Source organism: Tamandua tetradactyla, chromosome 18, assembly GCF_023851605.1.
Source record: "Tamandua tetradactyla isolate mTamTet1 chromosome 18, mTamTet1.pri, whole genome shotgun sequence".
In the NCBI taxonomy this organism is placed as follows: Eukaryota; Metazoa; Chordata; class Mammalia; order Pilosa; family Myrmecophagidae; genus Tamandua; species Tamandua tetradactyla.
This window is the reverse complement of record NC_135344.1, coordinates 1014032-1080163: the sequence shown is the minus strand read 5'-3', so window position 1 is coordinate 1080163 and position 66132 is coordinate 1014032. Positions and strand designations below refer to the sequence as shown.

General features: G+C 50.6%; 1 protein-coding gene across 1 annotated transcript; it reads right to left on the bottom strand.

Annotated features, from left to right (window-relative positions):
• Positions 1 to 29291: 29291 nt before the first annotated feature.
• On the bottom strand, positions 29292 to 52484 carry LOC143662788 (protein FAM135B-like). The gene is given in 18 exon segments (XM_077136149.1): positions 29292 to 29387; positions 29390 to 29499; positions 34248 to 34358; positions 35428 to 35538; positions 37374 to 37525; positions 38542 to 38639; positions 41024 to 41115; positions 43708 to 43813; positions 43816 to 43856; positions 43859 to 43890; positions 45694 to 46147; positions 46150 to 46412; positions 46414 to 47482; positions 47485 to 47604; positions 50739 to 50831; positions 50834 to 50892; positions 51636 to 51736; positions 52389 to 52484. Coding segments are annotated over 18 exon segments (3204 nt in total).
• Between the last annotated feature and the right edge of the window lie 13648 nt (positions 52485 to 66132).

The window sequence follows — 66132 nt, the reverse complement described above, 5'->3', positions numbered from 1 at the left end:
GGTGCTGTGAATGGCTGTTCATCAGGTGTGGTGACCAGTGGATCCACCAGGTGCCAGGCACTGCAGATAAGCTGCCCCCAGGCACTGCAGTCAGCTTCCTGCCCTGCAGTGGAACAAACCATCTTGTCACTGTAGCTTTCAGTATTCACCTTCCCATGTACCTTCACTGTCTGGTAGGGGCAGGCCTAAGGAGGTGCCTCAGGATTGCCACTTGCTGGGAAGAAGCAGAAAGTGAAGTCTGGCAAAATCCCTAATCCATCTAGGTTTTTTATCTTTTAATATATTTTTCTCTATATTATTGTATTATCATTATTTATTATTTTTATATTTTTCATTTTTATTTATAGATATTGTATATTAATAATTTTAATTGGTTTTTATTTTTTATTATTTATTGTTACTTAATTTTAAAAATTTTCTCTCCCTTCTGTGGGCACCAGTTTGAGTTCATTCCCAATATATCTTAGGGTGTTTCCTTCTGACTACAGGGCCTACTACTGTTGAGGTACATTTTATTCATATTTTTAAAATATAATTTTATTACTGTTTTGGGGGGCTGCATGGGTTGGGGATCAAGCTTGGGTCTTCCATGTGGTGAAAGTGCTCTGCCATTGAACTACCCTGTGCACACCTGCCTAGATTTTTGAAGACCCTTAAGTAGAATTGTAACCCATACATGAGATCTAGGTCTTATATTGACAGGGCATTACTAACAAATCAAGTTTGAAAGGGAACCTTCAGTGTAAAGCCAGGTAAATAAAAAACTTTAGACAAGTGAAAGAAACCAACCTGCAAAATAACCTTAAGATTATCACTTGCCCCAACACAATAGAAAATCACAAAGCAAAGAAAACTCCAAGCAGAAATGACTCAGCCAAATGACCAGAACAAAACCCCAGGGGGTACATAGAATGTGGAACAACTGCTCAATGATATTTATAAAGAAATAAAGGATATCAGGAAGATACTATAAGAACATAAAGAAGAATTCAAAAGATTAAATAGAAAAATAACAGATCTCACAGGGATGAAAGATACAATAGACCAAATTAGAAGATACATAATAGCAGATTTGAAGAAGCAGAAGGAAGAATAAGGCAGCTAGAAAACAGAACAATTGAACTAGGGCACACAAAAGAAAAAAGTGGCAAGAAAGATGGAAAAAATGAAACTGGATATTAGGGAAATGATGGACAATAAGAGGAGCACAAATATAAGTATCATTGTTTTCCCAGAAGTAGAAGAGAAGAGTAAAAGACTGGGAAGTTTAGCTAAAGATATAATCAGGGGAAACATCACAACCCTTATGAAAGACAGAAATTTACAAATCAAAGAGCTCCAACGAACTCCAAATTGAATGCATCCAAATAGATCTATTCCAAGACATATACTCATCAAACAACCAAATGTTGAAGAGAAGCAGAAGTCCTCAAAGCAGAAAGAGAAAATTGAACTAATACACAAAAAGGAAAGCACACAGAGTACTCAACAGGAAAGCAAGAAGGCAGTGGCATGAAATATTTAAGATCCAGAATGAGAAAGATATGTAGCCAAAAATTCTTCAGCCAAGTTGTCCTTCAAATTTGAGGCAGAGATTAAATCTTCAAGGATAAGCAAAGTCTGAGAGAACTAGTCAACAAGAGGCCTGCCCTACAAGAAATACTAGAAAGAGAACTGTGAGCTGAAAAGAAAGACAGAAGAGGGAGCTCTGGGGGACAGCACAGAACTGAAAAGAAGCTATAACAGTAGTTTAAAGGATAAAAGCAGTGAGGAAAAAGAATATATAGATCTGACAAATAAAAGCTAAAGGATAAGATGATAGATTAAAGAACTGTTTTTACTGTCATAACTTTAAAATTATTATTTAGTTAACAAGCTAAATGAACAAATTAAATGATAAAGATTGATATATTGGATAAAAACTATATGCTCTATATGCTCTTTACAATAGACACATCTTAGATCAAAGGACACAAACAAATTGAAAGTGAAAGTAAGGAAAAAGATATCCCATGCAAGCTGTGACTAAAAGAAAGCAATAATTATAGTAATATCTGACAAAATAGACTTTAAATGTAGACATTGGAAGAGACAAAGGACACTGCATATTAATAAAAGGGAAAATTCACCAAGAAGAAATAACAATCATAAATATTTATGTTCCTAATCAAAGAGCTCCAAAGTACATGAGACAAACATTGAGAAAACTGAAGGGAGTGATAGACATTTCAGCAATAATACAGGAGACTTCAAAACACTACTGTCTTTTATAGACAGAACAACCAGACAGAGGATCAACAAGGAAATAGAGAACTTTAACAATTTGAAAAATGAATTAGACCTAAAAAACATATATAGGTTGTTAAATGTCAAAACACCAGAATATGTTCTTCTCTGGTGTGCATAGATTGTTCTCCAGGATAGATCATATGCTGGGACACAAATAAAGACCTCATGAATTTAATAAGATGGAAATTGTCCAAAGTACTTTTTTCTGATCACAAAGGAATGAAGTTGGAAATTAGTAATCACCAAAGAACCAGAGCTTTCACAAATAAATGGAGCTAAAACAGCACACTCTTAAGTAATCAGTGGGACAAGGAAGAAACACCTGGAGAAACTGATAATGATCTGGAGATGAATGGTAATGAGAATACAACATATCAGAACTTATGGGATGCTGTAAAGGCAGTGCTGGCTGGGAAATTTATTGACATAAATGCCTATATTTAAAGCAGGAATGAGCAAGAATTAAGGATTTAACTGGTCACCTGGTGAAATTATTGAAAGTGCGGCAAACTAACCCTAAAGCAAAGGAAAGATGAGAAATAACAAGGTAGAAATAAATGAACTGGAGAACAACAAAAAAATAGATTTAAAAATCCACAAAAACCAAAATTAGTTATTTGAGAAAATCAACAAAATTAAGGGACCCCAAGCTAAACTGATTAAGAGAAAAAGAGAAAGGGTGCAAATAAACAAAATCAGAAATGGGAGGGAGTCATAACCATGGCTCCTGAAAATATTTTAAAAACATGAGAGTACTATAAACAAACTAGATAACTTAGATGAAATGGACAAATTCCTAGAAACAAATGATCTACCTATTCTGACTCAAGGAGAAATAGATTTCAACAAACTAATTACAAGTAAATAAATTGAAACAAGAATCTTCCCAAAAAGAAAAGGCCAGGACCAGACAGCTTCACTGGGGAATTATATCAAACATTCCCCAAATAACTAACACCAATCCTATGAAAAATCTTTCAAAAAAATTAAGGAAAATGGAAGCCTATCTAACTCATTTTATTTCACTATCATCACACTAATACAAAAACTGTATAAAGATGCTGCAAGAAATGGAAACTACTCCTTAGTGAACATAGATGTAAAAGTTCTGAACAAAATACAGCCACATCAAATCTAATTATACATCCTGAATTATACATCAGGACCAAGTGGGATTTATACCAGAAATGAATTGTGGTTCAATAAAAAAATAAATCAAACGATCTTATCAAGTGATGCTGAAAAAGCATTCAACAAAATTTAGTATCTGTTCCTTATAAAAACACTTGAAAATGTAGGTATTGAAGGAAATTTCCTCAGTATGATAAATGGCATCTATGTAAAACCCATAGCCAGAATCACACTTAATGAGGATTTGAAAACATTCCCCCCATGATTAGAAATGAGACAAATAGGAAAGGAAGAAGTGAAAAATAGGAAATAGGAAATATTTCCAAATATTGGAAAGGAAGAAGTAAAACTTTCATTATTTGGAGGTGACATAGTTATATACTTAGAAAACTCTGAGAAATCTATAACAAAGTGACTTGAGCTAATCCACAAATTCAGTGAAGTGGCAAGATACAAGAATCGTGTATAAAAATCAGTAATGTTTCTATACACAAGTAACAGCCTATCTGAGAAGAAAATTAAAGGACACATTGCATTCAAAATAGTGACCAGAATCATTTATCTAGGAATGAGCTTAATCAGGGATGTCAAGGACTTATACACAGAAAACTACAAAAATTGCTAAGTGAAATAAAATAAGACCTAAATAGATAGAAAGATATTCCATGCTCATGGATAGGAAGGCTTAATCTTGTTACAATGTTAATTATACCCAAAATGATCTACAGATTTTATTCACTATCAATCAAAATTCAACCAAACTACTTGAAGCTTGGAAAAGTTAGTTATCAAATTTATTTGGGAGGGAAAGTGATCCTGAATAGCTAAAGATATCCTAAAAATAAAAGCAATGAGGGAGAACTAACACTTACTGATTTTAAAGCTTACTGTATAACCACAGTTGTCAAAACAGTATGGTGCTAGAACAAAGATAGGAGTATCAAAACCATGGAATAAAACTGAGAGTGCAGAGATAGCCTATCAAATATGTATATAATTTCTTTTCATTAAAGCCCCCAGATCCACTGAAATGGGACAGAATAGTTTTTTCAACAAATGGGAATTGCAGAATTTGATATTCATAAACAAAATAATGAAAGTGGATCCCTACCTTACACAATACACAAAAATTAATTCAAAATGGATTAAAAGGAGGGCCATAGTGGCACAGCAGGCAGAGCTCTCACTTGCCATGTCAGAGACCAGGATTCAATTCCATTGCAAAAAAGAGAAAATGGATTAAAGACAAAAATGTAAGAGTCAATAATGTAAAATTTCTAGAAGAAAATGCAGAAAAACATCTACAAGATCTTGTCATAGGAGGTAACTTTTTAAATTTTACACCTAAAGCACAAGCAGCAAAAGAAAAAATAGATCAATAAAAACTCCTTAAGATCAAGAGCTTTTGCATCTCAAAGGACTCCATCATAAAGGTGAAGAGGCATCCACATCAATGGGAGAAAATATTTGAAATCCACATATCAGATAAAGGCTTGCTTATCTGGTGTACATAAAGAAATCAAACAGCTCAACATCAAAAACCAAATGACCCAATTATAATATGGGCAGAATACGTGAACAGGCACATTCTGAAGAACAAACACAAAGGCCAAAAAGCACATGAAGAGATGTTTGTTTTCATTGATGTTCAGGGAAATGTAACTCAAGACAACAATGAGGTGTCACCTCACACTCAGGAGAATGGCTGCTATTAAACAAACAGAAACTACAAATGCTGGAAAGAATGTAGAGTAATTGGAACACTTATTCACTATTGATGGGAGTGTGTAATGGTGTAGCCACTGTGGAAACAGTTGAATGATTCCTCAGAAAATTAAATATTGAATTGTCCTATGACCCAGCAATAGCAATACTTGATATATACCCAGAATAGCTGAAAGCAATAACACAAACAGACACACACACCAATGTTCATAGTAGCACTTTTGACAATTGTCAGACATGTAAACCATCCAAGTGCCTATCAAAGGAGGAAAGGATAAACAAAATGTGGTATAGACATGCAATGGAATATTTTGTAGGTTAAGATGGAATGGGGTCCCGAGACATATAACAATGTGGATGAAGCTTTTTTTTATTATGATCATTCCATTCTACATATGCAATCAGTAATTCATAATATCATCACATAGTTGCATATTTATCATCATGATCATTTCTTAGAACATTTGCATCAGTTCAGAAAAAGAAATAAAAAGACAACAGAAAAAAATTCATATATACCATTCCCCTTACCCTGCCCTTTCATTGATCACTAACATTTCAATCTAATTTTTTTAACATTTGTTCCCCCTATTGTTTATTTTTATTCCATATGTTATACTCATCTGTTGATAAAGTAGATAGAAGGAGCATTAGACACAAGGTTTGCACAATCACATAGTCACATTGTGAAAGCTATATCATTATACATTCATCTTTAAGAAACATAGCTACTGGAACACAGCTCTACATTTTCAAACAGTTCCCTCCAGCCTCTCTATTACATCTTGACTAACAAGGTGATATCTATTTAATGCATAAGAATAACCTCCAGGATAACCTCTCCACTCTGGAATCTCTCAGCCATTGACATTTTATTTTGTCTCATTTCACTCTTCCCCCTTTTGATCAAGAAGATTTTCTCAATCCCTTGATGTGGAGTCTCAGCTCATTCTAGGATTTCTGTCCCAAATTGCCAGGAAGTTCCACACCTCTGGGAGTCATGTCACATGTAGACAGGGGGAGGGCACTGAGTTTGCTTGTTGTGTTGGCTGGAGAGAGAGGAATGCAGATGAATCTTGAGGACATAATGCTGAATGAAATAAGTCAGACACAAAAGGACAGATACTGTATGATTTCACCATTATGACTCCAGTAAAGATAATCTCCGAGGTTACACTATAGAATATAGCAGACATAGAAGTACACAAAAGCTAGAGATGGGGGAAATGATAACCATAGAGGTTCAACTTAAATGCAAGGGAATGGATAGAAGTGATGGTAACTAACTAGCAGAGCAATAAGCAATATTGCCATAGTGAAGGTGAATATAATTGAAAGGGGATATATATATAATGTTATGTATCCCACTGAATAAATCTACAATCATAAATAAGTTCTTGGATGAACTATTTCAAAGATTTGACATTGGACAAAGGGCCAATAATAGAGGGGTATAGGGAAAACTAAAAATGCATGCTATGAAAAATAATTAACAGGAAGACATCTACAGTATCACTGCACTATCAGAGGCAACTAATTGGCAGGGAGGTACAAATAATAGGAGGTAGTTTTGACTTGATATTTGGTTAGGCTGTGTTTGTCTGACCCTTGGTACTGTGGATCAGTGAAAATTGTCTAAAATTGAGAAGGCTTGCTGCTGATTGTGCTAGAAAGTGAGAATACTGTAAGTCATGGTTTATTTATTTTGGATATTATCCAAGGGGCCTAATAGATAGAGGGAGCCAAAGGGTATAATGACTGAGAAGCAGAATGCAAACTCTGATATATTTATGGGATGAAATACAAGAAGGAAGGAAGTCAAGAGGCATGCAAAGAACCAAATAAATTTGGGAACAAGGTATTGTGCAAACTAAGCCAGAAATAGAAGAACAAATATGCTAAGGTTTCTTTCAGAAACTACTTATTAGAAAATTGGAGCCTCGAATATAATCTCATAAAGCAAACACATCTAGTCTGAATTTGTATATGTATTTCTAGATTCTGAGAAATTGAACTCTGTGTTTATCAGGTGGCATTTTCCTGTTAATTTGAGTAACTCTGTGACACCTAAGACCCAGAAATGGAGTGTTGCAACCCTGAAAGTTAGCATAACTACATAAAATGACTGTACAAGAAGCTGAAAAGGTGGCCAGGTTTGAAAGTCAATCTGGCTGGGACTAAGGTATATCAGAATACAGGGTAAAAGATGATAGTGTATGTACTCTAAACCTTCACCTATTAGATGAGACTGAAGGCAGAGAGTTCTGTTATGTCTAGAAGCTAAATATTCTGTAACACACAATCTAAATCAACCTGCTCAGAGAGCTCCAGAATGGTAATGAAGACTTGTAATTTTTTACAGCTTAATGTAATACCAGGATGCATTTTGGTATGGTGGGCTTAAAATTAAAAAATATTTTTAGAGTCCAAGGGTAAAAAAATGGAACTGCTATGCTTTCCCATTTGGGAGACCCTGTCAACTACTGGGGACTCCCAAGAAAATAGACCAAGTTCTTGATTTTGAGGCTTGCACATATGAAACTTATTTCTGCAGTAGAAGCTAAGACTCCCTGTAACAAGGCCTCAGGGATGCTTCCAGGAAACCTCTTTTGTTGCTTAAATGTGGCCTCTCACTCTAAGCCCCACACTGCAAGAAAAATCATTCCCCTCTGTTTCTAGTTTGCTAGTTGCCAGAATGCAATGTACCAGAAATGGAATGGCTTTTAAAAAGGGAATTTATCAAGTTGCTAGTTTATAGTTCTAAAGCTGCTAAAATGTCCAAATTAAAGCAAAGCTATAGAACTATCAAAATTAAGGTGCCAACAAGAGGTTACCTTCATTCAAGAAAGGCTGATGAAGTTGAGGGTTTCTCTCTCAACTGGAAAGGCATGTGGTGAACATGGCAATGTCTGCTAGGTTTCTCTCTAGGCTTCTTGTTTCATGAAGCTCCCCCAGGGGCATTTTCCTTCATCTCCAAAGATCTCTGGCAGTGTGGGCTCTCATTATTCCTCATGGCTCTCTCCTGGCTCACATCATTCTCTACAATATGCTTCCACTTTAAAAGGATTTCAGTAAGTAAATCATGACCCACTTGGAATGGGTGGAGTCAAATCTCCCTCTAATCCAAGGTTAACATAAAAAATTTGGTGAGTCACATCTCTGTGGAGATAATCTAATCAAGTTCCCAGCATACAGTGCTGAATAGGGACTAAAAGAAAAGTTGCACCTACAAGATTGAATCAGGATTAAAACATGACTTTTCTAGGGTACATAATACTTTCAAATCAGCACACCCTCCTTCCAAGGTGGGTCCTGACATTCAGGGGTAAAATCTCCCTCAGAACATGGGGTGTGACTCAAGGGTCTGGTTCTGACACTATTTGATAAACAAAACCTTCCTGTCCAAAAGGGGAAAAGTGTAATGAAATATGGCATCAGTGGCTAAGAGAGATCAAATACATTCAAGAGGCTATTCTGGAAGATACTCTAATGCAAATGTCAGTTAGTACTAATTGCTATGGTTTGTTAACCCCCAATAAAAGTTATTACTGCTACCTCTTGAGGACACATGGGGCTTGAACTGAGACTCGATACATTTTCATATACTATATTTGCTTTCTGGAAGCTATAATTTCTAGAAGGTTCATAGGCCAGCCAGATAAATTCTGAAATGCAGAGAAACAAACCTCTACAAAACTATCAATTTATTGCATTTTCCTGTTAAGTATTGACACTCCTTCTCAATTTGAAAAAGTCAGAATGAGCATTAACTAACGATCACTTGATTGGGAGAAGGATCAAAGGAGAAGGATGAGTTATAAAAGAGAAAATGAGATTTTAAAAATGTGCATGAATGGTAAATCACTATATTTGTATTCCTTCTAGCTTCCAGTGTTTCAGACTAGCTAAAAGGAAAAATCTGAAATAGTGCAATGGTAACCCATAACAAACTCTGAAATCTGTTCTGTAACTATTTGAAGTGTATTTTGAAAGTCATTGCTTTTTTTTTCTTTTCCTTGTTTGTATGTTATATATTACAATAAAATGTTTTAAAAAGTTACTATGTTGTTAAGAAATATGTTTGTTTTTCTTGTTTTCATTTTTTTACCTTAATTATTTCTCAAGTTCTTATTTTTTACTTTTATTAATATGTATACATCTCAAAATTTCCTATTATCCATTCTGGGCATACAATTTAGTGATATCAATTACATTCAATATGTTGTGCTTCTGTCACTATCATCTATTACTTAAACTTTTCCATGATCCCAACAGTAACTCTGTTCCCATTATGCAGTACTTCCCCAATCCTTACAATTCCTGGCTCCTGGTAGCATGTGATCTACTTTCCATCTCTATGAATGTTCTTATTGTAAATATTTCATATAACTAAAATCATACAATATTTTTTCTTTTGTCTGTCTTATTTTATTCAACATGATGTCTTTGAGTTTCATAAGTATTAGAGCATGTATTAGAATTTCATTCCTATTTAAGAATGAATAATATTCATATATATATCAAATTTTGTTTATCTATTCATCTGCTGGTGGATACTTGAGTTTCTTAAACTTGTTGACTGCTATGAATAATGCTGCTATGAACACTAATATGCAAAGTTCTGTTCAAACTCCTGTTTTTATGTCTTTTGTATATAGTTTTAATTTCCTAGGTGATAAAACAGATAACATACAATGGGTTGGATTAAACATTGAGAATTTATTGGCTAATGGATTTGAGGCTAGAAGTCCAAAGTCTGAAGCATCAGCAGGACAAGGCTTTCTCTCTGAGTAATGTATATTCCTGGAACTAGCTTCCAGTGATACTTGGTTGTTGGTTTTCTGTTATATGGAAATGAACATAATGCACACTCCCAGCTTCTCCATCCATCTTACTTTCACTCTACATATGAAGGACTCCAGTAATCTGGATTAAAGCCTAACTTTGTATGATGAGGCCACACATTATCTGAAGTAACATCTTGAGGAGATCTTATTTACAATGCATCTACCCACACCAGAAAGCAAACCAAAGCCAAAAACATGTCCAAACTTGATTACAAAATTCAAACTTGGGTACAAACACAGATAAGCACCTAGAAGTGGGAATGCTGAGTCATATGGTTATTTATATGTTAAACGTCAAGAGAAACTGCCAAACTATTCTCCATAGTGCCTGCATGATTTACATCCCCACAACAGTGAGAATGATTTATATATTTCTCTGCAGCCTTTCCAAACATTTTTTAAAATTATTCATCCTAATAGGTGTGAAGCAGCACCTCACTGTGGTTTTGATCTCATTTCTCTCTGAGAACCAATGACATTAAATATCTTTTTATGTTCTTGTTAACCACTTCTTTATCTTCTTTGGAGAAATTTGAGCCCCTTTCCAATATTTAAATTGGATTATTTTTCTTTTGCTCATTTGTAGTTATTATTTATGTAATCTGGATTTAAACCCTTTTCAGACATATGATTGACAATTATTTTCTTCTGGGGTGTAAGTAATATTTCCACTTTCTAGATAATATCTTTTACTGTACAAAAGTTTTAAATTTTGATGAAAACTATTTAATTTATTTTTTCTTTTGTTTTTTGTGCTTTGATTGTCATAGAAAAAAATCCTGCCAAATCCAAGGTCAGGAATATTTTCCCCTTTGTTATCTCAAATATTCTTCAAGATCTGCCATATGCAGCGTCTCTGTGAGCTTATGACATATGCCAAGGGCAAGGGAGTTGACAGCATCAGGACTCTAAGATTCTCACATTTCTTTTTGAGCTATGAGAGTTCAGAAATTGTGTATTCAAGAGACAAGTTATACAGTGAACTTTAGCACAGAACTTTCTATGAAAAGATATTATGGATTGACTATAATTAGCTTATCTTAAAACCAAACAAAAATGGAAAACTTAAATTCTGTGTAGAGTTTGCCCAAAAGTAGAAGTTGAATTCCTCAATGGATCTACCCCATTGGGTTAAGTTAAACCTCAGCTGTTCAGACCTAATTAGAGGAACATAAACCCAAAGATCCAGTTTTCTTGAATCCTCAAAAAAATGTTTCCATGAAAAATAAACATGGAAATATACAAAGAAGAATGAAATGATAACTATGACTTAACCAGATAATAGCAAAGACAGAAAGTTAATTCTGAACGGTAAAATCAGTTTTACCATATTATCAAAGTCCTAAAAATATTAGCCATCCACTTGGTATATCCATTGAATGATATCATCTATCACTGTTTAAATTCCCTCTCTAGAAGTCAGAGTTGATAGAAAATTATAGCATATGCCAGCAAACTAATTGAGAGATTAATAAATTGAAAAATTACAACATATGAACTTGTTCATGAAAAACAACAAAGTATAATATTGTACATATAGACTTGCAGCTAGCTCTGAAGCTCAAGGGGAGGGAGTGGTAGATGAAACTCATAAAATACAATTGTAAGGAGAGTGCAATCTGATAAGGGTTTCCAACCTACATGGATCTGGCAATGATGGAGTCTGAAAAACAAGTCCTGCAGCCTCACTTTTCTTCCTTTCTCTGATTTTCTGTCACTGCCTCACCTTGTCTCCATCCAACTGAATATCAGAAGGCAGGAAATTTTTTAAGTTAATGTGTAGAAATTAGCTTCTCTGGATACAGAGAAGAATGAGGGAAGGTAGAGAGGGCAAAACGTGAACTAGCCAACCTCTAGGGAAAAGCTCAATTGAAGCTGACAGTTCCAGACTGCAGACTAGAAAAAAGTCAGGCCAGAACAAAAAAACATTAAAAGCTGAAGGTTGAATAAAATACATGAAAACCAAAATCTAAATCACATAAAGCATACAGATGACATCCTTGAAAAATACTTCCAGATATAGAGATTCTAAGAATGACATTACAGGTGAATTCACACAGAAATAAGGAGATTTGAAGTGGGGAATCCCTCCAAGATCTATTCCTAGATGGACCAAGGTACTCAACTATTTTTGACCCGCAACTGAAATATAGTGGGCATGTCTGGATGTTTAAAAATGGATTTTCCTTACCTGTGTGGGGACAGTGCAATGAATTCAGTCATATACAACTGTGAAGATTATTAGTATGCCCTGGAAAACAATTTGTAGCCAAAGCATTAAAATGCCCATACTCTTTGAGTGAAAATGACATTGAAATTTTCATATCAACTTTCTTCATAAATATGTGTTTATTTATGAGTGAACACTACTGAAACCATCTAGATTTTGACATTTAAAGGAGATTATATTATTTACTATACTTCTTTTACCCCTTTTGGTTAGGATGGCATTGTTGATCCCATGGTGTCAGAGCCAGACTCATCCATGGGGTACATATCCTATATTGCCAGGGACACTTTCATCCCTGGATGTCATGACCAAAATGGGGGGGGGGGGGCAAAGATTTCACTTGCAGAGTAGGCTTGAGAGGCCACATCTGAGCAACAAAAGATGTCCTCTGGAGGTGACTCTTTTTTTTTTTTTCTTTTTTTTTATTAATTAAAAAAAGAATTAACAAAACAATTAGAAATCATTCCAATCTACATGTACAATCAGTAATTCTTAATAACATCACATAGTTGCATATTCATCATTTCTTAGTACATTTGCATCGATTTAGAAAAAGAAATAAAAAGACAACAGAATAAGAATTAAAACAATAATAGAAAGAAAAGAAAAAACAAAAAAACAAAAAAACAAAAAAAACAAAAACAAAAAACCTATACCTCACATGCAGCTTCATTGAGTGTTTTAACATAATTGCATTACAATTGGGTAGTATTGTGCTGTCCATTTCTGAGTTTTTATATCCAGTCCCGTTGTACAGTCTGTATCCCTTCAGCTCCAATTATCCCTTCTCTCTTTTTTTTTTTTTTAATTGACGGAAAAAAAGAAATTAACCCAACATTTAGAAATCATACCATTCTACATATGCAATCATTAATTCTTAACATCATCACATAGATGCATGATCATCATTTCTTAGTACATTTGCATTGGTTTAGAAGAACTAGCATCATAACCGAAAAAGATATAGAATGTTAATATAGAGAAAAAAATAAAAGTAATAATAGTAAAATCAAAACAAAACAAAACAAAAACCTATAGCTCAGATGCAGCTTCATTCAGTGTTTTAACATGATTACTTTACAATTAGGTATTATTGTGCTGTCCATTTTTGAGTTTTTGTATCTAGTCCTGTTACACCGTCTGTATCCCTTCAACTCCAATTGGCCATTATCTTACCCTGTTTCTACCTCCTGCTGGACTCTGTTATCAAGGACATATTCCAAATTTATTCTCGAATGCCTGTTCACATCAGTGGGACCATACAGTATTTGTCCTTTAGTTTTTGGCTAGACTCACTCAGCATAATGTTCTCTAGGTCCATCCATGTTATTACATGCTTCATAAGTTTATCCTGTCTTAAAGCTGCATAATATTCCATCGTATGTATATACCACAGTTTGTTTAGCCACTCTTCTATTGATGATGAATAAGATAGATACAAGTAGACACTTGTGGATAGACAGTTCATACAGATCAATACCTCATTGACAGATGTACAGATGGATATTGTATGTGTAGATATCCATATACATATATGGAAATATGGATGTTATATATGTTTATTTGTACATCATCTGAGTTTACTCTTCCAAGTGGGAATTATAGTCACTATTGTACATATTAGAGATTCAACAAGATGACAGAGATGTAGCCATTCAGTGTGGAAGTGAGGTTCAGAGGCTGCCCCAGGGATATTACTATCCTTCCAATGCAATTGCTGCATTTGCTTCTATCAATTAAACATTATTATTCATGCATCAGTTTTATTTTGACACATGAATGTCATCATTAAGCAATTACTGGAAATCTATGACATAAGAGGCATTTAAATCATGATTATCAAACCCTTCAATTCAACTCAATGTGATATCTATTGAGCATCTAATTTGAAATAAATAAAATCCTAGGAAGATGTACAAACAAAATGGAAACAGACTGACTATTCAGGAAAGCCAATAATATTGAGGAAAGTTTCAAAGAGGCAATATTTAAGATCATCCTTGAAGATTTCTCAGACTATGAGAATTTGTGAGTTTATAGAATAATTCCACCCTATTGTAACACCTGGCATTGGTGTGGTATATTTGTTACAAATAATGAAAGTATACTTTTACAAATGTACTATTAACCTTAGTCCATGGTTTACCTCAGTGTTCATGTTTGCATTTATTCGAATTTTGACATGCGAAGTTGGAACAAAATGGCAGTAAATGCAGAAGGATCATCCTGAACAAAGCTCTATAGTCTGAAAAGGCAAGTTTGGTTATAGATTCAATGGAAGGAGTCCCTTGAGGCACAGACTTGGAAATTGTAACTGTACACCTGGAAATGCTACCCAGATGGGGTTGGAAAGAGCTCCTTGGTTTGGAGTTTATCCTGAAGACGGTAGGTTAAGAGTCCAGAATCCAGCATTGTATTTGCACTTTAGGAAACCCTGTATGGTGGTCCTGTGGAGGACACATGCAAGGGAAGAGGGTGTGGGCAGAGGCTCTCCTGGGGATTGCACTGTGACCAGCAGCCAGAGAAGACACAAAGAAGGCCTGGGTTAGGGCAGGGGTGCTGGGACCTGAGAGAGGAGAACCAATCGTGACATGTTTCAGGTACAAAAGACTGACATGTTGTGGAGGGAAAAAGAGCAGAAGTCTAGGATGACTTCCAGGTTTCTGTCTTGACAGACAGATGGTCCCTACTGGTGCTTTACAGAATCAATTTAATAAGAGATGAAGATTTAGAGGGATGTAATGAATGCTTGAAGAACTATCAGATTGAAATATCTTGTTCTGCAGGAAAATGTGTGTGTGTGTGTGTGTGTGTGTACAGAGGAGGGCAACTCACTCTAGAGCAGTGATTGAAAACCAGAAGCAATCTCATCCTTCAGGTGACATTTGACAATGTCTGGAGACATTTCTATTTGGGATGCCACTGGCACCCAGTGGACACCCAGCATCTCCTAATGCACAGCAAGGAACTCTCGAGCCCCAAATGCAAAAAGTTCAAGGCTGAGAGCCTGCTCTGCAATTTAAATGGAGCAGCGGAAAGAATGCTGGCCCCAGGGGAGGCATACCTGGATTCAGATCTACCACATGCAGGCTGTGTGGCTTGGGATGAGGTTCCTCTACCTGGGGTCTCAATTTCTGCACTTGGAAAAATAGAGTGAGTGCTAGCTTTACAAATGTTGCATGGGATTACATACGCTAGGTGGTTGGATGCATAATAAATGTGTAGCTAAAGCCACTTTCCCTGCCCTTCCTTGAATATATTATCTTCTCTCCTGGTGTCCCCTGTCGATGCATTCAGCACCTTGTTCATAGGGATCATGTGTTTGTTTCTCAAAGTCGAGATGGTGGGTCAGGAATATGGTCCTACTCAGCTCACATTTCCATGACCTGGTATGAGGTCTGGTATGTAGCAGGCATTTAGCAAACATGTATTTAATGAATTATTAGATATGGATGGATAAAACAGTATTCTCTGTAAATGATTGTCAAAGGCCTTCCCAAACCTTCACTGCTCTTGTCTCCAGTCCCATTTTATCAACTTAATTTCAGACCTGAACATTTATTCATCTCATGTCATACTTGTTTTATATCTTATATACAATGTTTCTGAAGTTAGCCTCAGGATTTTCTCTACTGAACTTATTTCCTGAGTCCCTTGTCTATATTCATAACAGAACCTTTTCCCAGTTATCTCAACTTGGAATTTTAGGGAATATATATTTCTCTCTTGTGATGGCAGCACACATTCAAACAGCCAACCCACCTCACGCTGGCATTGCCCCTGCCTTCTCCCCCATCCCCACCCTCACTGCCATCACTATGGCTCATGAACATAAACCACAGCTTCCTTTCCTAGAGCACTTATTCCCCCAGACACTAGAGACCCAGCTTTAGACTGCAGCCACCTCCATCAGGACTTCATTAAACTGCATGGTTTCCTCCTGGGGACTCACCCCATCCTCTACCTCCTCACTTCAATCTTATTCTTCTGCTCAAAATCTTTCCCAACTCCTCCATAGACTTTAGGGAAAAGCTTGAACTCAACAGCCTCTCCAAGCCTCACAGCTGGACCCTATCCTGAAATTTTAGTCTCAAACCCCTTTCCCTTCATGATTGAGCCCTTCCATCTGCCAATCTGCTGGCTCTACTTGCTCTTCTTCAACCCCATTTCTCAGTAACAACCGTCCTCAGGAATGGCCCTCTTCGCACTGACTCCTGCTCACCCTTCCAGGTCAGGTTCAGCTGCCTCTTGTACTGTGTTCCTGTCAAAGCTGGTAACTCTGTGAGGCACCCACACCTAACTGCACTAGCCAGCACTCAGGCCACCAGTACTATTTATCGAGAGGAGGAAGAATACACCTAAATATACAGACCTGTTTCACTTTGGATTCGTGGCTCATATCATAAATGGACATTCAAATATTCTGTTATACAACTGTATCTTCTTTTCTATAACATTTATTTCACCCAAACAATTGCATAATGCACATCATATTTTCCCCTTTTTGTTCCCCACCCCAAGGATGATGATACTGCATCATTCTTCTTTGAGTGAATAAAGCTCTCAGATTTACCTTTCCATGTCAAATGTACAGTCTATTTATATTTGCATCCATATTCTCTTCCTTCCCTCCTTCAAGACAAATTAAGTTTTCCGGTTTTTAACAAAGGCCAATTGACCAGCTTTCCCAGCTCTACTCTGAATCCTATCAGATCTTCAGTCTCAACAACTTTGCCCCAGAAGTTATGGCTTCTCTCTCCTGTGCCAGTGAATGCATTTTTCTCAGTTGTATCCACTTCAATATATACAAAGCTTTTTCATCAAGTATCCAACATTACAAAATATTCCCTTGACTGCAGTCCTGTTGCCAGTCTGGTTTTTCTGCATCTCTTTCCTGAATTTTTCTAAAGACTTGTTGATAGTTTATTGTCTCTATCTCTTTGTTCCATATCCCCTCCTGAGCTCTAAATAAGGCTTTTCTAGTAAAGTTTCTTCAAGGAACTTTTAAAATCATTTTGCATGTAGTAAAACACTAAATTTTAATAATGCTCATATTATTATCTCTAGTACCCTAATTTTACAGTGGAGAAAACAGACAGAGGTTAAGTAAATTGATCAAGGTCCCCAGAGTCTCCATACCCACCACACCACTGAGGCTCTATTTGGTAAGGTCAACAATGCCCAGTGATGACCATTTCTATACTGTTATATTATTTCATCATCAAGCAACATTTGAAATGATTGGCCCTCTCCTCCCATTGGTAACATTTTTCTTGGCTTCAGTGACAAACTCTCTTAATTTTTCTCCTTACCTTTTTGGCAGATCCTTCTCATTCTCCATTGTCAATGTTGCCTCCTCTCCAAACATCTAAGTGGTGGGGGGTGTCCAGCTTTCAACCTAGACCCTCCAACCCTCTCTGCCTATAGACTCCCTTGAAATGTTCTCATTCTCCCTTAGCCTTAAATGGCCTCTATTTACCAATGTATTTTCCTCCTCTGTGTGGAGGAAACTGATGGCTATCTACTCAGTAGTCAATTGGCCCTCTTGTTTACAACAGAATACTAAACATATTTAGAGTGGATATATACGAAAAATGCAAGCTGTGCTCATGAGCCTTCCTTGCAGACAGACATGGCTTTTAGGACCAGAAATTTATTGAGTTGAGCTTCCAAGAAAACTTCCTTTATCCCATTACATCCTTCTTCCTCAGACAAGATTGTTGAAGCTTCATAAACCATCTTTGACTATGAAACCAACTTAATGGTTGAAACTTCTTAAAAAGATTTGTAGAAACGAAAGACACAAGAAACTTAGGTTCCCAATAACACTGATGGCTAAACTGGCTCAAGACTTCTTTCTTCGGGGTATTGTTAATAAGGGAAAACAATAAATTTATGTTTTGTTTAATTCATTGTTATTTTCATCTCTGTTAATAGCAGCCAACAACAACATCTAGCTGGTACAGACTCCAAGTTTTATGTCTATAGCCCTAATCCCTGTCCAGAATTGGTCTTCATAGATATCCAATGGACACTTCAGGTAAAATATGGCAAAAACAAAACCTTTTCTTTCTTCCTGAACTCTTGCTCCTCTTACAGTCTTCCCAATCTTGGCATAGTAGGCCATCCCTCCTACTACTCAAGGCAGCTGCTCTAAGGGTTGTTTTTGATTCTTCTATTTTGCTCTTGTTCTTCCTAGTATTTTCATCAACAAGCCATCACACCTCATTCATTGCCCAAAACCCATCCTCCATTGATTGATTTCTTTGTCATCACTTCTACCCACTAGTCCAGACCATCATTCTCTTTTCTTGACAACCATGATAGCCTATTAACTGAGCTCCCTGCTTATGCTTTTCCTTGATGACATTCTGATATCCGTGCAGCAGTCAGAGTGCCTGTAACAAATGTATACCCACTTTTTACAATCTCCTTGCTCGAAATCCATCAGGGCCCTTCCATGGCAGTCACAACGGCACAGCCCCAACTGTCAGATGTGTCATTACACCTCTTAGACCTTATCCCAAACCACTCACCTCCACTTATATTCCCAAACCACTCACCTCCACTTATATACCCCAGCCATATTGGTTTTCTAAGGATCATTTGGAAACTTAAAATTCTTAAGTTTAACTCTTTTTAAATTTTTTCCATGGCATTCATGAAGAATGCATGCATTTATGCCTATTTTTCCTTTATTTTCCAACATTCATTTTATCATTTTTAGTATCTTTATCTCTCCATTGACATAGAGACTTTGCCTCTGCCATTGGTTCCTATATTGCTGTGTGCTGGAATAGGCCTATCATATTCATGGCACCACACACAGTATATTTTGATTAAAGCAATGAAAACAGTTATCTTTGATTATGTCAGCTCTTTGGCCTCCAAAACCCCTCACTTTTCCTCTCTGTTTCAGAAATTACTTGAGTTGGTCTCTCAACTTCTGTCTCACCAGCTAGGTTGCAAGCTTCTTTAGGATGATAATCATGCCTCATGTTTCCCTGTACCCCACATGCCTCACACTGTACCACACTCCACCCAACCCTATACCTGACCATGCATAACTTACCTTCTCCAAACCCAATTGTGCCTCAGTTTCTCATGCTTCTCTGCTTTTCATGTATTCTGGGTCCAGATTTCTCTTCTCCTTCCAGCCCAGAGGAAGACCCCCCTGTTCTTCAAATCCCAGATGAAACAATTGCAAAATCTCCCCTTATCCCTTCAGCAAGACAATCACTGGTGTCTTTGATTCATATAGCACTTTTTCCTGCTGCCTTATTATTGTACACTGTTCTTATATGCCTGCCTTTTAATATGCATGCCTACTTCTCTAACCAGATTGTAAGCTCTCCAAGGGCAGAGACATGCCTCCCTCATTTCCCTAATTCCACTTCCCAGCTTAATATCTGTCACATGGTCTCAATGCTTCTTTTTTGAATATTGTTGGATAATTATGTTCTGATTTGTCCTTCTCATACATTTTCATTGAATCATACTTTTTCTAGACTAAATATATTTCCAGTGACTCTCTTAAGAGCTCCTTATTTTGTCTTAAGACTATTATCTCTGACATCCATTTCTCTGGTGACTTACTTTTGGACCTCTGCATGGCAAGATCCATTTCCAGATTAAGAATGGAGAATGAGGGTGAGGGAACATATATCCTCCTTCCTTTTTTTTCTTTTTGCTTTAGCCATAAAATTCAGAATGAGTTGTGATGTGATTACAAGAGACACAAAATTAAAAAATGAATCACATACTTTTCACAGACACTGATTTCATCTTTTGCAGTAGTGAATACTGACCCAGGGCTTGCTGGCATTGACTGAAAGGTATCTGTCCTACAAAGAGCTGCGGTCACCACAGACACACAGTCACATCAGGAAGCCTCCTTTCCTGCAACCATGAGAATCACCTGCCATGTTGAGATCTAGAAAGAAACTTCAGAGTCACCTGGTTTAACCCTCAGAAACAGAGGAGGTGATAAGAGTGCCAGCCTAAGGTTTACTGTCAGGTTAATGGTGCAATGAGGACCAGAACTAAGTCCATTATGTCCTGCCACTCTTTCTACCCCATCAGGCTCCTCACGTAGCTGAAATTCTCTTCTGAGGTTTATAATCACTTCAATTCCATTTCTTCCATACTAGATTGTAAGTTCTTGAGAATAAGAATTGTGTGTGTCTTTTTCCTCTAGACCCCACATGCCCAACATATTGTTTATCTTGGGGCATATACTTGATAACTATTGAATGAATGCAGGAATAATAAACTTGTGTTCACTTTTTTGAGATAGAAGACTAAACTAGACTATGCTTCCCTAAACTGCCACAGAGGAGAATGTGAATTATCAGCCTGTTCACCCCAGGGAATGCATGAATCTGTCTAATTAGAACTTTATATTTAATAAAACTTCAATCATTATTACCTATTTCCAGTTTTCCTGAGGATTAGGAGCAGGAAGGTACTATTCTGGAATCATAAGCTACCTGAGAAAGTAACCAACTATTTGATAGTGTCCAAAGGCCCTGGGTCTGCCCCTGCCATGTGACTATTTTCTCCCTGTAATGGGAAGAGAGGATATTAATAGAGTAAGACCACTATTCTTAGGCAAAGTTGAACAAGTGGCACACATATTTCCCCATATAATATCTACCAACTGAGAAAAACGATTAATGCATGAATAGTTTAGTTAGTTCACTTGTTTAAGCACATATTTATATAGAAGCTTTGGGGGAAATATGTCATTTTAATTCCAAGTAAGGCAAAAAGGAAGTTGATCATGGAGCCCACCATGAAGCCGCCATTTCCACCTGGGATAAAGTAGTGATGGCTTCTCAAAGACATCCACAGTGTAATCCCCAGAACTTATAACTATGTTACCTTCTATGGCAAAGAAGAATTAAATTTTTGTGTGGCATTCAGGTTGCTCATTGCCCACCTCTGAAATAGAAAAATAGCCTGGATAATCCTGGTGGGCCCAGTGCAATCACAAGGGCTTGAGAGCGGGAGAGGGAAGCAGAGGAGGTCAGGGTGATTCAGTTGAGAAGAACTTAAGATGCCACTGCTGGCCTTGAGGATGAGAAAGGATGGCAAGTGACCTCTGCAAGCTAGAAATGGCAAGAAAATAGATTATCCCCTAGAACCTCCAGAGTGACTCGGCCCTGGTGATCCTTTGATTTTAGCACAGGGAAACCTTTGTTGGATGTCTGAGGTACAGAACTGTAAGATAATACAGAAGAGTAGTGAAGATTCAGGGAAGCTGCTGTCAGTGCTGGAAGGACAGTGGAGACTGATTGGGTGTGCAGCTGTTAGGCCAACTGGCTGAGGACAGTTCCTCTGTAACAATCTACAGGCACCCAGGGAGCAAGGTCAGGCCCCAGACCAATTCCAGTGGGCTGAGATGCTCGTCTTCAGATCAGTGATGGAATGTAGAGGGGGCTTATCTGATTGACTGCACCAGGCAGGGACCGCACTCTCCTTTTTATCTCCACTGCCTAGGTCAGCGCAGGCAGTGTATACATAGAGAAGTGCTGTGAATGAATGACCACTATTTGATCACCCCAATGGGCCTGTCATAAGAAGTGTGTAAAACTCTTTGACTCATCTTTGTCATGTGATGTCCCTAAATTTTGGTCTTTTATATTATTAAGAAAAATCAAAGCCAGGTCACCACTGGGGGGTGGGGGTTTGAATGTGTGTTGCGGGGGAGATGCCTTCCCACTAATCTGATATCTCAGAAGTCAGGAAATTGAAACTTGCAATAGGTGTGTCTTTGCAGAGCGGTTACAATGCAGACACTCACCCTGTCCTCCAGCGAGTCCCCTAGCCCACTGCCCTCTGGGGCTGGCCACCAATGAGGCTGTGAGGTCCAGCCACACAGCACAACCCATGTCACATGGCCTCTCATGATGTCTGGGTCCTGCCCCTGAGGCACAGGGATGGCATTCTCCTGCACAGGCCCCCCTGCTCTCCTGCCTCCTAGATTGCTCCTGGACTGGCTATGTGCATATCCATCTCTGCCAAAGTAGAAGCTCTGGAAGCTCAGGGTCACATCCAATGAATACCTTTAGACACCAGCGTTTACACACAGCCAGGCAGAGACTAAACAGTGTTTAAAAGAAAAATGTTTTCAAGTTGAAGATGGGATAATAAGGAATGAAAGTAAATTCACAGTTTCATATTGGTACAGAAAGAGAAGAGAGCATCTGGGATAGAACGAAGTGCCTCTCTAAAGTGGGGAGTGAAGACTTTGGCACAGGTTACCTGTACAGGTCTTGGCTAACACTTGACTTCCTCAGGGCAAGCAGGATGATGCAGGGGGCTTTGCAGTCTAACCTTGTGCTGACAGAATTTCAAGAAGTCCTTGCAGCTTGAAGAAATGCAGAAGATTCTCTATGACATTTACAGAATTCAAGCTTACAGACACCTTAAATTAGATGTAACATAGTTCTCCACTGTGCCATGCTGTGCCTCTGCTCAACTCTCAGCTTGACAGTTGCTTCCTATGTGCCCAAACAGGAAGATATTTTTTTACATGCATCCTCCAACCATGCCCTGAACTGACTCTGTAAAACTTCACTTCAGGGCTCCTGAAGTCAAAATGGAAGAGCTTGACGGCAGGAAGCATAAAAATTTAAAGTTTCAACAAGATCATCTCCTTCAAGATTAAATGAAATAATACATTCCTGAACTATTTTGAGTTCATCTGCAAAATCTCTGAATTTATTACAATCGACCTTTACAATGTCCTCAAGCTACCCACCAAAATGTGTCAAACTCCTTCCCTCTGATAGGTATGGTCCCAGACACTGGTTCCTTTCTTCTGCACACCCCCAGCTCCCTTCCCCATGCATGTTTTCACACCTGTTTCACAGAATATGAAACTGAGGTCCAGAGATTGTTTCCTCCCACTACTCAAAGCTATCTCTCTCTCTCTTCTGTCGTGAACTATTTTCCTCTTGGAAATTCAGAAGCTTAGAGGGTGACCATGAGCCAGTGTTAAAACTTTTCTGCATTAGAACCAATTGCTGTGGGTGGAATGAGGCTAGAGGGAAAAGCAAAAGCAAAAACAGGAGCTTGAACAGAGCAGCTCACCCTGCCCAGCAATACGAATTAACACTCATTGAACCTCCCTCTGTGCCAGGCTGGGTGGAGAAGCAGGGATACATGGAGTGATTAGACATAGCTCCTGTGAGCCATGTTAAAATGCAGGAGACTTCTAGGTGCACAGAGAAAGACATTGCAGATAGGGACGAAGAACAAGCACTGAGCTCCCATGTTAAGGTGCTGGGCCCAGATTCTCCCCAGGTAAGAGTCTCCACACCAAGAACCATTTAGTCCAGGGAATTGACCCCAGGTGTATACGATCAGACACTCCTAATGTGGGAACAGCAGACAGAGATAGGTGTGGAAGGAAGAATGTGCTCAGACACAGCTAAAGGAAGACTTTGGGTCAGGAGAAACAGACTTTGGGCTATGTATTAGTTTGCTAAAGCTGCCAGAATGCAATATAACAGATACAGTACTTTAAAAGGGAATTTATTGTATTACAAGTTTACAATTCTAAAGCCATAAATATGTACAAACTAAGGCAGAGAAAGACATCTTGGCTCAAAAAAGGCCAGTCTGGGAGGGCACATGGCTGGTGTCTGCTGGTCCTTGTTCCCAGTTCCATTGTTTCCAGTTTCTGATGCCAGTGGTTTCCTCTCTAAGCATCTGTGGGCCTTCACTTAGCTCCTCTAAGACACAGCTCTGGGTTATGGCCTGCTCAGCATCTCATGGGAAGGTGCATGGTGGTGTCTGCTGGGCTCTGCTCATGTTTAGGCATCTGCTCTCTCTGTTGGCACTCCAAGCATCTCCAAACATCTGTGTCTCTGTCAGCTCTGAAGCAACTGTTCTCCAAGCATATGTATCTGAGGCTTCTGCAAATTATTTCCTCTTTTAAAGGACTCTAGTAAACTAATTAAGACCCACCTTGAATAGGAAAAGTCACATCTCCATCTAATCTAAAGGCCACACCCACAACAGGGCATGTCACATCTTTGAGGATATAATCTAATCAAAAGTTTCTGCCCTACATGTTGAATCAGGGTTAAAGGACATGGCTTTTCTGGGGTACACAGCACTTTCAAACTAACACATTCCACCCTCTGTCAATAAGCATCATTAGATGATTGGTGGGCTGTTCCATTCCTGGTTGTTCATCCTGGTTGTTCCTGGTTGTTCATCTGTGTTTCCCAGTTACTATGTCTCACGAGCCTCTCTTCTCCTCCTTTTTAAAGATCTCTCCTCTTGGCTTGGTTTCTCTAGAGAACCCTGAAAAATACATATAGATAAAATATAGGAACTAACCTGGTTTAGAGATTAACAAAGCATTACCCAGCAACACTCACTTGTTTCCAGTTCCATACTTGTTTCCAGATAGCATCAGGGCTTTTCTCTGTGTAACAGCAGCAGGTACTACAGTCTCCCTCAAACTAAAATTGGTTTAGAGAGTTTGGGCCAGTGCAAATAAGGGTATCATTACTATCTGACAAAAGAACAGGCACTGGGAAGTGTTCAACAAATCTTTTTTTCTAGGTTTCCATAGTGTCTTCCATCCTAGTATCCCCAGCATAATTCCCAGACTCCACTGAAAGCAAAGTTAAAAAGGCAAAAAAAATAAAATAAAATAAAGTTTTAAAACCTGAAAAGGAGGAAGGGACATAGAAAGAGTTGGGAAGTCATCTTAAAGATTTTGAAAATCTGCATGGTAGTATGTCTTTATATAAATTTTAAAAAACACAGCATATTCTATTGCCTGCAATTTCACCATCATTACAAACTTGCTTTTTCATACTTGGAGACCATTTTGGTACAATTCAGCAGAGTCCTGATTAAACAAACTGTTATTCCTTTCCCAATTATGAGATTCCATGATTAAAATTAAAAACTAATGGTTACAAATAAAATGTTTCATTATTCCTCTGGATGTTTAAGATTTTGTGATTTGTATTTATTCTCATTAGACCAGCACAGTGTTCAGTACATAGCAGATGCTCAGTGACCCAAGCCTGAGTAAGTGAGACAAGAATGCACAAGTGAATGAGCACATTAAAAGACTGATCCGGATGCTCGAACATGGTGCTGGGCTCTGCCAGTTACAGACCAGCATCTGCCTTCCCCGTGATGTCGAGATAGATGCCTTGAGAAGGCTGGAAAGACACACAGCCCTCCTCCTGCCTGGCGTTTCCCAGGCACTCACCGCACACAACCCACGAGGCTGCAGGCAGAGCCCTGGCTACTGCACATGCTCAGACATATATTCTGAAAAGCCAAAGCAACAGCAGGGAAAGCAGTAAGAAATAGAAACAAAGTGGCAACTGCATCCAGGGACCTTGCCCATCCCTAACAGCAGGGTTTCTAATCTATCACCAGTTGCTTGGACTGCAGGGAGAGGTACATGCCATCACCTTGCACACCTGAGGGCGGAACTGCCCACCTATCCCAGGCCCTTGCACTTGTGGTTTTTCTTCCTTACAGAAAAAACAGCATCATATGTATGATTTCTCATTTGTTCTTTGCCATTAATTTACTATGTTAGTCCTCCCATTGGTTCATCTCGGACCTTGGTCTCTGCCACATTCGACATGCTCCTGCTCACCACATCCCCCTCCATAGCATGCACTCCATGAGGATGTGATGACCTCCTTCCTCCTTCCTTTTTTACTTCTGAGCAGCAGCTGGCACTTGGCCTTTTGTCAGGACATATCTGATAAATGATGGGCTGTAGTTCTGGGCAAGTCACCACAGGCTGCCTAGCTGTGCATTGGATTAAATAAGTGACTTCCCTGGGTAGTGAATGTAGGATCCAAGAACAGTTGTCATGTTCTCTTTAAATATCAGCCTAGGAATGCCACTTGCTTCCATGCAACAGAACCGCCACCATCATCATCACCGCTTTAACCCCATCCCCTCCATGTGACCTTGAGTGGCATCACTTGTTCCCACATCTCTCCAGAAGCAGAGCCCAGCAGACCTCTGGACCAGCCTCCTCAGAAGGAAATCTCAGGAATGCATGAAGCAAAGGTGGCCCCGTCTTCTCACAACATGGAGGGGCAGGTCTCCGAGGAGTCCACCTTTGACAGGAATGGATGGAGAGTGCAGATGTGTCTCTCACTCTGAGTGGAAATTTCCCTATGAGTTTTAATAGAAATTTTCCCCAGAAAAATAATGCCATGTATGACTTCTCAAGTCTCACTTTTTTCACTCTTTCAGATGAACATAATTCACATCTGCCATTCCAGTCCACCCGCTGTTCCTACTTCTTTCTTCACCTCCAGGCCTCTGCTCACTCTACTGCCCCCTGAAGGGTCCTGCCCCCAAGCGTGCCTTCACCTGGGCATTCTCATTTTTCCCATGTCCACCTTTGACCCCAGCCCCCCATGAAGACTGTGCTGGCCACTCTTACTGCTCAGCCCATGGGGGCTGGAGGCCGCTCCTCTCAGGTGTGCTCCACTTTTGCACCGAGACCCCACTTCAGGCAGCAAAGCAACTCTTCTCGGGCCACCTGGGGCCCCAGTGGGGTGTCCTGCAGAGCCCTAATTCTGTCACACTGTAACAAACCTGGGTCTCCCCTGAGCAATTTGGGCAAGGCACTGTGCATTTACCTTTCTGTGCACAGATCAAAACTCAGTAAACATCTGTGAACTGCAGAATCCAACAGAAGATGCTTTCTCCCCTTCCCTGATGCCCCCCCCATCACTGAGGCATTTACCCAACCCCAGGGGAGCCTTCCATCCACATCTGCTTTGCTGAACTTATTTGGATCTTGAGCAACAAATATCAATTAATCTCAATATTAGTAATGTTTATTCTTAACTGGTTTGGAGAAACTTCACATATAATAACAAAAAGCAAAAATTATGCTGAGAATGAAGACATATTAGACCATTATTTTGGCAGGCATTTTGTTTATAATTTTTATAATCAATAATAGAATGTCCCTGCTTTACAGTATATTGCATATATTTATTTTATGTATATAAATCTAATATATATTAGATTTCTATACTTCCATAGAAAGAGACTTAAAAAAAGGCTTTTCAAATGAGGTGTGACACACATCTGATGCTCTTATTTACAATATAGAGATCTACTTACCACACAATTGCAATAGAAGCTCAGAGGCCAGAGGGGTTACCAAGACAGCAGAGCACCCCCCTAAAAAGAGGTGCACCACGCAGCTGGACGCTTATTGCCATAGTTCTCCCTATGCCCAGACAGCACGTTGAAGTTAAAAATGGTGTCGGGCTGTCTGCAAAGACGACCATCGCTGATCAGCTCCATGATGCTGGCTACAGGTCTCTCACATGACAAGGGATGACCAGTGTCACTGGTGGGAATTGGAAATGAAAGGAAATGAGCTCCTTGGGGAGCAGGGCTCTTCAGGTGGCCACAAGGAAGATGCTATGAATGACGACCCTGTGCAGGGCACAGGCACTGGTCTAGGCAAGGGGACACAGCAAATCCCCGGCCAGAGGACAGGGGACTCTGCTCACAGCCAGAGTCTGCACCCAGTACAAACTCAAGAACCTGGAGGGTCACCTGGTGGGAAAGTGGCCAGAGGACTTGCACAATCCACATGTGCTCAGACTAGGATACAGGGAGCATTCAGAGCAGACTCTCAGGGAAACCCTAAATCCACCAGCAGAAACTTATCTCTGTAGAGGGTCTGACCTGCTCCTGTCTTGCTTTTCTTCCTGATTTTATTTTAAAGCCTTCCCCAAGCCTTCCAGAAGAAGGCTGTCCTGTGTCAGCCACCCCAGCTGTCCTGGCACACCTTCTCCTTTAGGGCAGCCCCATCTCTCTCCAGTCCCTTTAGCTCAGAGTGTGCTCAGGCACCAGGACATTTTCCACCCTTCTTCTTGGGTCTCTTGCCAGTAAAGGTATAAGCTGAGTCCCGGATCTGGCTCTTGTTCTCTCCTCTGATCTCACCTCTGTTCCTGACATCTCTCAGTTTTGATCTATGTTGACCATTCATAGCCCTTTATTTTCCTAAGGCAAGGAGACATTTCAATTGAGAGATAACCAGCATCCTTCTTAGAGCCCCCTGAGGTTTCAATCCAGCAGTCCTCCATTGAGATGCTTTCTCCTTCCATGCAGAGGAGAAGCGGCTGGCCATGTTAATGGTTTTAATTTTTTGCAGTTGCATCAAATGCTAACAGAGCATTTCCTTGGAAGCATATCAGCAGGAGCTTCACATGTGCCTGCATTAAGCTCAATGTCCCCTTCTGCCAGGTTTAGTTTTGAATCCACATCCCTACTGCAGACAGAGATGTGAGCAATCACATAAATCACCTGCGACCAGGGTTCTTCATAGAGAAAGCCTGAGGAAGGAGGTGAAACAAAAGTGTTACCTATGATTATTTTTGTCCATAATAAACTTGAATTTACCAATACCAAACTCCTGCTTACATTAAATCACCCTTCCTCACTGCTTTTATGAAATAAAACTGGGATTTATGAAGCATTCCTTTTCCCTTGTTGAGAAACCACAAAGAGAGGACGCGAATGGATAGCGCATTGTCTTGAACAGGTGGCACATTTGAATCTACTAAGGATTATATTTACAAAAATATGCTCCACTTCTGCACAGAGTTTAACCTGAGTTCTGAAATACTTGTGTGCACTTGACTTAATCCAAAGGATGAAGCTGTGAGTTAGTGACATGTTGGAGAAATCTGGTTAAATTGGAGCATCCATCCATGAGTCGGTGGTGGTACCCGCTGGCCTGGGTAGTCTCTCCTAGCACTCTGCCTCCGTCTTTGGTCACATCCCCTAGAGAGGAGAGCATCTTGTAGGCAGCTCTGCTAATCTGAGCCAGCTTGTTGTCTCTTCCCATTGGCTCAGCTTTCCCAAGTCTCCAAATGGAGAGGGCTCTCGTGCCCAGCCCCACCTGGCCACCCCCCATGGCACCTGTGCTCACATGTCTACACCCTGTGCCGGCCTCGGAGCACATCTCCATGGGATATACAGCTGGCTTTGCACAGCTCTGGCCAGTCCCCACGGCCTGGTCCCCAAGGCTGCTACTTGAAGTAGTTGAGTCCAGCCACCAGGAAGAACTTCTCGAGGAAGAACTCGGAATCCAACATGGTGATATGGGCTGCTCGGCTGATGAGGGCATATTGGCAGTGCCGGGCAGCACGTGGAACACGTTGTGTTGGATGAGAGTGCAACCCTTGGCCTTGGCCAGAAGTGCCAGGAGGTTGTTGACCATCTCGGCATAAACCAGCCCTGTGGGAGGGAGGGGGCACAGATTCAGTGTGGACATCAGAGGAATGAGGGGAAATCCTGGACACCAGCAAGTTCCTATTCCCGGGGTAGACCTCCTAAGTGGGTTTCCAAACTGCTCCTAATATTCATGAAACAAACAAGAAATAAAACCAAAGTCCTGTTTGTCTAGGTATTTTGCAAAACTGTTGATGTTTGTGTGTGCATGCTTTTGTGTGTGTGCATGTGTGGGTAGGACGTACCAGGCTGTGCATGTACGCCTGCTGATGTTTGCACGTGTGTGTGCCTGTGAAAGTGGTGTTTGGCAGGTGGGTGATATGTGGGCTCACTGCTGAAAGCTGCACTCAGTGATGCTCCAACTTTAGTCCAAATCTACAGACCTGGGTGCTAGAGCAGAGCTTCCCAGAGGCCTGGAGAAAGCTCCTCCACACGGGGCCTGAAAACTAGGAAGTGGTGGGCACCTGCTCTCCAAACTGAAAAGCCTGAATGGATGGGCAACCAAACCCATGTGAAAGGAGAAGTGACTCAGCACACCTGGTGCTCGTTCACGCTGACTGCATCTCAAGCCTCAGAAAGGGAGACATGGAACAGAGAAGTGGGGGTGGGGGGTGGGAAGGTGGGCTGGGGGTCCAGGAGGTGTACCCCTGGCCTCCACCACCTGCCCCTGTGGGTAGGGGGCAGAGGTGACAAGACCCCCTTTAGGTCTGGGATCTCTGAGTCTGCTTCACTGCCCCTTGCCCCAGAGCCCAGGCACAGGCAGCCTCCCCGGCAGCCCCTGGGCTGTGATGTCACCTGAAATCATGGACATGGGCTGGAGTCCCCACTGAGGGAGGCTGTGCTGCCATCTACACTGGTCTCAGAGAGGAGACAATGACCAGGCAACCCCTTAGCATGGCCGAGCTGAGGGACCCCCAGGGTCAGGAGGATGCATGTGAAGCAGGTGGGCTGGGCTCTGATCCCTGCAGAGGCAGGAGGTGGGGTCCCTGGGTGCATGCCTGAGAACAGAGGCCCAGACCACCTGGGGGCCTCTGATCAGGGGCCAGGGAGGAAGGGGCATGCAAGGAGTACACAGGGTCCACCGAGTTCTCCTTGATGGAGAAACAGAAGTTGACACACACACACACCCTGCGTGCCTGCACACGTCCTGCAGCATTTCACAACTGCACCCACCTGGGAGACCAGGGTGGGGCCAAACTTTGGGGGCGGGGTTTATCTTTCTAACTGAAAGTACGAATGGACTTTCCCACCTTAAAGTGACTCACTCATGTTGCGGCACCTGCAGCAGGTCTCGGAGCTGGGCAGTTTAACTGCACCCCTGAGAAACAATGCATCTGCCCGCTGAGCCTACAGGTTGCCCCCACCAGCCTCATGCACTTTCCTTCTGCAAAACCATTGCTGAAACATTTATATTGCACAGAAGTCTTGTGGAGGCATCCCAGGGATGGTTTCCTTTGACTTTCTGGAGTGACACTAATATGTGTGGCAGTGAGAAGCTCCCTGGGTGCCAAGTGCCAGGCCTGTCTGGAGTGCAATGTGCAGTCCAAGCCAGAACTTGGAGGGGCAGCTCTGGCCCCAAGTCCACCCTGGGAGCTCCCCACACCTGCAGTACCTCAAGGAGTCCCGGCAAGGCCTACAGCACCCCAGCCCTGGGAGGACATGTGAGGTGGAGGAAGCTGAAAATGTAAAACGGAGATAACAGGGATTGGGTTGTGAAAACCTGTATCCTGGCCATGCTGACTGGGCTGCAAAGAACGTGGGGTGAAAATAAAGGCATGAGCTGTCCCAAGAACACACTGATTTTAGAATACTAGTCACTACAATCCAAGAAGGTCCTGGAAGATTGTCACCCCATACCACTTTTGTGCAGAAAGTGCTACTTTCAAGGACGGGGAACAGAAGCCAGCATCACAGGAATGGGGAAGTAAAGCACACTGCAGGGACTTGGTAAGGGCTGTGTGCCCCTTAAAATGATGTGCATGAAAGCTGTATAATCATAGAAACACTATGTGACCTTCCCCAATAAGTGGACATCGTCACCTCACCAATATAAAGATTTGTTAAAATTGTATAAGCAATAAAGACCAAAAGGTTATTAAAACAAACAAACAAAAGAAAAGAAGCTGCTCAAAATGGAGTGATTTTTCAACCAGCTGACTTTTTGCTGAGAAGTTATATGGTGCCCCAGGCCTTCCAAGGCAACCCTCCGAAATACATCACATAGATGCCAAACTCTTATTATCTTTTTCTCAAATGAAGTCCTGTTTTCATTTGGACTGACTTTCAGGGTGGGGCAGATTTTGTAAATGAAAATGTACCAGATAATTTGGGGGTCATGGAGAGAAAGAGTTGGTTAGGAAGCATCTTATTTCAAAATTTGAAAAATAGAAACATCTGTTTGTCTTTAAGGAAAAAGAAAACAAAAGCAATAATGACATATAAAGTCAACTCCATATCAAACTCCCCTAGATGTTTAAATGAATTCATTAATTAAACCATACTTCTTTGATGCTCATTAAAAGCTACAGAAAATATGATATTAGGAAATGGAAGAGGCCACTCTTTTCTTTCAGTAATGACTGCCAGGGTCATTACTCAGTTAAAGTCATACATGAAATCCTTTGAAGAATAGCAAGTTTTGGGGAAAAGACACGAGCTCTTTAAAAATGGAGCAAAGAGTCACAAACTCATCTTAATCCATAAAAACCCCAGGCTGTATTTCAGGAAAAATGTCACAGAAGCAGGGAAGGTGGCAACTGGTCAGAGCCAGGGACAGATGGCCTGGGTTTAGGACTCGTCTTCAGACTCTGTGTCTGCCCCAGTCTCAGTCATCTCATCTGTGACACAGGGACAGCAGCAGCCCCCTCTGGGATGGGATTTGCAAAGGCTAGATGAGATGGTGCAAGCAGAGGGCATGGTCTATCCTGGAGCCTCATCCCTGATGCAGGACTTCACTAATCTAGAGACAGGGTCACCAAGGTCCTCCTGGAAAGGGCAGGCAGTGAATGTTCCAGGCTCCATCCTTGCCTGGAATGGCCTGGGAGCAGCCAGACACCCCATAAAGGGGTGTGAGTGTGTTACACCAAGACTTTATTCACACACCTGGGGAGGATGAGTTTGGCTTGGGGCCACAGTTTGTTCAACCTCCTTAAGACTTTACCATGATTAAAATGTCACCAAAAATGCTGCTCTGTGGCAAGGAGAGGGGAGAGTAGACAGAGAGGTCAGTAGGTGCCCACAGAGGGGAGAAGGTTTGGGAGCAAACTGTACAGACTGTGTTTTTTAAAATTCAAACTGAAAACCAGGTCACTGACTCTTTGCTTATAATCTTGGATCTCAGTGTATAATAGAGTCCTGCAGGCAACTGGAAAAATAGAAATGGCCAAAAAAGAAAAAGAAAAGCATATATGTCAGAGAAGTGAAGTTTAAAAAAATTATTAGCAATTATCTTTAAATAAAGTTTAAGCTCAGACATGAGAGAGTCACTGACACCCAAAGGGTAGAGCTACAGCTGCTATTATCTATTTAGAAGACAAGACATCAAAAAACTTCAAGAGTACTATTAATCACTGATAGTTTTCTTCTAACAATACTGCTACTAGGAATCTATTCTAGTGAGATCACAGAGATTTGTAAGAAATGTGCACAGAAAGGTTTCCATCCCAATGTGATTTATTATTTTAAGAAAACTTCTGAAGCAAGCTGTATGTGCAACAATAGGAAAATTGGTTACTAGATTGTAGTATAAACATAATAAGGTAAATAATCATTAAAATATGTTTGTATTTGTGACATTTTATTAACATGGTAAGATGATTATGACACTGCATTAAATAAAAAAACAAGATACAAAATTGTAAATATGAAAGAAAAATAAAGAGATTAGTAGTGGTAGAGGTAGAATCTCTTGAGATAAGATCAAGTATGAGTACAGTTATTTTAAACAGCACTATCTTTTCCACATGCTGTATAACTGAACACTTTCAATCAGAAAAAGTATTATTTTGTAATGCGCCTTAGGGTATTTTTCAGTACATGTACTAGATGGTAAAAAGCACAATATATTTTATGTGGTATAGTTAATTTTTTAATACTGTTTCATCAAATCCTTATAGGATTTCCTCTGTTCTGGTAGAAGTTTTGAATACATCCACATACACATTAGTACCACATCTCTGGACCTTTGACAGACTATTTTTAAGGGCCTTAAAATATAACAAAAATACTATTTACTTAAAATCTCAAAGTGCCAGATAGAAGTAATTAATTTATCAAGGGCAGCCCTAAATGTCAGCCTATCTGCCTGTCTTGATAACCTGGAAGACTCCTAGTCACCCGTTAAAACCTGACCCAGATGTCATCCCCATGGATCCTTGTCTGGCTCTGCTCTTGGCCCTGTCCCACCTGTCCAGTGCCCTGAAGCACGGTGCACCTTGTACCCACTGACTCAGTGCTTTGTACTCCTTGCTCCCCACCCAGGCCACAGCACCCAGGCAAGGCCTGCCTCCCTCTGGTCTACACCCCAGAATCGATTCTGGCACACGACAGTTTCCCCAATCTAATAAGCACACGACTTTTCATTGCACATCAGTTTATTCATCCCTCAAAATGAAGCTATCCTAATGCTCAGCTCCAGGATTAAACACAGCCCTATGCTACCATTTTCTGAGAATCTCTAAGTGTCCTACTCATTTTTATGACCATCCTTTTACTTTTCAAATCAGAAAATCCTCACCAAAGGAAGTGTGGCTTACCTGTGTGTCTGTCTTTGAGGGCAGTTTTACACATTTCGATACTGGCTGAATGAAATGGCACATAGCAGTCTTGGGGAGAAGCGACCAGCACATTTTTAAAATACTGCAGCCCTGTGACAAGAAGTTGGGTGGGTGCTTTTGACCCAGTAGTTTTGACTCACATGCTCTGGTGTGCACAAGGACCTAGGAAACACACTACTTGTGTCTGGGATCTGATGTGCAGGGGCAGCCAAGGGCAGGGGGTACAGTCCATGGCTAAGGGAGGGCAGCAGGTGGCAGGGAGGGTTCACTGCATGGAGGCCCCTGTGTCCTGCGGGGAAGAACTTTTGGTTCCTGTTGGCCAGGGATGCTGTGCAATCATGTGGAAGGCTACTCTCCCCAGGATGGATAAGCAACAATTAAGCGGCAAGTAAACCTTCTGAGCTTCCTTAAGGAGCCCCTCGGGTGATGAATGTGAGAATTCTGCTCTCCCCCAGCATCCTCTGCCCTCGGAAAGCAGCCCTGGGGTGCCCCGTCTGCGGTGCCACCACCCACCCTGCTGCAGAAGTGGGTCTTGTGCTTGGCCTAGGTGCATGGCCCTCATGCATAGGGACTTGGGACAGCAGCAGTTCCCTGGCCCAGCCACTGGTCAGCTGCTCCCGACCTGGGCCTGGGGGCCCGAGCCAGGCACCTGCTTCCCAGGTGGCTGCTTCCACAACCTTGGCTGACCACTAGTCTAGGGCAGAGTGGGCTTAGGTGTGGCATGAAGCTCAAATAGCCTCCAGCCAGCAACCTCGTAAGGGACACACTGGACCACCTGGGCAGGGGCAGCCCTGCAGGGCAACATGGTTGGACATGCATGTGGTGGGACCTGGGGGAGGGCAGCGGTGGGGTGAGGCAACTCCAGGTGGAGATGGGCATGTGGGTGGGTGGGGGGCCTGCAGCAAGAGGGCAGAGCTGTGCATATGGGGCCTCCCAGGGCCTCCTAGGTTCTCCCAGGGCCTTCCAGCCATGCACATGGGACCTCCCGGGGTCTCCCAGCCATGCACACATGACTTCTCAGGGCCTCCTGGCCATGTACACATGGCCTCCCAGGGTCTCTGGATCCCTGCAACAGTGCCTCTGGAGGCGGGGTGGATGGCAGTGGTGTGGGTCAAGTCTCAGGCTGGCCATAGCTGGGCACCATGCACGGAGCACCCACCTGTCTTCTGGCTCAGCTGGTAGAGGAAACACTTGCACAGATCTGCATTATCCCTGAAGGTCAGCTGCAAAAGGGACCCGGACTTCTTTAGCTTCTGCATGAGCCACAGACCTGGGGAGCCCCGAAAAAGAGTGGGAGGAAAGGATGAGTTAACTGTGGTTTTAAGGCAGACATGTCAGTAAGCACTGGGCAGGTGGAAGGAAATACTGTTGGGCGGGGGCAGGGAGACTGCGGCAGCCACGAAGTCCCATCTACACCCGCTCAGACACCCGGGCACTGAGCCTGGGCTGACAATCCTTGGCACAGGACCTCAGATGCCCCGAGAGGCACACTGAAGGTTCCAATGAGCAGAAATGCTTTGTCCACATCATCCCTGGCCATGTTGATATGACATCCCGAAAGGAAAGCAAATGTGCCAGGAACCAGGGAACCTGAGGAAATGAAGGTACCTGGAAGACACACGGGCACCAGGTGGACACGCAGGCACCAGGAGGACATGTGGGCACCAGGAAGACACACAGGCACCCAGATGACACGTGGGCACCCAGAGGACACGTGGGAAGTGGAAGGACACCCAGGAAGCAGGAGGACACACGGGCACCGGGAGGACACGTGAGAAGCAGGAGGACACGCGGGAAGCAGAAGGACACACGGGCACCGGGAGGACACGTGGGAAGCAGGAGGACACGCGGGCACTGGGAGGACACGTGGGCACATACACTGTCGCTGCAATAAAAGTATGTGCACGTGAAGAGAGTAAAACGGACTCACACGTGAAGAGACATGCTAGAAGAGAAGAATTGTTGGCAATGTCTTATTTTTAACTTTGTGATATTGAACCATTACTTCGTCATTATGGAAAAATTAAATGTGGTTGAAATCATGTGTTTCTGCCCAAAGACAATGTCCTCAGCTTGAGGAAAGATGAGAAAAGGACTCCGCTCATGGTGTGTGAGCAGCTCATGTCCAGACGCTAACCCGAAGCAAACCAACAACCTCGTGTGAAAGGGACAGCAGGCTGCAGCCTGGCAGGTGGCAGGACAGGGCTTCGGGCTAGGGGGAGCACAGGGCCTCGCTGGGACATGGGAGGGATGGCAGTGGTATGAGAGGGGCGGCCTCATGATGATACTTGGCCCGCTGACCTCCTCCACTCAGGCCACTTCCTCCGTCAGCCCCCTCGGCAGCACCCACGTGTCCCAGGACAGGTGAGAAGCCCCTAGTCCTGCAGCCCCTCCCAGCCCCATGGCCCCCAGCCCTGCAGCCCCCCCGCCTTATAATATTTACATTATTTCCATACATATTATTAGTTTATAATGTTTCTATTATATCCACACACACTGGTGACTTATGATCTATGTATTTCTCATTTAATCCCTAATCCTATCACTCACGCACCCACCGCTCATGCTCATAGGTGCATATGTGTGCACATACACCTCCACACCCACACACGCTCACATACCTGGACTGTGAGTCACATATACATGGCACACTCACACTCACATAACCTCATTTTATAGACACCTGAATTGGGGCTCAGGGGCGGTGAAGGACTTGGGCAGCATCCCCTCAGTGTCAGGGTCCCACCTTGGCCCCAGCTTCTCAGGCCTCTCCTCCAGGGGAGCCCCTCCCTGCCCGTGACCGACTGTGGGCCAAGGATGCTGGGGAGGGCCTTACCTGTGCTACCCTATGTGGCCCAGGGCCTCACTTGTGCTGAACTGCATGGTCCAGGGCCTCACTTGTGCTGCCCAGGGCTGCCCAGGGCCTCACCTGTGCTAACCTGTGCTGCTCAGGGCCTCACCTGTGCTGGTCTGTGCTTCTCAGGGCCTCATCTGTGCTGGTCTGTGCTGCTCAGGGCCTCACCTGTGCTGGTCTGTGCTGCTCAGGGCCTCACCTGTGCTGGTCTGTGCTGCTCAGGGCCTCACCTGTGCCCACCAGGGCCTCACCTGTGCTCACCAGGGTGCTGCTGCTGTACAGGGTCCCCAGGTGGGGCCCCGACAGGGACAGGAAGGTGTGCAGCTTGCTGAGGTAATACCAGAAGCGGGGCCGCATCAGGACCGAGCAGACGATGATGGTGCCCAGCGAGTGACCGATGAAGCTTCTTGGGACAGATGTGGCCGGTAAGTGTGCAGCAGGGACTCACTGCTGGATGGGCTCTCAGGGAGCCTAAGGGTCGGCCACTCCCCAACATTTAGGGTAGCTGGCTGGGAGAGCAGGGCCCTGACTTGTCCTCGGTGGGTCTCTGTGGTGCAGCTGGCATGGAGGGTGGGCTCCGTGGCCAGCTTTGGCCATCCAGCGTGCCCCTCAGCTGTCTCCCACACTGACATCTGGGCCCTGCACTGCCCCACACGGTCACAGGCCAGTCCCCAACCTCAGGACTGAGGGCGCTCCAAGAGCTGGCCTGGCTGCCCCCAACTTCCATCCCCGTGCACTCCTCACATGTCCCCTGAGCTGCAGCTCTCTCAGCACCCATGTCTGGACACTTCCCACAGCCCACCCTGTCGCACTGCTGCTCACAGGTCCAAGGGTCCAACACCCTAAAAACCCAGGAGTTCTTTACAGAGCCCCTGGCATAGGAGAGGTGTGCCAACCCCCTCTTCTGGCAGCAAACAATGGACAAAGAGAGGACATGGACCTCAGACTATGAAATCGCAGTGTCTCGGTGGTGTCCCTTCATTTAAATCTAAACTCTGTAAGTCTCAGATTCCTCATTTGTGAAATGAAGAAAGTATTTTTTTATCTCTGAGGACTAAATGGGATGGTGTGTCAAGGTTTAGTATTGTGCAGTGTACAGAAGATGCAAGCTATTTGCTATCCTCATCATTTAAATATTTAAAGCAAGGAATGTGTTACAGTATAGAGGCAAATTTAGAACGGATTGAAAATATCCTATTAGACAGGTAATTTCTTCAGCTCTTTCAAAGGTTATCTTGGTGCATGTCCCATTAACAGATGGAAACAGAACCTCAGTGGCGTGGAAAGCTGCAAATTCTAAGGCCAATCTAGAATTCCCTTTCAGTCACAAGTTAGCTTATCCTAGCCGTACACTTGTATACAGCAAGCCCTCACAATGCCACCTCTGTCCCCTGCATTAATGGCCTGTGGTTCCCTTACCTAATTTGGGATATGGAGAGACCGTACAACTGGATGTGCTGAATTATTTCATCCAGTAACTGATCCATCATGGTATTGAAATCTGCAAATGTGTCCATCTGAAAGAGGAGAGGTGAAGGGTCAGAGCGAGGGCAGAGCAGGGCCTGCTAGATGACCACTGCCTTCTCAGTGCCACAATGTCTAAGCTGAAGTGACCCCACCTCAGGGGAAGGACCCACAGACTGAGATCCCCAGTTGGGGGTGGGGGGTGATGGAAAACTAAAGGGAAAGGTGGGGAGGTGGAGAAATGGAGCAGGAATGGAATACCTGCTGTAAAACCCATGCTGGCACCTCCCGTGGCCCTGGTCTTACCCTCTCACCTCATGGGGTGACCCCACCAGGTGCATGAAGCCATGGGGTGTGGGAGCCAAGATCTGGGCCCACACCCCATGCCTGCTCCTTTAGACTGAGCCACGAGGCCGGGAGAAGATGCTGACTTTCAGGAAGGACCACAAAGCCACCTGTCTGTGCAGGAATGGCCAAAAAACTCAGGGGCAGGAAGGGGAGAGTGCCTAACTCACACCTCCAAATGTCTAAGGGCAGGCACAGAGGAAACCCATCAGACTGGCCATGTAACTTCAAACATGGCACCTCAGGGGATGCCCCGGGCAGGCTATCTCCTGGGGGGCTGTCCTACATGCCATGGCTCCCTAGGCTCTCAGAGGTCTCATGAGCCCCTTCTGGGGTGAGGGGAAGCACCTGGGGAAGGAGAGGAGAGGAGGGAGAGAAAGGGCTTGTAGGACATGCTGCCACCTATGGCCAATGGCTCAGAGGCACAAAATGATACAGTTTCTCAATCTCTGTGGGGCAGGGATGAACGTGTGAAGACAACAGCTGCCCTACTTAGGTGCCCATCGCCTTGAGCCCACTGCTTCCCCTTCTGAGCTGTCCCCTTGTCTCTGGAAGGAGTGACACAGCCTACTCCTTGAAAGGAGTCTGAAAGATTAGGTAACAGATGTGCCGTGTCCCTGAGATGGACCCTGCCATCGTTAACTTCTAACCTTTCCAAGCCTGCCTTCTCATCTGTAAAGTGCTAATTCAATTTAATGTATAGACTGTTAAATCAATGGAATGGTAATAAAGCCTGAGTTGACCATGATGAGAAATGACCTAGAAGTGAGAGGAGGTTCCAAAAAATCTACAACGCATCAAGAATTTCGCAGTGAGGATGTTTACCAAGGAATACACCAAAAATCTACCTTTGTACGGGATTTACAGCTTTCATGAAGGAACGGAAAGTAAGGGAACACAACTGTTTTGGGTGACCAGTGTACTGAGTCCCACTAGTTATGGGTCTCATGTAAAGACCAGGATCTGAAGTCCCTTTGGTGTCCAGATTAGACCCAACAACAATGGGCCTGCCCCTGAGATGGATGTACACGAAGAGAAGGCTGCTTTCCTGTCCGGATTGTTCTTGCTGGGAACACTCATCTTCTGGCAGAGAAAACCTCACACACACCCATATGGCAGGGCTGGGTGCACAGGTCCCTGCTTCTCCCTCAATGTCCTGGGCAGCCAGTGTCTCTTCCTCTTGACCTGGCCAGATGGTACAGCTGGGTGTGTACTGGACTGTTGCCCTAAGGGTGGTTGAGGTCTTCTCACCTAGGATGAACTGACTACGGGGCCCTGAGTAACTCTTAGAGCTTCTGTTTCTTCTTCTGCAAGAAGAGGATAAGGGCATGAATGTCCACATAGTAAGATTGTTGTGAACACTAAATTACAGAGCAAGTACAGAGGACTCAGCAACAACAGAAGTTGCATAACCGCTTCTCCCTCCTCTTCCTCACAAGTACACCTATTTGCAATGCACAGCACATGGCCTCAAATGAGCAGCCACAGAACTGAGCAGTAATGGCACAGGAATGAACAGCACCATCCACTGCCTGTTTGTTAATTATTAGTAGTAAACCCCATTTCCAGTGCTCCCAGGACCCTCCAGCTACAAGCAGTTCCATGTCCCAGATGCTCATAGGGCCCATCCATCTCAAGTTCCACGGTGGGAACCGATACCTCAACAACACCCTCTCCTGGTGGTCCTGGGGCCTCTCAACCATCTCCTACATTGACCCTCCACCAAGGCCCCAGGCTCCAGCTATGCTGAAGTGGCAGAGACCCCACATGTCCCTCTGTCTGTAAAGGGGTTGTGGCCATGTCCCACCAGGCACCTGACACTACTTTCCCTTGGGTGTGCTAGGGATGCCAGGTCCTTCTACATTTCAAGCTGCCACCCGTGAGGTCTACAGCTCCGGTCAGCTCATGTGGCCCCACATCTCACCCTCTCCTCACCTTCCTGCAGGAGCACGTCCACCTCCTCTCCAGGCTGTGCTCTATGGAGCATGCTTCTGTGCCTCAGGGCAGGGACCCCACCCGCGTTTGTCCATGGATGACCGTGGTCCCTTGGCTCCTGTGTGCCATGCTTCAGGGAGTGGTGTCATTGTCGTACCTGATTTTTTTCAGACATCAGGAAATCCAGCTTTCCTCCAGGGAGCCCTAGTTCAGTGAAAGTCTTTACAAGCCAGAGATCTGTGCTGTTCCCTGCAGAAACCACAGAGCCCCAGAACAGCCCACAGTTAATCCAATATGAGCTGGCGCACAGGGATGCCCCTCCTCTCCTCCTACTGATCTCCCCTTTTATTGTCACTCTTATTACTATTGTAATCAACTGCTGAGTTTTCTGAAATAGTGAAAATATTGGTGAAGCATCTCCATATTTAGAACATTTTTCCTCTTCCACCTGCAGGAAGGGACAAGTAGAAGCATTTGACCTGGCCAGATTCTTTTTTGCCTCCTTTAATTGACCGTGGCCTGAGTGAGAGGTGCATGCCACATGCTGTCCATAGACCCTGGGAATCTACCTAGAGCTGACAAGCAACAAGGGTCTCGGTGCAGGCCCCAGTCAGAAACCACTGTGTCTTCCACAGCTTCTTCCATCGTGACTGAGAGAGCAAGTCTTAGGCTCAGAGCCTTTGGGCAGCAGGACTTGCTGAATTTTAGAAAACATTTCATTGGACTCATTTTCCAATATCACCATTAGAGGGTGACACATCATCCTGGTATTTAATTCACAGCACAGGTGGTTGAAAGTTTCTCTTTTAAACAGATGTTCAAAACTACGCTGATTTAAATAAAAATCCTGAAATCACAGCACATGGCATATGGGGAAGGGAATGTGTAGAGGCTGCACGTGCAGAGTCAATGCAGGGAGAAGGGTGCTCAGGGAAAGCAGATGAGGCCCAAGAGGAGACAGGTGGGAGGAGCAGCCTGCACCCCTGCAAGGGGAGTGAACTGACATAAAAGGAACAAGCATGCATGAAAGTAAAGAGCAGGGGCTCATAATGCAGAGGGTCAGACGATACAGAGCTTTCCATGTTAAACCAGGAGCTGGTTTTATTTTCTGAGAGCCACAAAGAAAGCTTTCAGTAACCAGACAGCCAGACGAGGTCTGGGAGGATTGTGAGAAGAAGATGCAAGCAGTGCCTGGATAAAAGGTCAGCTGGGAACAAGACAAGGTCCAGGATTCCAGTCAGTTGGATTTGACTCTACGAACAAACCCTGGCTGTGAAAGGGGTGAACACAAACCAAACGACGGAGGGGACATCCAGGGATTGCCAGGTGACCCGACAGCCTTCCTTTAAAGGCAGGAAGCACCTGCGTTCTGCGAGCTCAGCCTATTCGGAGCAACAAAAACACCGCGATGGTGCGCAAAGACCCCAAGACAGGCTCGTGTTTGTAAGGAAAAATAAAACCCTGGGCTCTCCAGCCTGACAGCCTGGGCTCGCCCTGGCTTCACCCTGCCGGCGGTGAGACCCGGACGCGCTGCTCAGCCTGCTTCTCGCTCAGTTTCCCCATCTGTGGGCGAGGAGCGTGGCGCCACCCCCTGCAGAGGGCCCTGATGGTTGGCAATGCTAAGACTCCTTCAGCACTGAGAATGGGCCCGGCCTGTGGGCAGTGACACCCCGGTTCTGGCTGTCCCCCACTCTCCCGCTCCTTGTTCCCTCTCACTGCACCGCCGCCACAGACCACGCGTCCTCCACCGCTGCTCCCACACCCCTGCAGGGCAGGCAGAACGCCCACTGCTACGTGCTCGGCCCAGCAGGCCACCTAAGCTCAGTGACCGCCACTCCCTGCCCCACTGCCCTCACCCGCGGGACCGCGTGGATGGACCCCCTCTCCTTGGCTTTACACCAGCGCCCACACAGCGAGGACCGCGCGCCCCCAAGAACTCAGGCCACATTCCAGTGTCAGATTGAGGCGAGGTAAGAGGAGCTCGAGAGCCAGAGCCGGAAAGACCCAGACCCCAGCCCCGCTCCCTGCAGGCCCGCCGGCTCAGGAGGGCGCAACTTCCCGCGTGGGGCGAGGGGCCGTGAGCGCGGCTGTGGGCGCGCCCCGCGTCGGGGCTGATCACGTGGCGGCAACACCCGGGAGTGCGGCGCTCGCGGGGCCTGAGGCTCTACCGGATCCGAGATGCCTGAGAAGCGGATCGGCTCCCCCGCGCCTCGGCAGCACCCGCGAACAGCTCCTCCGCAGAGCTCAGCTCATGGGCCTGTGTTTTCTGATTTCCCTCTGCTGAGAAGTTTCCCAAATCAGGAGCCTAATGTCTGCAATCCCAGAACATGCTGGTGTGTCTGATGCTAAAAGGGGCCCCACAGCGAGTGGAGACTAAAACAGACAGCAAAGCAGGCTTAGGCTCTCGCTCGCAAGCCCACAGTTCACTCTCCTGCGTACCTCACCTTAGGCGAACCATTCTACACAGCCATTCATTCCATGAATTAATGCAACCTGATTAGCCATGCATCACATTCATAATTTCATTCCATCCATCCATTCACTCCACCCCTCCTTTTATTTCATTCATTCATTATTCCACTTTTTCCTTCCTTTATTTTTCATTTATTTATCTCATTTATTCTTTCATTAAATTCATTCATTCATTCATATAATTCATTCATTCAACACATTCTTTGTGTCATAGAGATTTTCTTAAGGAGTGAGCCCACACCATTTCCCTGTATCTGGCAGCATTACTGACATTCCAGGGCAGCTAATGGTACATAATCTACCTTAATTCTGGATGCTAGAAACCCCCCACTAGAGTACTTTGAGGGAGAAACTGTTACAAGAACATACAATCCAGGCCATGAACACAGACAACCAGGTGAATCCCATCTCCCAAATTTTCTTCCTCTTCCTCTGGTGGGAAATATGGTATATCAGAAGCTATACTCAGAAATCCTGTACAGTTAAGTCACTGTACAGAAATCCTTCATTCTTAAGGTTTTTTTAAATTTTTCTTTGGCCTGATAAAAATTGGAGAATATACCAATTAATCACAAGCTGAACTGGGTATCCCGCATTGAACAAGGAATGAGTTGGGCTGGTGGGAGGGAGTGAGGAACTTGTGCAAGAGAAGGAGCCACTGAGTAGCAGGGGCTGCATCTGACCCCACAGGGGAGAAGCAGGGACTGAAGCTCCACTCTGAAGGTGACAGAGAACCCCCAAGACATCCAAAAACTCTACTGGTTTGGGTTCTGGGCCTGCTTCTGTGGTTCATGCACTGATTCAGAGACTGGATGACTGAACTCCTGAGATTCCATCCAGCCCTGGAGACCCAGGCAATGTTTGAAAAGGCCACCATGGACTGACCGTCCCTGCTTCTACTGCACCCTTTCTCCACTCCCAGTCTCCAGAAACAACACGTCATGCAATTTCCTGCCTAAACTCCATGGTTCGGCTTCGCATGGGGGCCTCTCTCTGAAGCGCCTTTCCCACCTGCCCAGGGCACCGTCTGCTGGTCCCTGAGAAGATGAAGCGCCCAGGAGACAGGCCGCCTGGTCAGAACCCAACTTTGGCACCTCCCAGGCATAGGCAAACTATATATTCTGTCCATGTTCAGTTTTCTCACTGTGAAAAAGGAATAACATTTAATTCAGAATTGGTTTTACAACTAAGTGATGTAATTTATGCAAAGTGCTTAGGACAGGACCTGGAGTAACATCAATTGTAAAAAGTGTGTTCTCTATTATCTCCTCTTCCTCCTCCTCTTCCTCAACATCAGAGCTGCCTTTATATTCCACACCTGGCCCAGGGGCATCTTCTCAGGAACCTCTCTCAGCTTCTAACCCCATTTCACCCACTGCCTCCAGCAAAGCCAGGAGCTCCTGCTGCAGGCCTCACCGTGCACACTTACCCACCCCTCACTCCTGCTGTCTTCTGTTTCCCTGCTGGATTGTGAGTAAGTAATGGCCAGGCCTCGGACAGGGCCCAGTACAAATAATAGAATTGATGACAAGTGTCACATAATGAGTATTTAAGGTTCTTTATGAAACAAAACTTCCAATGTTTACCTGCCTGTGCAATTGCTTTTGGGAACATCAAACTTTGTTAGCATTTTCAGAAAGAGTAGAAGAGATGGATATTAAATGATTCGGTATATGTTTAATCAGATATATAGTTTATAGTAGGGGAGTGATATGAACACAGAATCAACACACAGACGAAGACAGGGGGAGCTTCTGACACCACAATGGGGCAGCAAAGTTAAGGACCCCACAAACTTAACCGGGGCTCAGAAGGTAAGTCTTATGAAGAAGTCCTATTACCAAAGGCCCTTAAAGAGTTGGCTTCTTGACATGGGCAAAGATAGAGGGACGATGAAGCTCATCAGAGGTCATTTATCATCCTAAAATCTGAGCAACGCTTAAATGTCCATCACTAAAGGTTTAGCTGATAAATCATGGTCCATGCAGTGGAATGCTATGAAACCCTAAATTGGTTATATAAAAAGATGTATAAACATGGAGCAATGTTTCCAATATATTAAGTAGAAAGAAATATATAGTGTTTGTACAGAATGATCCTATTTTGCATAAAAAATACATGTAGATAGAATAAAGTTGCATATAAAGAAAAGTGTGGAAGAGTATACAGGGGTAGCTATTTAGGGGAGTTGGGATTGCTGATAAATATTACTTCTTACAATGTTCTGCATTTTCTGATTTTTACAGTAGGATATTACTTTACTTAAATCAGAAAATTATTTCCATTTTGAAATGATATGCATGAAATTGAGAAATATGTATAAAAATATGAAAATGCTGGTCAGCAGCTTACCTTAACATCCTTTCACTGAGCTCTTCCCCCCACTTGCTGGCTTGGGTGGAAATGACTCCAAAGGAGCCCACTGTCTGATGGGTGATGGGCAAGGGGGTCGGCTTGGAGGAGAATCTGGCCCTGCCTGGGGTCTCCTTGGGCACAGATGAGAAAGGGAGGCACGTGGTGGTGCAGGACACGGACAAGTTCAGGACCTCTGCTGTGTTCCGGCCACCCAGGGTGAAGGTCTCGGGCAGGGGCAGCTGGGCCCTCACGGCAGGTGGGCCTGCCTTTGGCTCTTGGCTTCCGAACACTTGGGGGGAAGTGGAGTGAGTTGCAGTGAGGGCTATAGTTCCTGCCTCAGGTCCAGGCTCCTGCAAGGCTTCAGCTGCCCTGTCCAATGCAGGGCCATCAGTGATGCAAGGCAAGCTGCTCTGTGCCCTTGCTGGGCCCAGGCCATTGGCATGGGGTGCCGGGTACATCTGAACTCAGGCACCTGACAGTGGGCCATCTCCTCCTCTCCTATGATGCTGCCATCACAAAGTGTACCTCTCCCCACATCTGAGTCCTCGGGCTGAGCCTTCGGGGTTTCCCAAGATGCTCTATGGAAAAACCTGCTGCCCAGGGGCTCAGGTGCAATGGTGCATGGCACTGTGAAATCAGGGCCTCTGGACTCCTCCCCTGGAGGGGTCTCAGCTTTGCCGTCCCCACTGCCAGGTCTCTGGGGGTCAGCCTGACTCTGTGTCTATAGAGCCTGGAGCCTTATGGTCACCAGCACCTGAGACTACTTCTACAGGGGAATGAGTAGCCGCAGCCCCCTGGAACACGGGGCCCCCCGGATGCTGAGAACAACTCCCTGGGACCCCTGCACCCTGGCTGTGCATGCCTGTGGCCTGCGGGCCTCCACCCTGCTGCCCGGGCTCCACCGCCTCAGCCACCTCCTCTGGGCTACTGATGTGGGGAGTGGACACAGACTTGGTCAGCTTGGTGAGTGCCAGCTCCTGCTCCTTGTCCTCAAAAGGCAAGGAGCTGATGGAGATGAGAGAGGCCTGGAAGCTGCTGGTCAGTCTGGCCTTGCTGTCCGTGGGCCCATCCTCCAGCAAGCGCCTGTGCAGTGTGTGTTACAGGGTCAGCCCCTCAGTCTCGGTCGTCAGCTCCAGGGCCCGGCTGTGTGCCTCTGACAAGGTCACTGAGCTTGGCTCGCTCTCAATGCCCGAGTTGGAGATGAGGGAAGAAGACCTCTCAAGGGTGCCAGGAAGCACAGACACCTCCTTTGGGGAAGCCCTAATGCCCCCAGGGTCACAGGGCTTGGAAGGGCCGGGGTTCAGACTTAGCAGTACCATCCTGGCCTCTCGGTCTGCATCCTTCCCAAAGGTGCCCGGCACACAGGGTGTGGTTTGATCTACAGGGATGGCCTTCTGATGGCTTTTCCCCATGGGCCCTGTGCAAAGCACAGCCCTGAGTGTGTTGCAATACTGCCCGGGGACCCCATGCTCACGCTGAGTACAGACAGCTGCCATGCACACAGCTCCACAGGGATTCTCGGCGTTGGGGTTCACGTCAATGTAGGTCGGGGCTGGGCCCTGGGCAGCCTCTGGGCCAGGCACTTCTCCGTTGGCTGGCAGGTGTGCCCCAATGTCAGGTAGATGCTCCTCTTCAGGCAAACCTGCACTGTCCTGGCATTCCCCAGTCATCAGGTACGCCTTGACTGAGCACAGCGGCACGTGACAGTGTGTGGTGACATTACCTGGCTCTGGAGCCCCAGGAACCTGCTTTTCAGAGGCCACATGGGGTCATTTCCTGGACAAAAGATGAGGTCTTCCCTGAATGATGATTTGTCATTGACAATCTGGTTCTCTTTTCTGTCTTGTAGAGTCGTTCTTGTGGGGCTTCTTGCTGGAACATCAAACTCAGGGTAAGCACTCAAACCATGCCCTATGGAAAGCAAAAGGCAAAAGGGCAGCACGGCGTGAGGACCTGTGCTCAATGCCACCCACGGGCCAAGTGCTAAGCCATCAAACCCTGAAGCTCTTGATATGCCCTTTACTACTTAAAGACTTTTTAATAGTTTCTTATTCTAAGCATTAAAACATCTCCCCAGGCCAGATTATGTAGGTGTTCGCAGGATGTCAAACCTGGCAGGGACAGTCCCAGCTGGAGGCTGACGCACAGCCGAGAAGCTCAGTGAGCTCCTCTCTTCTCCAAGTGCACGTCCCTCACCCGAGTTGGGCGGCCCACAGTGCAACAGGGCAGGCACGTAGCCACCTCACCCACGGGAAGTGAGTTCTGCTCTCCATGAAGTACAGTGTCAGGCCAGGTATCAGGCCACAGGGATGCTGCTAAGAAGCACATCCAGCCAGCAGGGCCTCCCCACAGGGCAGGCAGTGGCAGGGGCAACATCAAGCGCTTTTGCTCACGTCCCTTTGCGTAAACCATTTTCTCTCCATCTCTGTCTCTCTCACTCTGTCTGCCCCACCATCTCTCACAAAATTGGGCAAAAATCAATGCTTTGCTTGTCTGTCTGTACCACAGGTCTTTGGAGGAACTGGACAGACAGAGAACCCACAATATGGACAAACATGTGAATAAGGAACCTGGTACCTACAGGACAGTAAGGGGTGGACAGGTGGACTGGTGGAAAATAAAGAAGGGCTTTCCAGATTTACCCCTGGTAGTAGAACTGGACACAGGAAGATCAGTGAGGGAGTGGGTCATCAAAAATGTTGGATTTAATATTACAACCATGGGAAAATGAGTAAGAAAATGATCTAATACTAAGAGAAAGGATTTGCAGTCAGATAGTAATGGTATTAGTTAATATGTATGTGCAACGTCCTTTGTTCCAGGCCCTCTTTTACATGCTTCTACAGATTGGTGTGTCACCACTTGCAAAAACCCTGTATAATAGAAAACATCACTCCTTGCATCAGATCTCACAAATTGTGAACTCTACTAAGTGTTGGAAAAAAAATTCAAACCCAGGCAGTTTGGGCAGGGGCTAAGACTTTTGGGAAACCACGGACTCACCATGGGGCAGGGAGCAGAGTGTAAGTGTGCGGGTCCGTGGAGGACTGGGCCACAGATGAGAGAGGATGCCAGAGGGTCCGCCACACAGTAACGCCAAGTGATGGTCGGGAGCAGGCCAGGGGTGAATGTTACACTTTCAGGATGGAAGTGGAACTCTTTTATTTCTCATTTTCCACTGCAATACCTGAGTGGAATGCAAATTTATTCAGTAAGCTCGAAGGAAAATAAGAGTACTAAATCAGACAGAGTGAGGAAAGGGGAAGCAGTTCTTTATTTACTAATGTTCTTAGCCAGGGATCCTAAAATATCAAAATACACCAGGAAAGACCAAGAAGGTCAAGAGAGCCTTGGTTTTGAGTGGGGGAGGGGAAAACTCTGGAGGAGTCATCTGGGGCAGGAGGGATGTGGGAAGGGGCATGGGGAGGTGTGGGGAGGAGTCAGGGAGGGGTGTGGGGAGGGGCTGGGGAGGAGCTGGGCAGTGTGGGGAGGAGCCTGGCAGGTACCCCTGGGTGCGGACAGCGTGCGCAGGCCCAGCTCTGGGGGTCTCCCGGCCACATCTCATACCAGCCTCCACCCCAAGGGGGTGGGGAGGAGTGGGCAGGGCCAGCAGCTGGCTTCCCAGCAGGTGAGGACCCAGAGGTGCTTTGAAGAATAAAGAAACAGAGGGCTGGTGCCCCATGGCACTAAGGGGCTGAGATATATGTCCCCTCCTTCTATAAATAGGGTTAGACAAAATGGCTGAAGACAAAATCCACAAGACCTAATGGTGATACAATCAGGAGGTCTGATAATGATTATTTTAAATCCCAAACACTTCACACTGTCTGTGATGAAACATATTACTGTGAAGGATCTGAGCACATGTGCATCATGGACACACTCCCAAGCTGGTTTTCACCAGCTCCATTCTGCAGAGCCTCACCTCGTATCAACACTAGATGTTGGGTACAGACCAGAACCACAAACATGGAGTGCCTGTGGGCTGCAGAGTCCCAGAAAGTCACCCAGATGTCTAAAACATCCCACACACCTCACACTGCACAGATTCTGAGATTCAGCCATGTTGAACCATCGTTTAAATTTTGGGGCCTCCAAGAAAAATAGTTCAAAAGCTTTCACAATAAGATGGCAAGGTGGGGCGTGGGCTTTTGAGTCAGAGTGAGTTAACTCGGAATTTGACTTTTATAAGCTATGTGATATTTAGTAAATACTCTTACTCTGTGTCTCTGTTTTTCATCTGAAAGAGGGCTTGCGAGTTTCTAATAGCATTAAAGCATAAAGCACAAAAAACTTCTGCAGAAGGCTTAGCACTTTCTGGTCTTCTCCTGGACACGGGCCTCTTCAGCTGCTACCTGCTGTGGCTCCCTAGGTTTCCACAAGCAGGGCTGGCAGGGGGCAGGGGAGCTGTGGCTCATGTACACCCAGGGTACAAGGTCCCCCAGATGCCTTCTCAGTTCACTGACAAACTCAGTGCAACACCAACAAAGCGTGGTTCACAACAGTCAGCTCTGTGGGTGCACATGTGTGAACACATGCCTTTGTGGGTGCCGTGTGTTTTCTCTGCAGTGGGCACTTCCCCCTGCATGCATGCAGCTTCTCCAGCACTGCCTGGCCTGTGTGAGCCCTAACCTCACTCCACAGGGCTGAATCAGCTCATTAGAGGCAGCAAGAAGCAACTTCATAACACAGTCACACCCTGAGACCAGAAAGGTCCGTTGGCTGCTCTGCATGGCCTGCTGAGGTGGAGACATGGCTCCCAAGCTGTGGGTGAAAACCGGGGTCCTGGATGGAATTGCAGCTGGAAGGAGGCCCACCATTCCCTGATACCTGCATTATGTGCCGACCTGTCCATTTCACTTCCCACAACCAACCGCCCTCAGCTCCTACTTCTCCTCTCCGAACTGACCAAACTCTCATTCATTTGGCCTGTGGGGCAGCTGGGAAGCAAAGGAGATGCCCGGTGGATCCCACAGGTTCATGTCCCCACCCTGTACACCCACCCACTTGCCCACGAGGCATCCCCACCCTGCACGTCCACCCACCTGCCTTAGGGCTGTCCACGTAGTGGTCCTCAAAGATGACGGGCAGGCTGCTCCCGTTGCCGTCGATGTCCAAGCACTCTGTGGGCAGTGGGGCAAGCTGCTGAGGTAGTCCAATTTCCACACACGCAGGGACAGCTGGCTGTGGGCCTGCGTCCTGCAGAGGCCAAGCCAGGAAGGTTAGGGTCTGGAAGGTGCCTGCTCCCCTTCAGCCCCAGGGAAATGCTTGAGACATGCTCACAGCCCCACAATCCAGCTTGTCTGAGGCCCAGCCTCTGACCCCTGATCCCCAGTCCCCAGCCCCAGGCCCAGCCCCAGCCCCAGCCCCTGGCCCAGCCCCAGGGCCCAGGCTCAGCCCCAGCCCCAGCCCCAGCCCCAGGCCCAGGCCCAGCCTCTGGCCAATGACCCCAAGCCCCAGACGCAGTCCCAGCCCCAGGCCCGGCCCCAGGTTCAGCCCCAGGCCAACCCCAGCCCCAGCCCCAGTACGAGCCACAGGCCCAGCCTCTGGCCCCTGATCCCCAGCCCCCAGCCCCAGGCACAGACTCTGGCCCCTGATCCCCAGCCCCCAGCCCCACACCCAGCCCCAGCCCCAGGCCTAGCATCTGGCCCATGACCCAGCCCCCAGCCCCAGCCCCAGTCCCAGCCTCAGGCCCAGCCCCAGCCCCAGGCCAAACCCCAGGCCCCACCCCAGCCCCAGGCCCAGTACCCAGGCCGAGGTCCAGCCTCTGGGCCCTGACCCTCAGCCCCAGCCTCAGCCCCAGCACCAGGCCCAGCCCTAGTCCCAGTCCCAGGCCCAGCCCCAGCCCCCTGCCCAAGCCTCAGCCCCAGGCCCAGGCCCAGGCTCTGTCCCCTGACATACAGCCCCAGCCCCAGCCCCCAGCTCCAGGCCGAGCCTCTGACCCCTGATCCCCAGCCCCCAGCCCCAGGACCAGCCCCAGGACCAGGCCCAGCTTCAGGCCCAGCCGCAGCCTCAGCCCAAGGTCCAGCCCCAGGACCAGCCTCTGGCCCCTGACCCCCAGACTCAGGCTCTGCCCCAGCCCCAGCCCCAGGCCCAGGCCCAGGTCCAGCTCCAACCCCAGCCCCAGGTCCAGCATCTGGCCCCTGACCCTCAGCCCCAGACCCAGGGCCAGCCCCAGACCCAGGGCCAGCCCCAGCCCCAGGCCCAGGCCCAGGCCCAGCCCCAACCCCAGCCCCAGCCCCAGCCCCAGCCCCAGGCCCAGCCCCCAGCCCCAGCCCCAGCCCCAGGCCCAGCCCCCAGCCCCAGGCCCAGCCTCTGGCACCTGATCTCCAGACCCCAGCCCCAGGCCCAGCCTCTGGCACCTGATTCTCAGCCACCAGCCCCAGGCCCAGCCCCAGGCCCATCCCCAGCCCCATCCCCAGCCCCAGGCCCAGGCTCAGCCTATGGTCCCTGACCCCTAGCAGCAGCCTCAGGATCAGGCACAGTCTCTGGCCCCTGATCCCCAGCCCCAGCCCCAGCCCCAGGCTCAGCTTCTATCCCTGACCCTCAGCCCCAGCTCCAGCCCCAGTCCTAAGCCAAACCCCAGGCCCAGCCCCAGGCCCAGCCCTAGGCCCAGCCCCAGCCCCAGCCCCAGGGCCAGGCCCAGGCCAAGGCCCAGCCCAGCCCCAGTCCCGGCCTAGGCTCTGGCCCCTGACCCCCAGCTCCAGGCCCAGGCCGAGGCCCAGCCCCAGTTCCATCCCCAGCCCCAGCCTCAGACCTAGGCCCAGGCCCAAGCCCAGCCCCAGCTCCATCCCCAGCTCCAGTCTGAGCCCCAGGCCCAGCCCCAGGCCCAGCCTCTGGTCCCCGAACCCCAGCCCCAGGCCCAGGCCGAGGTCAAGGCCAAGGCCAAGGCCCAGCCCAGCCCCAGCCCCAGGCCCAGCCTCTGGCCCCTGACCCCCAGCCCCAGGACCAGGCCCAGGCTCAGCCCCAGTTCCATCCCCAGCCTGAGGCCCAGCCCCAGGCCCATCCCCAAGGCCCAGCCTCTATCAATGACCCCCAGCCCCAGGCCAGGCCCAGGCCCGGCCCCAGCTAAAGCCCCAGGCCCAGGCCCAGCCCCAGGTCCAGGCCCAGGTCCAGCCTCTGGCCCCTGAACCCCAGCCCCAGGCCCAGCCCCAGCCCCAGCCCCAGGCCCAGCCCCAGCCCCAGCCCCAGGCCCAGGCCATGGTCCAGCCCCAGTCCCAGGTCCAGGCCCAGCTTCTGGCCCTTGACTCACAGCCCCAGGCCCGGCCCCCACCCCAGGCCCAGCTAGAGCCCCAACCCCAGCCCCAGCCCCAGGCCCAACCCCAGCCCCAGGTCAAGCCCCAGGCCAAGCCCCAACCCAAGGCCCAGCCCCAGGCACAGACCGAGCCCCAGCCCTAGCCCCAGGCCCAGACCCAGGTCTGGCCTCAGGCCCAGCCCCAGTCCCAGCCCCAGGCCCAGCCCCAGCCCCAGGCCCAGCCCCAGCCCCAGCCCCAGACCCAGGCCCAGACCCAGCGCCAGGCCCAGCCCAAGCCTCAGGCCCAGCCCCAGGCCCAAGCCCATACCCATACCCCAGCCCCAGACCCAGCGCCAGGCCCAGCCCAAGCCCCAGCCCCAGCCCCAGGCCCAAGCACATACCCCAGCCCCAGGCCCAGTCTCTAGCCCCTGATCCCCAGCCCCCAGCCCCAGCCCCAGGCTCAGCCCCACGCACAGCCCCAGCCCAACGCCAAGCTCCAGACCCAGCCACAGACCCAGGCCCAGCCCCAGTCCCCGGCCCAGCCACAGCCACAGCCACAGCCCCAGTCCCCAGCCCCAGCCCCAACCCCCAGGCCCAGGCCCAGCCTCTGGCCCCTGACCCTTAGCAGCAGCTCCAGGCCCAGGCCCAGTCTCTGGCCCCTGATCCCCAGCCCCCAGCCCCAGGCCAAGCCCCAGCCGAAGCCCCAGCCCCAGCCCCAGCCCCTGGCCCAGGCCCCAGCCCTAAGCCAAGCCCCAGGTCCAGGCCCAGCCCCAGGCCAAGCCCCAGGCGCAACCCCAATCCCAGGCATAGCCGCAGGCTCAGCCTCCAGGCCCATCCCCAACCCAGCTCCAGCCCCAGCCCCAGGCCCAGCCTCGGGCCCCTGACCCAGCCAGCCCCAGACCCAGACCCAGCCTCTGGCCCCTGATTCCCAGCACCCAGCCCCAAACCCAGCCCCAGGCCCAGACCCAGCCCCAGGCCCAGCCTCTGGCCCCTGATCCCCAGCCCCAGCCCCAACCCCAGCCCCAGCCCCAGGCCCAGGCACAGGCCCAGCCCCAGCCCCAGCCCCAGCTCCAGCCCCAGCCCCACTCCCAGGGCCAGCCCAGCCCCAGCCCCAGGCCCAGTCTCTATCCCTGACACCGAGCCCCAGGCCCAGCCTCAGTCCCAGGCCCAACCCCAGCCCCAGCCCCAGCCCCAAGCCCAGGCCTGGGCGCAGGCCCAGCCTCTGGCCCCTGACAACCAGCCGCAGCCCCAGGCCCAGGCCCAGCCCCAGCCCCAGTCCCAGCCCCAGGCGCAAACCCAACCGAAGCCCCAGTCCCAGCCACAGGCCCAGGCCCTGGCCCAGCCCCAGCCCCAAGCTCAGCCTCTGGCCCCTGACACCCAGTCCCAGCCCGAGCCTCAGGCCCAGCCCCAGCCCCAGCCCCAGCTCCAGGCCCAGCCTCTATCAATGACACCCAGCCCCAGGCCCAGCCCAGCCACAGCCCTAGCCCCAGGCCCAGACCCAGGCACAGACCCAGCTCAAGCCCCATCCACAGCCCCAGGCCCAGGCCTACTGCAGCCCCAGCCCCTGGCCCAGCCTCTGGCCCCTGACCCACAGACCCAGGCCCAGCCCCAGCCCCAGCCAAAGGCCCAGGCCAAGGCCAAACCCCAGGCCCAGCCCCAGCCTCAGGCGCAGTCCCAGCCCCAGCCCGAGCCCCAGCCCCATCTCCAGGCCCAGCCTCTGGCCCCTGACCCTCAGACCCAGCCCCAGGCCCAGGCCCAGCCCCAGCCCCAGTCCCAGCCCCAGGCCCAAACCCAGCCGAAGCCCCAATCCCACGCACAGGCACAAGCCCTGGCCCAGCCCCAGCACCAGGCCCAGCCTCTGGCTCCTGACACCCAGCCCCAGGACCAGCCCCAGCCCCAGCCCAAGCCCCAGCCCCAGGTCCACCCTCTGGCCACTGAGCCCCAGCACCAGACCCAGACCCAGCCTCAGCCCAAGCCCCAGCCCCAGCCCCAGGCCCATCCCCAGGTCCAGCCCCAGCCCCAGGCCAAGGACCAGGCCCATCCCAAGCCCCACCGCGGGGCCTAGCCTCTGGCACCTGACCCCCAGACCCAGGCTCAGTCCCAGCCCCAGCCAGAAGCACAGGCCCAGGCCAAGCCCCAGGCCCAGCCCCAGCCACAGGCCCAGCCCCAGCCCCAGCCCCAGGCCCAGGCCCAGGCCCAGCCTATGGCCACTGACCCCCAGTCCCAGCTCAAGCCTCAGGCCCAGCCCCAGCCCCAGCCCCAGCCCCAGGCCCAGCCTCTATCACTGACACCTAGCCCCAGGCCCAGCCACAGCCCTAGCCCCAGGCCCAGCCCCAGGCACAGACCCAGCTCAAGCTCCAGCCACAGCCTCAGGCCTAGGTCCAGGCACTGCCCCAGCCCCAGGCCCAGCCTCTGGCCCCTGACCCCCAGCCCCAGGCCCAGCCCAAGTCCCAGCCCCAAACCCAGCCCCAGTTCCAGGCCCAGGCCCGGCCCCAGGCCCAGGCCAAGGCCCAGCCCGTGGCACGGCCACAGACCCAGGTCCAGGCCCAGCCCAGCCCAAGCCCCAGGCCCAGCTCTAGCCCCAGCCCCAGGCCCAGCCCCAGCCACAGGCCCAGCCCCAGCCCCAGCACCAGCCCCAGCCCCAGCCCCAGGCCCAGCCTCTGGCCCCTGACCCCCAGACCCAGGCCCAGCCCAAGTCCCAGCCCCAAACCCAGCCCCAGTCCCAGGCCCAGGCCTGGCCCCAGGCCCAGGCCAAGGCCCAGCCCGTGGCACGGCCACAGACCCAGGTCCAGGCCCAGCCCAGGCCCAGCCCCAGGCCCAGCTCTAGCCCCAGACCCAGGGCCAGGCTCTGGCCCCTGACCCCCAGCTCAAAGCCCAGCCCCAGGCCAAGCCCCAGTCCCAGCCCCAGGCCAAGCCCCAGACCCAGCCGCAGCCCCAGCCGCAGCCCCAGGCCCAGCCACAGGCCCAGGCCCAGGCCCAGGCAAGCCCCAGTCCCAGGCCCAGCTCTAGCCCCAGCCCCAGGCCCAGCCTCTGGCCCCTGAACCCAGCTTCAGGCCCCGCCCCAGCCCCAGCCCCAGGCCAAGCCCCATTCCCAGCTCCAGGCCAAGCCCCAGACCCAGCCCCAGGCCCAGCCCCAGGCCCAGCCCCAGGCCCAGCCCCAGGCCCAGCCCCAGCCTCAGCGCCAGGCCCAATCCCAGGACCAGGCCTAGGACCAGGCCCAGTAGCAGCCCCAGCCCCAGGCCCAGCCTCTGGCCCCTGATCCCCAGCACCAGGCCCAGCCCCAGCCCCAGGCCCAGCTTCAGGCCCAGCCCCAGCCTCAGCCCCAGGCCCAGGTACAGGAGCAGGACCAGGACCAGGCCCAGTTCCAGCCCCAGCCCCAGGCCTAGCCTCTGGCCCCTGACCCCCAGCCCCAGGCACAGCCCCAACCCCAGGCCCAGCTTCAGGTCCAGCCGCAGCCTCAGCCCAAGGTCCAGCCCCAGGATCAGCCTCTGGCACCTGACCTCCAGACCCAGGCTCTGCCCCAGCCCCAGCCCCAGGCCCAGGCTCAGGCCCAGGTCCAGCTCCAACCCCAGCCCCAGGTCCAGCATCTGACCCCTGACCCTCAGTCCCAGGCCCAGGCCCATCCCCAGCCTCAGGCCCAGCCCCAGGTCCAGACCCAGGCCTAGCCTCTGGCCCCTGACCCGCAGCCCAATGCCCAGCCCCAGCCCCAGGCCCAGCCTCTGCCCCCTGAACCCCAACCGCAGGCCCAGCCCAAGTCCCAGCCCCAGCCCCACGACCAACCCCAGGCCCAATCCCAAACCCAGCACTAGGCCCCTCCCCAGCCATAGCCCCAGGCCCAGGTCCAGTCCGAACCACAGGCCCAGCCCTTGGCCCCTGACCTCCAGCCCCAGCCCCAGGCCCAACCCCAAGCCCTGGCCCAGCCCCAGGCCCAGCCTGAGCCCCAGCCCCAGCCCCAGCCCCAGCCCCAGCCCCAGCCCCAGCCCCAGGCCCAGGCCCAGCCTCAGCTCCAGCTCCAGCCACAGCCCCACCCAAGCCTATGGTCCCGGAATCCCACCCCCAGGCCCAGCCCCAGCCCCAGCCTTAGCCACAGCCCCAGGTCCACCCTCTGGCCACTGACCCCCAGCACCAGACCCAGCCCCAGCCCAAGCCCCGGCCCCAGTACCAGCCCCAGCCCCAGCCCCAGGACCAGCCTCTGTCCCTGACCCCCAGACCCAGGCCCTGCCCCAGGCCGAGCCCCAGGCCCAGGCCCAGGTCCACCCTCTGGCCACTGACCCCCAGCACCAGACCCAGCCCCAGCCTCAGCCCCAGCACCAGCTCCAGCCCCAGCCACAGGCCCAGGCTCTGTGCCCTGAGCCCCAGTCCCAGGTCCAGCCCCAGCCTTAGCCCCAGGTTCAGGCCCAGCCCCAGTCCCAGCCCCAGGCCCACCCCAGCCCCAGGCCCAGGCCCAGCTCCAGCTACAGCCCCAGCACCAGCACCAGCCCCAGGCCCAGCCCCAGGCCCCTGACCCCCGCCCAAGACCCAGGCCCATCCCCAGGCCCAGCCACAGAACCAGGCCCAGGCCCAGGCCCATCCCCAGCCTCAGCCCCGGGCCCAGCCTCTGGCGCCTGACCCCCAGACCCAGCCTCAGTCCCAGCCCCAGCCAGAAGCCCAGGTCCAGTCCCAGCCCCAGGCCCAGCCCCAGCCCCAGCACCAGCACCAGCACCAGCCCCAGGCCCAACCACAGGCCCAGCTCCAGGCCCAGCCTATGGCCACTGACCCGCAGTCCCAGCCCGAGCCTCAGGCCCAGCCCCAGTCCCAGCCCAGGCCAAGCCCCAGCCCCAGGCCCAGGCCCAGCTCCAGCTCCAGCCCCAGCCCCAGCCCCAGCACCAGCCCCAGGCCCAGCCCTAGGTCCAGCCCCCGGCCCCTGACATCAGCCCTAGCCCTAGGCCCATCCCACGACCCAGCCACAGACCCAGGCCCAGGCCCATCCTCAGCCCCAGGCCCAGCCTCTGGCCCCTGACCCCCAGCCCCAGCCCCAGACCCAGGCCCAGCCCCAGCCCAAGCCCCAGCCCCAGCCCCAGGCCCAGTCCAGCCCCAGCCCTAGGCCCAGTCTCTATCTCGGACACCCATCCCCAGGCCCAGCACCAGTCCCAAACCCAGCCTCTGGCCCCTGACCCTCAGCCCCAGGCCCAGGCCCAGTCCCAGCCCCAACCCCAGCTCCAGCCCCTGGCCCAGGCCCAGGCCCAGCCCATGGCCCGGCCCCAGACCCAGGTCCAGGCCCAGCCCAGCCCCAGCCTCAGGCCGAGCTCTAACCCCAGCCCCAGCCCCAGGCCCAGTCACAGGCCCAGGCCCAGCCTCTGGCCCATGAACCCAGCTTCAGTCCCCGCCCCAGCACCAGCCCCAGGCCCAGGCCCAGCCCCAGCCCCAGCCCCGTCCCAGCCTCTGGCCCCTGACACCCAGCCCCAGGCCCAGGCCCAGGCCCAGCACCAGGCCCATCCCCAGCCATAGCCCAAGGCCCATTTCCAGCCCCAGGCCCAGGTCCAGCCTCTGGCCCCTGACCTCCAGCCCCAGCCCCAGGCCCAGCCTGAGGCCCCTGACCCCCAGCCCAAGCACCAGGCCCAAACCCAGGCCAGCCTCAGCCCCAGCCTCAGCCCCAGGCCGAGCCTCTATCACTGACACCTACCCCAGGCCCAGCCAGCCACAGCCCTAACCCCAGGCCCAGCCCCAAGCACAGACCCAGCTCAAGCCCCAGCCACAGCCCCAGGCCCAGGCCCAGGCCCCGCTCCAGCCCCAGGCCCAGCCTCTGGCCCCTGACACCCAGTCCCAGGCCCAGGCCCAGTCCCAGCCCCAAACCCAGCCCCAGCCCCAGGCCCAGCCCCAGGCCCAGCCTCTGGCCCCTGAACCCAGCTTCAGGCCCCGCCCCAGCCCCAGCCCCAGGCCAAGCCCCAGTCCCAGCCGCAGGCCAAGCCCCAGACCCAGCCCCAGGCCAAGCCCCAGCCCCAGGCCCAGCCTCTGGCCCCTGACCCCCAACCCCAGGCCCAGCCCAAGTCCAGGCCCAACCCCAAACCCAGCACCAGGCCTATACCCAGCCATAGCCCCAGGCCCAGGTCCAGCCCCAGCCACAGGCCCAGCCCCTGGCCCTTACCTCCAGCCCCAGCCCCAGGCCCAACCCTAGGCCCTGGTCCAGCCCCAGGCCGAGCCCGAGCCCCAGCCCCAGCCCCAGGCTCTGGCCCAGGCCCAGCCTCAGCTCAGGCTCCAGCCACAGCCCCAACCCAGCCTCTGGTCCCGGAACCCCAGCCCCAGGTCCAGCCCCAGCCCCAGGTCTACCCTCTGGCCACTGACCCCCAGCACCAGACCCAGCCCCAGCCTCAGCCTCAACCCCAGCTCCAGCCCCAGCCACAGGCCCAGCCTCTGTGCCCTGACCCCCAGCCCCAGGTCCAGTCCCAGCCCGAGCCCCAGCCCCAGGTCCAGACCCAGACCCAGTCCCAAACCCAGGCCAAGCCCCATCCCCAGGCCCAGGCCCAGCCTCAGGCACAGACCCACCTCAAGCCCCAGCCCCAGCCACAGCCCCAGGCCCAGGCCCAGGCTCCGACCCAGTCCCAGCCCAGGCCTCAAGCCTAGCCGCAGCCCCAGGCCCAGCTCTAACCCCAGCCCCAGGCCCGACCTCTGGCCCCTGACCGTCAGCTCCAGACCCAGCCCCAGACCCAGCCCCAGCCCCAGGCCAAGCCCCAGTCCCAGCCACAGAACCAGGCCCAGGCCCAGGCCCATCCCCAGCCTCAGCCCCGGGCCCAGCCTCTGGCGCCTGACCCCCAGACCCAGGCTCAGTCCCAGCCCCAGCCAGAAGCCCAGGCCCAGGCCCAGCCCCAGCCTCAGCCCCAGGTCCAGGTTCAGGACCAGGCCCAGAACCAGACCCAGTACCAGCCCCAGGCCCAGGACCAGCCTCTGGCCTCTGACCCCTAGACCCAGGCTCTGCCCCAGCCCCAGCCCCAGGCCCAGGCCCAGGCCCAGGTCCAGCTCCAACCCCAGCTCCAGGCTCAGCATCTGACCCCTGACCCCCAGCCCCAGGCCCAGCCCCAGTCCCAGTCCCAGGTCCAGGCCCAGCCCCAGTCGCAGCCCAGGCCCAGTCCCAGGCCCAGCCTCTGGCCCCTGACCCCCAGCCCCAGCTCCAGCCCCAGCCCCAGCCACAGACCCATGACTCTCAGGCCCAGCCCCAGGCCCAGCCCCAACCCCAGACCCAGGCTCAGCCTCTGGCCCGGCATCAGACACAGGCCCAGGCCCAAGCCCAGCCCCAGCCCCAGCCCCAGGCCCAGGCCCCGCCCCAGCCCCAGGCCCAGCCTCTGGCCCCTGACCCCCAGCCCCAGCACCAGACCCAGGGCCAGCCCCAGCCCAAGCCCCAGCCCCAGCCCCATGCCCAGTTCAGCCCCAGCCCCAGTCCCAGTCTCTATCTCGGACACCCATCCCCAGGCCCAGCACCAGTCCCAGGCCCAGCCTCTGGCCCCTGACCCCCAGCCCCAGGCCCAGGCCCAGCCCCAGCCCCAAACCCAGCTCCAGCCCCAGGCCCAGGCCCCGGCCCAGCCCAGCCTCAGGCCCAGCTCTAACCCCAGCCCAAGCCCCAGCCCCAGGCCCAGCCCCAGGCCCAGCCACAGGCCCAGGCCCAGGCCCAGCTAAGCCCCAGTCCCAGGCCCAGCTCTAGACCCAGCCCCAGGCCCAGCCTCTGGCCCATGAGCCCAGGTTCAGGCCCCGCCCCAGCCCCAGCCCCAGGCCCAGGCCCCGCCCCAGCCCCAGGCCCAACCTCTGGCCCCTGACCCGCAGCCCCAGGCCCGGGCCCAGTCCCAGCCGCAAACCCAGCCCCAGCCCCAGGCCCCGCCCCAGCCCCATCCCCAGGCCAAGCCCCAGACCCAGCACCAGGCCCAGCCCCAGCCTCAGACCCAGGCCCAGTCCCAGGACCAGGCCTAGGACCAGGCCCAGTACCAGTCACAGCCCCAGGCCCAGCCTCTGGCCCCTCACCCCCAGCCCCAGGCCCAGCCCCAGCCCCAGGCCCAGCTTCAAGTCCAGCCGCAGCCTCAGCCCAAGGTCCAGCCCCAGGATCAGCCTCTGGCCCCTGACCTCCAGACCCAGGCTCTGCCCCAGCCCCAGCCCCAGGCCCAGGCCCAGGTCCAGCTCCAACCCCAGCCCCAGGTCCAGCATCTGATCCCTGACCCTCAGCCCCAGGCCAAGGCCCATCCCCAGCCCCAGCCCCAGGCCAAGGCCCATCCCCAGCCCCAGCCCCGGGCCCAGACTCTCGCGCCTGACCCCCAGCCCCAGGCTCAGTCCCAGCCCCAGCCAGAAGCCCAGGTCCAGGCCCAGCCCCAAGCCCAGCCCCAGCCCCAGGCCCAGCCCCAGCCCAAGCCCCAGCCTCAGCACCAGCCACAGGCCCAACAACAAGCTGAGCCCCAGGCCCAGCCTATGGCCACTGACCCCCAGTCCCAGCCCGAGCCTCAGGCCCAGACCTAGCCCCAGGCCCAGCCCCAGCCCCAGCCCCCACCCCAGCCCCAGGCCCAGGCCCAGGCCCAGCCCCAGCCCCAGCCCCGGGCCCAGCCTCTGGCGCCTTACACCCAGACCCAGCCTCAGTCCCAGTCCCAGCCAGAAGCCCAGGTCCAGGCCCAGCCCGGGCCCCAAGCCCAGCCCCAACACCAGCACCAGCACCAGCACCAGCCCCAGGCCCAACCACAGGCCCAGCCCCAGGCCCAGCCTATGTCCACTGACCCCAGTCCCAGCCCGAGCCTCAGGCCCAGCTACAGTCCCAGCCCCAGACCAAGCCCCAGCCCCAGGCCCAGGCCAAGCCCCGGGCCCAGGCCCAAGGCCCAGCTCCAGCTCCAGCCCCAGCCCCAGCACCAGCCCCAGGCCCAGCCCCAGGCCCTTGACCCCAGCACCAGCCCCAGGTCCAGCCCCAGCCCCTGCCTTAACCCCAGCCCCAGGTCCACCCTCTGGCCACTGACCCCCAGCATCAGACACAGCCCCAGCCTCAGCTTCAGCCCCAGCTCCAGCCCCAGCCACAGGCTCAGCCTCTGTGCCCTGACCCCCAGCCCCAGGTCCAGCCCAAGCCCCAGCCCCAGGTCCAGGCCCAGGCCCAGTCCCAGCCCCAGGCCAAGACCCAGCCCCAGCCCTAGGCCTAGCCTCAGGAACAAACCCAGCTCAAACCCCAGCCCCAGCCACAGCCCCAGGCCCAGGCCCAGGCCCAGGCCCCAACCCAGTCGCAGCCTGAGCCTCAAGCCCAGCTCCAGCCCCAGGCCCAGCTCTAGACCCAGCCTCAGACCCAGCCCCATGCCCAGCCACAGACCCAGGCCCAGGCCCAGCCCAGCCCCAGTCCCACACCAAGCTCTAACCGCAGCCCCAGACCCAGCCCCATGCCCAGCCACAGACCCAGGCCCAGGCCCAGCCCAGCCCCAGTCCCACGCCCAGCTCTAACCCCAGCCCCAGGCCCAGCCTCTGGCCCCTGACCCCCAGCTCCAGACCCAGCCCCAGCCCTAGCCCCAGGCCAAGCCCCAGTCCCAGCCTCAGACAAAGCCCCAGACCCAGCCCCAGGCCCAGCTCCAGCCCCAGACCCAGCCCCAGGCCCAGCCCCAGCCCCAGCCCCAGGCCCAGGCCCAGCCTCTGGCCCCTAACCCCCAGCCCCAGGCCCAGCCTCAGGCCCAGTCCCAGCCTCCGCCCCAGCCCCAGCACCAGCACCAGCCCCAGGCCCAACCACAGGCCCAGCCCTAGGCCCAGCCTATGGCCACTGACCCCAGTCCCAGCCCGAGCCTCAGGCCCAGCCCCAGTCCCAGCCCCAGGCCAAGCCCCAGCCCCAGGCCCTGGACAAGCCCCGGGCCCAGGCCCAGGCCCAGCTCCAGCTCCAGCCCCAGCCCCAACACCAGCCCCAGGCCCAGCCCCAGGCCCCTGACCCCAGTCCCAGCCCCAGGTCCAGCCCCAGGCCCCTGACCCCAGCCCTAGCCCCAGGCCCATCCCCAGGCCCAGCCACAGACCAAGGCCCAGGCCCAGGCCCATCCCCAGCCTCAGCCCCGGGCCCAGCCTCTGGCGCCTGACCCCTGACCCAGGCTCAGTCCCAGCCCAAGTCAGAAGCCCAGGCCCAGGCCCAGCCCCAGCCCCAGCCCCAGCCCCAGCACCAGCCCCAGGCCCAGCCTATGGCCACTGACCCCAGTCCCAGCCCGAGCCTCAGGCCCAGTCCCAGTCCCAGCCCCAGGCCAAGCCCCAGCCCCAGGCCCAGGCCAAGCCCCGGGCCCAGGCCCAGGCCCAGCTCCAGCTCCAGCCCCAGCCCCAGCACCAGCCCCAGGCCCAGCCCCAGACCCCTGACCCCAGCCCTAGACCCAGGCCCATCCCCAGGCCCAGCCACAGATCCAGGCCCAGGCCTAGGCCCATCCCCAGCCCCAGCCCCAGGCCTAACCCCAGTCCCAGCCCCAGGCAAAGCCCCAGACCCAGACCCAGTCCCAGGCTCAGCCCCAGCTCCAGGCCCAGCCCCAGGCCCAGCCCCAGCCTCAGCCCCAGGCCCAGGCCCAGGACCAGTCCTAGGACCAGGTCCAGTACCAGCCCCAGCCACAGGCCCAGCCTCTGGCCCCTGACCCCCAGACCAAGGCCTGGCCCCAGGCCCAGCCCCAGGCCCAGCCCCAGCCTCAGCCCCAGGTCCAGGTCCAGGACCAGGCCCAGGACCCGGCCCAGTACCAGCCCCAGCCCCAGGCCCAGCCTCTGTGCCTTGACCCAGAGCCCCAGGCCCAGCACCAGCCCCAGCCCCAGGTCCAAGCCCAGTCCAAGTCCCAGCCCCAGGCCAAGCCCCAGGCCCAGCCCCAGGCCCAGCCCCGGGTCCAGGCCTAGCCCCAGCTTCAGCCCCAGCCCCAGCCCCAGCTGCAGGCCCAGCCCCAGCCCCAGCCCCAGCCCCAGCCCCAGGCCCAGCCCCATTCCCAGCCAAAGCCTCAGGCCCAGCCCGAGGCCAAGCCCCAGACACAGCCAAAGGCCCAGCCCTAGCCCCAGGCCAGCCCAGCTCCAGGTCCAGTCCTGCCCCAGCCCCAGGCCCAGTCGCTATCCTGGACACCCAGGCTCAGGCCCAGACCCAGACCCAGGCCCAACCCCAGCCCCAGCCCCAGGCCCAGTCTGGCCGCAGGCCCAGCCTCTGGCCCCTGACCCCAAGACACAGGCACTGCTCCAGGCCCATCCCCAGGCCCAGGCCCAGGTCCAGCTCCAACCCCAGCCCCAGGCCCAGCCTCTGGCTCATGACCCCAAGACCCAGGCACTGCTCCAGGCCCAGCCCCAGGCCCAGGCCCAGGTCCAGCTCCAACCCCAGCCCCAGGCCCAGCCTTTGGCCCCTGAATCCCAACCCCAGGCCCAGCCCAAGTCCCAGCCCCACGACCAGCCCCAGGCCCAACCCCAACCCCAGCACCAGGCTCATTCACAGCCATAGCCCCAGGCCCAGGTCCAGCCCCAGCCCCAGGCCCAGCCTCTGGCCCCTGACCTCCAGCCCCAGTCCCAGGCCCAATCCCAGTCCCTGGCCCAGCCCCAGGCCCAGCCCGAACCCCAGCCCCAGCCCCAGGCCCAGGCCTAGGCCCTTGACCCCAGCCCCAGCCCCAGGTCCAACCCCAGGCCCCTGACCCCAGCCCTAGCCCCAGGCCCATCCGCAGGCCCAGCCCAGCCCCAGCCCCGTCCCAGCCTCTGGCCCCTGACACCCAGACCCAGGCCCAGGCCCAGGCCCAGCACCAGGACCATCCCCAGCCATAGCCCCAGGCCCAGGTCCAGCCCCAGCCCCAGATCCAGCCTCTAGCCCCTGACCTCCAGCCCCAGCCCCAGTCTCAACCCCAGGCCCTGGCCCAGCCCCAGGCCCAGCCGGGCCCCTGACCCCAGCCTAAGCACCAGCCCAGACCCAGGCCAGCCTAACCACCCAGCCCCAGGCTCAGCCCCAGCACAGCCCAGGCCGAGCCTCTATCACTGACACCTAGCCCCAGGCCAGCCAGCCACAGCCCTAGCCCAGGCACAGTCCCAAGCACAGACCCAGCTCAAGCCCCAGCACAGCCCAGGCCCAGGCCCAGGCCCCGCCCCAGCCCCAGGCCCAGCCTCTGGCCTCTGACCCCCAGCCCCAGGCCCAGACCCAGTCCCAGCCCCAACCCCAGCCCCAGCCCCAGGCACAGGCCCAGCCCCAGCCCTTGGCCCGGCCCCAGACCCAGGCCCAGGGTCTTCCATTTGGCCCTTCCTACCATTATAGACCTCATCATGCAAGTCAGAGAGCCAATGTGGAGATTCTACCAGATACTCGTATGTCTATACCAATTATGCATACTGGAATTGGAGAAATAAACACAGAATAGGTCCTGAGACCCACTGAATCAACTGTGATTTGGACCTGACCTAAAACTTCATTGATCATCTGACCTCCATAAGTCTCCTCTTTGACTGTGGGCCAGAGTGATGTTTTCAGTCTCCAGGATTTAATACTCTTCTGAACCTGTTCTCAACAATCTCACAAATATCTAGAAAAACATATTCAACAAAAGATATCTGAAGAATATCATTTATAAAAGTGTTTCATGCAACTGTGACAATGTAAGAGCCCAAGATCTGTAGGGCAGGTCATGAGCTGGCAGTCCAAAGTAAGTTCATGACCTCTCGGGACAGCTGACTGACTGAAGCAGGAAGAGTGATTGTCTCTTCTGAATCCTCCTCACAAGCCTTCCAGTGGTTAGATTAAGCATCACCATTGCAGGAGACACTTGCCTAGCTGACTGCATTGCAGCCAAGGCTGTCTGATTTAAGTACATGAAATTTCCTCAAAACAACAAACAGGCCAGCACTTGCCCAACCAGACAACTGGGCAACATCACATGGGCAAGTTGACGCATGAATCTGACCATCATATCATTGATAACAAAATTCACATGGTAGTCTTATCTATAAATATAGTCACAAATATTAAAATACTATGTCAAGTAAAACCAACAGTGAACTAAATATAATTTATCAAAACATATTTCCCACAGTAATGCCTTATTCATTTCTTATAAAACTTCTAATATGTAAATGAACTCTTTGAGTAATGTGGACAGAGACTCTGATACCTGCAGGTATTACCCACCATGAGGAAGAAGCAGTAGATGGCTCAATCCTTGCCTGGGGGATGGCTGTGTGCATCTTCTACCACAAGTAGAGGTGAACACACCCCAACTGAGCATGATTTTCACCAGTAAATTGTGAGCATCAGCAACTCTACA